The sequence below is a fragment of the Chanos chanos genome, chromosome 15, assembly GCF_902362185.1.
Source record: "Chanos chanos chromosome 15, fChaCha1.1, whole genome shotgun sequence".
NCBI classification, from domain to species: Eukaryota; Metazoa; Chordata; class Actinopteri; order Gonorynchiformes; family Chanidae; genus Chanos; species Chanos chanos.
Window position 1 is genome coordinate 10,248,252 of NC_044509.1, and position 71,939 is coordinate 10,320,190.

A 71,939-nucleotide genomic window follows, 5' to 3' on the forward strand; every position below is an offset into this window, starting at 1 on the left:
TGTCACGTCACTAAGGGCTGACTGAAAAGGCTCCAACTGGGAGGTTTCCAAAGCTAACTTTATTTGATATGGTTACATCTTTGAACGTACGAAATTTTTTGTCTATGACTTCCTGCGTATTCTCTGAGTAATGTGTATACCGCTACTGGATGTGAAGTTATACTCACAGAAAAATTGGTTAACGAGCACTGGCAGATAAATATGATGCTTCCACCAGGTTCTTAATCACGTTATATCCCTTTAGGCTTAAAAGCTGTACTTTTTCATCTCAGTGTCTGCATTCGTGAACGAGCAGATACAGACGCGGTATGATTTGTGATCAGCGCAGGAGGGCTGTGTGTGTCCATATTTAATTGATGAAGAGAGAGAGATGCTTCGTTCCCTAAAACGTGTAATGCACGCTGTACTTTTTTGTCTCCCGACTCACGCAAGGGCCTCGGTGCCTTAGTTCTGTTCATTTTTGGAGCTTATGCAGTGTCTCTCTCTCTCTCTCTCTCTCTCTCTCTTTTTTAAATGGATTCTTACCTTCCAGTGAAGCCCAGAAGCCCTGCCCCTGGTGCTTGAGACTTGTTACATTATTTACACCATTTCTGCATTCAAAATACAGAGGTGGGAAAAGCAAACAGGGGTTTGACTCCGGGGAGCTGGAGTCCTCCTACTCAGAAAAACTCTTAGGTGGAAGCTAACCATGTTATAGAGGCAATGTTTGTTGTGGTTGCTTCCTTTTATCTCTTGTTAGCTGCTTGGGAGCGACGGCTTTATCTGTGCACTGAGAAGAACCTTCCGGAAAGAAATAAAGAAATACCAGCCCTACTGTGTGCATAGGTCCTGTTTGATAACTTGGTGGAAACACTTTTAGCTATGTCTGAGCATATCTTGCTTTTGCTTTCACATGCGGTTTGTTGTAGACATGGTTTCTGGGTAATGCTTGATAAAGGCATATTGATCATGTCACAGTCATAGTTGAGAGAAAATCAGTGAAAGCAGTCTGTGAGTCTTTTTGAAGCCGTCATGCTGTCTCGATCGATAGACAGACCCACACTGGTTCAAAAGAATCTTTCATGGCCTTGATGGATTATTTATATTACAGGACTACAACGATTAACACTGGAGAGCTTCCATCAAACGACTAGTTTTAGGACAGTTAAATTCAGTCACGTATAAACATATTTTGACAGCATGTGTTATGGTTTTAGGAGCTTTTTTTTCCCCTGGGGCAGATAAGAGTATCCATTAACCTCAATATTTGTTTATTCCTGACAACTGTAAGCCCAGCCCATATGAAAAAGCTCCAGTTTTGTTAATTCATCTGATATCGAACAGGTTGTGGATGTTTCTCTCTTTCTGACTTTCTTAGCCACCCCCCCAACCCCCGCAGTTCTCTGAGCCTTTTGGTCACAGCTATGAATAGGCAGCTTATTATTTCAATAGAAACAGATTGAGAGACTCATTTTCATGGCTTTGTATACAGCGTTTAAACGTCTTCCTTCCTGAAAACTAGTTTGTCCATAACACTGTCATTATAATGACCATGTTGATGGGGGGGAAGGGGGGTTGACTGTTAGGGTGGCTAAGAGTGGGAGGTGGAGCCTGGTTACTATGGCAATGTCCTTGGGCTTTTTATGTGTAGTTAAGGGGCCCTGTGCTGTTTGTATACATGGGGAATGGAGGTGAAAACTCTGTCTGTATGTCGCAGCTGGTTGCTGTACCTGGAGCCTGGTTACCGGGGGTCCTGTGTGGTGCTTGAGGAAGGAGAGTCCGTGCTGTCTGACGCAGGAAACTCCAGCGCTCCAGCCTCAGTCTCCATCAGATCCATAAGAAGAGTAGTGAAGGTATCTCTGAGTCAGCTCGAGTCGTTCTCAATTTTTAATGAATACTCTCAACCACTGCTAGCCTGCACTGCAAATGGTGCCAAATGAGGCATGCAATTTTTATTCCTTTTTTTATTGGGCTATCTCTGACTGAAACAGCTGGCTTGCAAGACAGTGCTTTCAGTAACATGGTGATACGGTGTTCTTCAATCCACTGTATAGGCATGCTACTGCTGTTATATGAGAGAGAGAGAGAGAGAGAGAGAGAGAGGAACCACAGTAAAATACAGCTGTAATGCAAAAAAACGACATGTTCCGTGTTGGCCTTGGTTCAGAGACTCCACTCAGACTGTCGGCTCTCTCTCTCTCTCTCTCTCTCTCTCTCTCCAGCCTCCGGGCACAAAGTCTGAAAACTATAGCAGAGCAGGAGAGAGAATGTTTCTACATGCCCATAAATGTACTATTTTTTTTTAGAATGACAGCATTCCAGAGATACATCTCCAAATCTCAGGCACCCAAGAGGCAAAACCCCTATACCTGAACTCTGAAACAGACTGTTTGGACAGATATGGGCCCGTGCCTCTCTCCAGCCTCAGTGTCAAGTCTGGATGGTAAGGGATTACACAGGATGACAAAAAGAGAGTAAAGATTATTAAAAACAACTGTGTGATTACCTCAGTGTTGCAAAGCATTCATGCCAACTTGGTGGACTCTGTAATTGTATTATTGTATAAAATAGTTGAATGCTGAGTCATTAAGTGCTTTTTATTCAAACATGCACCTGCAAGAAAAGGCCATTTCCTTCTCCCTTGTTCCTGTCAGGCTCTGTACCAAAGTACAGACATGGGAAATTTCTGTTCTGTACTTTTCTGGTCAGAGTTCTTATTCAGCTGTCTGGAGAATGGATACAATAGCTTTTGTTTCTGATGTATATTCTCATAATCAAAACCACATCCACAGTTATTTATGGATAATTTGTGTTGTTTTTAAAAGCCATTCATCAATACTCGTCTGATGGCACAGACTCACTATACAAAACAGCCAGCGACTGTTTCATTTGGTATTTACTTTTGAATGTTTCTGCGGGTATTGAATGAGACAAGAAACTCTTCAGTTTTTCTTTTAGTTGGATTGTATGTGTTTTTGACTTGTTTGCTCATTACTTCATACTCCTCTAGCTGGCTGGCTTATGACAGCGCTGGTTTTACTGGAAATTGCACAGTCCTGGAGGCAGGAGGCTCATCCACACCAATTCTGCACAAATCTCCAGTGTCCTGTGTGAGGTCACTGCGTCCACTGAGAATGGTGCGGATCCCATGACCTAGCTAACTGCAGATACAGGCAGCATCTGCTCTCCTGTATTATATTACTGTCTGTCATCAGCTTATGAATACAAAAGAACAACAGAGATTTTAGAAGAATAACAGAAACGGACAAAAGACTTAAAAAAAAAATGAGTATGGTAGATTGTGGTGATACTTAGTATTTCTCCATAATTTAACATTTTCCAGCATATTCATGTTTGGAAACATTTATTTGACGGATGTCCATGTCTTAGCTTAAGAGTTACTATATGCTATATATGCTATTAATGATTGGTAGGCATTCTACTAAGATCTATTTATTTTATTATAATTTTAACTATTTTACAATTTTAGGGTGGTCTTAAAGTAAGAAGAGCACTGGATCCCAAGGTGAGAAATGCTCCAAGGAGAATTTTCATACTATATATAATATTTCACTGTTTGTTGTCTAGAGGAGGTGGCGTGAACTGACATGTGTGTTTTCCTTGTTGTAGATGGTTGTATATGGGGAGCCCCATTTTCGGGGCCTGAGCAGAGAGCTGTTAGGTAACACAGACAGACTAGATGATCCAGAGGGTCTGAGGGTCTCATCACTACGGGTCATCGGTGGAGTGTGAGTCAGCTGGACCCAGTGTCTTTCTGTCTCTCTCTGTCTGTCCGCCTGTCTGTCTGTCTGTCTGTCTATCTGTCTGCTTGTCTGTCTGTATCTCTGTCTGTCTGCTGATGCTGATTCCACACTTGGAGCAACACACTCTAACTAATGTGACATAGACATAGGCCAAATGCTCCAGTAATGAATATTTCGGAGCTCTGTTTGGTTTGGGTTTGTGTGTCTGCATGTACATGTGAGTGTGTGTGTGTGCATGCACGCTTGTGAATCACGGCAGATGTCAGGACAGATTTGGGATTTTGTTTCTCAAGGCGTGGCTCATTCTTTGATGCAGTGTTGCAGAAAACAATCTCCAGTCAGTCACGTGCCCACTAAAGAATGCCGTCGCTGTATCAACTTAGGTGGTAGCAACAATATTAACCCCCTCCCTCTGTAAACAGCAGGTGAGAGGGTCAAGAAATGGAAGTGCCTTTATATCTGTGTGTGTATGTGTGTGTGTGTGTATGTGTGTGTGTGTGTGTGTGTGTGTGTGTGTGTTAGGTTAGGAAAGAGAGGTAGTTTCAGCTTTAGCCTTTGTCTAGCTGCCACTCCTTAGCATTCACGTTATATCTGTAACAATAGTCTTATCAGTATTTCTAGATTATAAACTCTGCAAAGTCTATTCATGCAGTTAGTCATGGTATATGGTCAGCACGTGAAGTGGAGCCATTAGTGAGTGATGCATGTTTGCTCTGTTTCTCAACTTTGATCTGATGTGTTTGACAGATGGGTGGGTTACTCCAAAGATGGCTACGGAGGACAGCAGTATTTGCTTGAGGAGGGAGAGTACAGTAACTGTCAGGAGCTGGGTGGCACGGGTCATGCTCTCCGTTCCTTCCGCTTCATTCTGGCCGTAAGTTCAAAGTTCCCCTCGCTGGGCTTTATTTAAGTTGTCCTAATACAGAACAGGCATCTATGCACAGACAGGCATGGGCCATTCTAAAATATACAACCCATGACAAAAGCACATACACATACGCACACATGTACATACACACACATACACACACACACACACACACACATATATATATATATATATATATATACATACAAACACACACACACACACACACACATATATATATATATATATACGCACGTGTGTGTGTGTGTGCCCACCCACTTGTGCCTATAAAAAATTAAAATAGGTCACATTTTGAGTTTAGCTAGTGTTCTGTTGCTTTGCCCTATTTTGTAAACTGAAAAAACAGTGTTTGACACCCCTCTAAGTAGCAACAACATGGAGTAATATGCATGCAAAGTGTCTGTTGTAGATGAGAGAGAGAGAGAGTGAGAGAGGAAGAGAGAGAGAGCAAGAGAGAGAGTAAAAAAGAGTGAGAAAGAGAGGCAGAGAGATAGAGGGAGAGAGTGAAAGCGAGAGTGTGAGAGCGATTCCCCGAGGCCTCAAACAGTGGCTGTGGCTATAATGGGATTATACAGGTGGAGATGAATACTCTACCTTTCAACTCTCATCAGTATGCGGATTCTCTGCACTTTCCCCCTCAGGCTGGTTTCTTCTACTTTCTAGAGGAGTCTTAGAATTGCTCTGATGTATTATCGCTCTAGCTTATTAAACGGTCATTGCAGCATGAGAAGGCCGGTGCTGGTTTGAACATTAGGACGTACAGGAGGCTTCTTTAGACCCTCGTTACGCTCCTCAGGCGCTCGCCGCGTTCTCCTGAAAGTTAAGCCCGTTAATCTTCTGGAAGAAGACCGTACGTTGTTATCACGAATGTGTCTTTGAGGTTAAATCAGCTCTGTTCTTTAAACTGGTATGTTCTTGTTGTCGTGACCGGCAGGACTTTATAGAACCCTCGGTCTCACTGCGGGCCGTCGGTTCTGCCGAACCCGAGGAGGTTAACATCGTGGACCGGGACGTTCCTGACCTGCGACGAGAAGAATTCTCTCGGGGGACGGCCTCTGTCTGTGTGAAGAGTGGAGTGTGAGTGTAAAGGCCATGACAGTGGTTTCTTTCAGCTATCAAATGCATGTATTCAAATTGCGCATATCAAATATTCAAAGAGGAATACGTGGGAGGCAGGGCTGACTGGTGAATTATTCTGTCTTATAACGTGCCCTGTTGAGTCATCTTCTCTGAAATATTTCTACGTGTCTTTTTCTGGGCTATGTTCAAAGTGCTTAGTGTATGTTTTAAATATTGTACTATGTTTGTGAATGAGTCAGGGACAGGAGGAGGGCACCTCCCTAACCTCTTGACTGGTCCTCTTCCAGAATCCAGCTAGAAATGCTCACAGCCAAAGACTGGTTTTACGTAATGTTTTCTGAACTGGGTGGAATTTGTAAAGCAGAATTTTTCGGTTTGCCAGTTAAATAGAGCCAAAAGTCAGCTCGTTCATTGGTTTTTCTGCTACTGCACAGTTTTGGATTTTGGTACAGAAAACTGTCGATTAACTGAGAAATCTTGTTTCCTTGAATCTTTCACAGTGAGATAGACTATAGGGTTGACATTTGCATTGACAGTAGTGTATCTGGGGCCTGTGTGTTTCAGGTGGGTGGCCTACAGTGGACGGTTCTTCTCCAGGGATCAGTACGTTCTGGAAAAAGGCCAGCACTCCGGCACTCTTGACTGGGGCAGCTGTCAGAGTCCTCCCATGTCTATACGGCCAGTGCGCCTGGTGAGTTCTGGCGGTGGGGTTGAACTGGATCAGTTTCTGCAGTGCCAGCAGTCTGCTGGAAGTCACAGTCAGAGCAGAGTTCACGACTCTGCTTCAGAGAGAACGCTGATATTCTGTCGTAAACTTCCTTTCTCTAGAACTTCAATTTTTTTTTTTTTTTTTTTTTTAAATTGAATTGCGGAACCACCTGATATCAGATTACAGATCAGACAGAGAACAGAGACAGACAGAGAAAAGAGGAAGAGTGTTGTACAAGCTTTATGTAAATATACAAACAAATGAAATGTAATGAGTGACTAGCAGTAACTTTTTTTTTTTTTTCGTTTGTTTTTTTTTTTTTTTTCAGGAGATCTGTGGAGACAAGGAACCAAAGTTCTTGGTATGCTCTTACCGTACATAAACCTGTCATTCAAAAGTCGTGAAACGACGTAAACAAGTCGCTGTAGACAACAAACGGTCGTAAACAATAAAAATGTTCTACTATGCAGTAGCATTTAGCTAAAGATATCTCAAAATGGTAATATAGTCCTGAAAACTGTGTGTGCCCGCCTGCAGTTACACGCTTACAGTGGGCCTGACTTTGCGGGTGAGAGCAGGGAATACAGCGTGGAGATAGCGAACTGTGGTTCCTGTTCCCCCATGTCGCTGAGGGTGATCCGTGGAAGGTGAGCCTCTCTCATCTCTGCTGACATTCAGAACGCTATATTCTGTGTGACAGCAGTATTAAATCAGGCATTGATTGATTGTAGGCAGGGCTCCTACAGTACTTGGCTGGCGGCGAGATGAGCACCTCTTGTACAGATCTCTCTGACCTTCTCAGTTTGTCCTCTTCTCCCTCCGTCCAGTTGGCTGCTTTACGACGGTGTGGGTTGCTCTGGAAACCAGTTTGTCGTCGGGGAGGGCCTTTATCCTGACCTCATTTCCTGCAGCGCCGTGGCAACAAGAATTAAATCCCTAAAGCCCATTCCATACGTAAGTTTGTGTCTCAGTTACTTTTCAGCAATACAGACAGACACAAATGAAGACCAAGTACGTGAACACACCAGATGTATCTAAAAAAAACCCCAGAAGACATGCAATTATATAAACGTATTTAAATTTCCCCTAAGGCACCTCTTTTTATAAATATCATATTATTGTAACATTTCGACCGCGTAGTCTCGGTTTTTCCAGAATCCTTTAACTGCCTGTGGTCATTTTAACAGTTCTCTCATGTGTTGTCTGTGTAGAGTTTTTCTGACCCATCCATCAGTCTTTTTTCCCTGGATGCATTTGAGGGTCTGGAGACAGTGGCAAAGACATCAGTGGACAATATGAACAACCTCTTTCCTCAGTCGCTTAGAGTGAACAGTGGCCTGTGAGTTTACATTCCTCTTTTTTTGTCTTTCTTTTGAATTCAACTCAGCTGGAACCTATGTGTACCTGTGGTAGACAAGCCCATCTCTTCTTTGCTTCCTAACGCTCTTTATAGGTGGATTGTGTACGAATACAGTAAATTTAAAGGCCGGCAGATGCTCTTACAGACTGGGGAATACCCCTATTGGATACAGCACAGTGGCTGGGACACCGTTGGTTCTCTTCGTCCATTAAGACAGGTGAGGTCTAGAGAATTATATCTTCTCCTCTTTACGCATTAAAACAGTTCACGCTGCTTTATTGAAGATAAGTAACCGTGTTGGCAAACCCCCCCCCCCCAAAAGATGTCAAATACGCAACTTTTGGAAATATTTGACGGTTACCTGACTTGAACTGATATATGTTGACGAGAAAATGGCGCTAGCTTAGCTGTCCTTAGCTGCCCTGGCTTGTGCATATAAGGGTAGACGCCCCGGGGCTAAGAGCTAACAGCCAACCTGTCCTCTTCCTCCTCTTCTGCTTCTGTTATCATGGAGCAAGCAGGCTGAACCAGGCAGATTAGCGCTAACACACAAGCTCTATTAAGTCTCGCCTCAGCCCTCCAGTACACTCTGTGTGGGCTCCGTTCCCTACCTGACAGACTGGTTTTGTGCTTGTGAGTGAGTGAGGGAGAGAGAGTGAGAGGGAGAGAGAGAGAGAGAAGAGGAAGGAGTGTGAGTGTGTGCAGGCTGTGTGTCAGAACTGTCTTATCTCGTTCTCCCAGAGCTGCGAGGCTGGTTTTTTTGTTGTCGTGGCTTGTGGAAACGGGCATGGGCCGCATGCCGGGGACTATAAGCAGAAGCCTGCTTATAGTCCCCTGACAAATCCCTCCACCCCAAATTCCTAGAAAGATATTTATACCTGGAGAGGAGAACATATTTCGCTTACAGTGTCTGCTTTGCTTCAGGCCCCGTCCCTGTAGGTGGTGGTTGTCAGATCAAAACTGCACAAGGATGAAACCGTGCTGATTTACCGGTTCCTCTGTGTGACATACAATCTATTTGTGTACTATCAAGGGATGTCAAAGTTAAAATGTGAAATTCCGTGATTAAGACACAATGCACAACCGCGTCTGTTTTTTTTTTATTGGCCACCGTAAATGTACTGTGTTGGAAAACATTGCTCGGGCGGCAGTGATTGACAGTGCTATTATACAAACAGAGTTTTGCTCTGAGACTTTCACAATAAATGGCAGTATAGTTTTCTCTGCAACACTCAGAAAAGGTGGGAAGTCTACATCGCCGCGGTTCCTCGGGGACCCATTAACCTGTCCTTAGACAGCAGCGGAGAAAGACACGAGACACCTTGCTCAGCGTAATGTTTTATTTAAAAAGAAAAAGAAAAGAAAGAACATAAAATCAGATCTCTCTTTCATACAGCTTTTTTTGAATGGAAACATCTTTACATAGAGCTGTATTTGACCAAATTCTAAATTGCAAAAGTGGGATCAGCTATGATTAACTATATGATTGGAGCATTTAATGTTTTTTTTGTTTTGTTTTGTTTTGTTTTTTTTTGACACCCCTAGCACTTTCCTTTTCGGTACGATCGCATCAAGATAACAACAGTACATCAAAGACGTTTCTCAAAGACGTTTCATGTTCGTACATGTCAGTAGTCTAGTGTGGTGCAGTCATCTGCAACCAATGTAGATTTTACAGTGTCTGTATACCGCAGCACTTAGTACACTCGCCTTTCTTTGGCTTTGTTTTGTAATACTGTAACCTACCTCCGTTTTTACTGCCGAGACACTGCTGCAAAAGTATTTATATTAGTGTACAATGAGAACTCCATGTCCAGCATAGCTTTGTATGAAGGAGTCTGGCACAAGCATTGAATTAATACAAGAGCTTCTGTAGCACTTGCTTATCTTTGAAGACAACTAAGTGTGCTTGTTGGTACCTCGCCAGCCTAAAGTGTACTTTCGGGTCAGAAGCCGAGCCTTGGGGTCAGTGCTGACCGTGGAGAAAGTGCAGGATGAGTCGTCGCCGGCCAATCTCTTCCTTTCCCCCGCCTGCTCCCAGGATACTCAGCTCTGGCTCTTCACAGATGGACTACTCAAGTGCAAGGTTAGTCTCTCTCTCTCTCTATCTGACGCCTGATTGGCTGAACCAGCACCTGCCCTCCTTTAAGTAAATAGATGGGGGAAAACATTTTAATTCCGCCCGTCCGGAGTGCGATCGTCTGTTTCGCTCCGGCAGGCTTCTGCGTCGATCATCTCCACGTTTGATATTCTGGGGCAGGGATGCCGGGGTCCTGTCCTGGAGATTTCCCCTCTTGCAATTTTCAGCTGCAGTTTTCACCCTGATCCAACACAGTCTGACTTTAATACTTAGATGCTCTTGAAGACCTTGTGTTATCGGGATCAGGTGTGTTAAATTAGGACTGCAACCAAATCCTACAGGAGGATGAATCGCCAGGACTGGACTTTGGGACCCCCGTTCTAGGATGTCAGAACTGTAGTGGTGTTATGCTAAAAATAGAGTTTTAAAATATGTTTCTATTTAGAGAGCATTATTGAAATTCTAGAGTAAGGTCAGGTCTATGGCTTTGTACACAGTTATTCAAAATAAACATGCTACCTGTTAACCCATGTAATGCCGTCATGAAACAGAGCAGAAGCCACTAATGCACAGTCATTGTGTTGTTAAAAAGTTGGGTAAATGCATTTTATTATTTTAAGGAGGGGAAGACCTGTCTTTCTGTGATTGGAGGGAAACCGACCGTAGGTGCTCGAGTTGCGCTGTGGCGTGAACATGGGCGCACGCATCAGAGATGGAGCCTGAACGAAAACGGAACAATCTCTTCTCATTTAAATCACAACCTCGTCCTGGACCTCAGAGGTAAGGCCTCTACAAACATTTCCAAGGAAAAGTACAGATAACTGACAAAATGAAGGATAAACACTGATATAAAGATTTAAAAAGACTCTGGACCACTGTAAGCCTTTTAGAATAGCTTCATTTAGCCTTGGCAAAGATTCCAGGAGTGTCTGAAACTACTGGAGGCATGTGACCAGTCTTCAATGATTAATAGATTTTGTCTTTTGTTCAAAGTGTTGTTAAAGGGCTCAAGTTCAACTGAATGTTGAAATAGTTTGAGAGCTGGCGACCGACACAGCTATTGCGTCGTTTTTCATGCTCATCCTAACACTGAGTGACCACACATGCCTGTAAAAGGGGCGTTGTTTGTCCTGGCAGAGACGGCTCGCATGTAAACAGAAATTATTTACCATAGAATGAAGCCATCACTTAGAAGAGAGCTGTAATTATTGGTGTTTATTTTGCCATTCCGAGGGTTGAATGGATTTACGACGTGCCAGGAAAATGTACCCCACACCACAACGGAGCTATCAGATCTACTCACAGATGAGAAACAAGCACTCAGGCCTCTTCGGTTACTTTTTGAGTGTCTGCCACATATACGCGTTAGCTTGTTGAAAACATCCCCCCCCCCCCACTACTGAGTAAGCCACTCTCAGTGTGCTTTACAGTCATACTTTTAGGTTTAACAAGGGGTTTATGCACTGCAAATCCAAGCATAAACATCACTCTCTGTGAAGTTCTTAACAGACCGCTTTGATGGAACTGCCGGCTTACGCTCTTGATTGATATTTTCAGTCAGTTCATTCCAAGTTGCTCTTAGCTGATGATTTCTTTCTCTCTGTGCCAGCAAGACCTTAGTCATTGTTCTACTTGAAACATCACCACAGTTTGTATCAGCCTTGCCCTAGCAATCCTTCTCGCTCGCAGTCGCTAAGATCTCCCTCTTTAGCTATTTTAGCTGTGAAGAGAACTGACTACGACATGGACTCAACCTTGTTGGTCCTTATCAAACTCTCAACCGTCAGCAGCTTAAACTGAAACAATGATACATTCCTCAGTCATTAATAATGAAAAGGTCATTTGAGGTAGGAAAGCTGATAGCTGTTGAATTGCAAATTAATATGACATTTTCTACCAGTGTTTAAAAATGGCCTCTCCTTTTTTTTTTTTCTCTCTCTCTCTCTCATTGTTTTAGGCGGGAGCGGCTCTGACAAGGGTCACCTGGTGATCAGTGAGGTTTCGGCAGACAAAGCTACTCAACAGTGGGACATGGAAGTGGTTTAAGTGCCGCAGTTGAAAGAAGTGGCATCTCAGGTTGCAGATTCTGTATTAGGTCTATAAAGTACTGTATTAAGTTCAGAGTTAAGTGCAAGGAAACTAAATTATCTTTCCTCTGATCCAACAAAAGAGATCTGAGTGGAATCAAACTCGGGGAGCTAAAAGCCACGACTGCATTCGGAAAAGAGAGGGAGGGAGAGAGAGAGAGGGAGAGAGCTTCGAAGCCACAGCGACAGTAGCCAGACGGATATTGCTTTTTAATGATTAAGTAACTTCGACTGAATGGAGTTAACCCTTCGCTCACCTCCGACGTATAGAGACGTATACAGATTCGGCCAATTCTTTTTTTTTTTTTTTTCGGATTTTTATTTACCGAAGCGCATTTGCACTACCAGGTTTCCCACTCGAAATAAGGCGTCGTATTGAGAGTGTGATTCCCTTCATGGTTTTTTTTTTTTTTTAGTCACATAAGAAACAGAACTGTTTTTGTTTACTTTTCTCCTGATGATGTCACTAAGCTCGTTGAAAACAGATGATTACATCAGACACCTTTTTGCAGTTGGCCCAAGACTTAACCACGGTTAAAGTACATAGAGGGGTATATTTTTCAAATAAATAACTAAATAAACAAATAAAGGTCATGTCACTGGATTCTCACTGAACACTAATATGAGTATGATATTCAGGAATAATTGTTTGTATCTGAAAACTAAAGAGGGATGTCTGTAAAAGGAATATCTGTGAAAACAGAGGATAATGTGTACAGTTGAGTCACATTGGTGATCTTATGATGCGCACTGTTTTTAAATATGTGATTACTATTAAAAGTCAATACAATACCAGACGTGCACTTGTTTTTATTTCAGATGCATAATAGCATTAATTTAGTGTGTGGACCATGTCTGTGGGAATAATATGCAGATCCGAACAGTAGAGCTGTTTATTCATTTTGACTGCTGACTGACAAAAGCCAAGGCAAGAAAAATATCTGCGATAAAGCGCTGGCTTTATCATCCGGCCTGAAATGTGAATTTTGAGATCCTAATGCGGGCTCTCAGGAACGGTGGCATAAAATTACACAGTTGACTTCACTGCGCATACAATCAACGTGAGGCAAAAGATTGTGACTTCCTCAAGCAGCTCAGTTTTTAAATGTTTACTTGTCCTGTGTTGTTGAAGGCACAAAGAGCCTTTTTATCAACTAAGAAACAGAAGGGCAGATCATTTGTCACCATGAGTCACCGGTCAGGAGCTTTTCCCTGGGGGGGGGTTTGCTGGAGAAACAGCAGGTCTTCAGTGCTGTCAGGGAATAGCAGCTGCACTGAACAGCTCCTGGCTAGGAACATTCTGTATTGTCCTGACAGTGACATCAGTGAACAGTGTCTTACTCTATTCACAGAGAATAGAGGGCTGTATACACGAATCCCTTTAGAATTAAACATCTGACTCAAACTCCACCGCTGCTTCTCTATGATAAAATTGGCTGTAACAGTCTACATTTCAATTAATCTTTTCGTATTTTATTAAAATGACATTACAGATCATGAAGATTTGGGAAGTAATTTCCGGTGGGTGCGATACACCTCTAGGCATTTTGGATGTCCCACGAACTGTCAAAATGTGAGCAAGATTTCCATCAAATGCATGGTCAGTTTTACACTGCAGAGCCTGCTGGAGAAAGTAAGCACGTTTTCAGGCTTATAAGGGCTAGCAGACTTCCAGCAGTCCCTCTGTCCAGAGGCCCAGGACCATGCCGAGTCTGTCTGAGTCCGAGGGCAGCTGCAACTGGGCCACAAGGAGGCGCTCTTCGTCAAGCAACTGTCTGAGGGCCGTCAGGTGGGTGAGGGGGAAGCGTAGACCCTGGCCCTGTAGAACAACAGCAGTGAAATGAGATCACAGTGACACAAACAAACACAGTGATGTCACAATGACATATTCTGCCAATGGGATTTGGCAGAGATGACTGTTCCCAAGTTCAGGATGTGTAATGTGTAATAGTTCTAAACCTGTGAAAGCTGCTCTGTGTCTTCCTCTTCCTCCTCCTCCTCCTCTTCATCATCTTCTTGCTCTCCCATCATGTGAGTCTCTCTCTTGTTCCTTAAGGAGTGCAAGACAAACACCACCAACTCAGTGGCTTCATCCTGAGAAAACACACATACACATATACAGTTTAAGCCGTGGAATCTGATGACATTTTAAAAACAGATTACAGATGAACATCATATCAGACTTACTGTTCTTTCCTGACTGGGTTCAACTGTCAGGAGAATGTGATCTTTAAACCTCACACGTACAGTATCTTCTAACATTGGCACCTTCCCAGCTGCGATATAAACCACAAAGAGGTTTAATCAAGCAAAAACACATTGCAATGACACTGAATGCAAAGGATAGGGTTGATCCTAACCCGGCAGAATGGCTTTGGGGTCTTCTAGGTACGGAGGTAACCTGTTGGACACAAAATCCCTTTTCATGTCTGTGGAGCGTACTTCCTGTTCCCCCTGATCCATCTTATCTGCGAGACGCCTGAGGAAGGCAGACAGCTGTCTGCTCACATCTGTGCCAACACTCGCAGCCTGACGCGTGCACAGACAACAAAACACATTCACCAGAGTGACATTTCAGACTTATGGAAGTCAGCTAGTCATTACGTCTGGTCAACTGATAACATATGAAAGTCATCATTTCAAAGTAATGATGTCCCATTCCTACGAGTGATTCTCATTATGATGGTCATGATGACAGTCGTAAATAAAACCAAACAGGCATTAAAGTACTAATTTTACAAAACCTGAAACTTAATAATGAAGTATCTGAGAATAAATGCATTCCCGTGCACAAATGAATAAAGAGAAAAAGAAATAAACTAGATAAGCAAAGACCATTTTCATTAATATGTAAAATGAAGACTGCAATGAGTCTCGGCAGTGAATAAGTAAACTAACTAAAGGCTTCAGACCGCACTGAGATCATTAAAAAATACTGCTGAAACTGGAGCTGCGCTTACTGTGAGGAGGCTTCTGGGTAGGCCTGAGCGCATGGTGATATCACTCTGCATAGAGTCAAACATCAAACTGGGAAATACATCCAGCAGAAAGTCTCCCCAGGACCTAATCCACAACAGCAGACAAATGATGATAATCAATGACACATGCAGAAAGAGCAGAAAGTACTAAATTGAGGTAGTTCAAAAAAAACAAATCAAGCTTGTCACCATAACATCATATTTACATTTACGAAGACTACAACATTCTCATATTGCAAGTGGGATTGGTAGAAATGTGCCATTAGATGACGTACTTAATATCTCATGAAACGGTTTAAGAATTGTTTCTCATGACAGTTTCCAATGAGTAAATCACTGGGGCTCACATACGTGTTCTGATAAGTACTGAGAGTCAGGTGTGTGGAGTGCTCCACTCCTGTCGGGGTATCCGCTTGGTGAATAGTTCCTCTCGGAAAGTAGAGCATATCTCCCGCCTGCAAAGACAGCATTTCATTATGTTGACTTCGCTTTCAATTCAGCCTTGCCTCAAAACACATCTGACACTTTTCTCTCTAGAACAAACAAATGGAACCTTTGCTGCCTTGCTGTATGGGGGGGAACATGCATATTTGTTCAGTGGGTGCCAGTATTTTCGTACCTTCAGTGTAATGTCATGAGTGGGGTTTCCAATGCGTTCCTCTGGTTCTAGACTGTACTCACGAGCTAGTGGTACAGTGGGCTTGTATAGTCTCCAATGTTTCTCCCCCTCTAGCTGCAGAATAAAAACCTGTAGAAAGGTGAATATGGCCTTAAAGAACCACTGCCAATATCTTCATAGGAGAAACAGCAATGTTAATGGCACAAAGCGTTCAGGGATCATTTGTGTTGTTGTGTTATACCTCAACGTCATCATAATGTGGAGGCAGACCCTGAGACTCCTGTGGTGTGATATATACATTGGATCCCACCAAAGTGCCAAAGAAACACTCCAGTCGCTCCTGAATATGCCAGAGCTCATCCTAGACATACAAACACATCATTTTGAAAACCGACTACATACAATTTAAAACAGAAAAGATTGATGGGCATTCCTTGAAATTATGATTCTATCTCCATCTAACCTTAAACCTTTGGGGTTGGTGAAACTGTATGGTAGCCCTGTTTCGATCGAAGTCCTTCTTTAGTTGATTGTAGTTCACTTTGCCATCTTTGTTCATCACCTTCTTCTTTCCATCAACGCATCGACAGACGTTCAGATCATGAGCGTATTCTAGGCCATGCGAGCACAAGCTTTTCAGATCAGACAGCTGGAAGAGAGATTTGTAATACGCCGCTATGCTTGGATCTGAGCGCTTGAGGTGTAGCGGCTTCTTTTCCCAATATTCCTGGAAGAATTCCCCCACTCCCATCGGACTGATGAGACTCTGGAACAGACTGTGTGGGCTATCGAAACAGAGTGGACTGGAGGTGCCATTGTCAGTCTTTCTCTGTTTGGCCACAACGGCGGCATCCTCCTCAGGATTTTCTGACGCTGCTCTTCTGCCTTTTTTTGGCATGTCTATAATGACGTTAACATAAATACTGGCTTACTTAAAGAAAAAGAAAAACACACTGAATCTAGGCTAGCTGACATCTGATTTGGGGCGGGGGGTAGGTTGTGGGGTATGCTATGTGATGAACATTTCACACCTTTAAATGCAGTATTTGGTTTCTTCTTCAGAGACCTCTGCGTAAATATCATCACGGTTATGTGCACTTTTCCTGCCACCCGTGTCAGTTCATTCTAACACGAGGGTACGCTTGCCCTGCCCAGTAGATGACTAACGACTATTTTTGTAGCCTTAAATGACTTAAACAAGAATATGTAAAGGTGTTACTATCAACTCGCAGTCTTTTTCCAAATCATTATTTGACCCTCAAGTTTAAACCAACTAATCAAAACGTTTGATCGAGTGCGTTAACTTAAACCGTTGCCTTTCAATAATCATGGTTGTTAATGCCTCCGATACATGACATGACATACCTTCACAGTGACAAACAATATTAAATTAGAGCATGGGATGAACAAGCTGAAAATATTAAATTAACGACACTCCTGCACGACACAGATAATTTATCAAATACTTACCACAAAGGCCGAGGCACCCACGTGAAACTCATGCGTTTCCCTGTAAACGGTCGTACAAGAAACTTAATAACAGACTATAAAAGGTTCCATGTTATCCGTGGACGCAATAACATCCCGCGAAGTCTGCTTTCATGACACCATTCCAGGTTTATCAGGTCGCAGAGTTTTCCGAGGGCATAGCTGCAGTATTATTCGATATGTATGTAAATAATTGCATGAAAAATAATCCTGCCACGCCGTATAATCCTCCGTCTGCCAAACTATGTAAGATTGCTGCTGAGGGACTGGCGAGGACCATCATCAGATGGTTGGCTGGGTAAGAGGCTTTAAACGGCAAAGGTCTCCAGAGGGGTTGCTTAAACAGTTGTAAAACTATTTTTTAAGAACTTTTAATTCTTTTACAGTGCATTTCGGAAAGTTACTGATAATGTCAAATGACTACATTTTAAGCAGTTTTGCATACCACTCACCTTGAATGACACATCAGAAAAGAAAATCATTTAAATCAAATACTTTCAATTTCAAAGTATATTAATAAATTAAATCCAGCTTTAATATTACTTTCTATTCTACTGTCTTTTTTTCAACTTGTTTGAATTTTCTTGTTCCCCATGATCATCTCCAGCATCAAATATTGAACACACCTTTATTCCATTGTATATGTTTATAAAAGTTCCAGCAATCATATTTTCAACATTTACATGTTACACTGATATTGAAACAAACATGTCCAAAAATAAAGAGTTTTGGTGACAATAACAAAATGATGTTTCAGTGCCAGTGTTGTTGGAGGCAGGTATTTCTTTTAATCAAAATGCTGTCTATGGTGAAAAATTCAGAAGATAACATTATCTGCGTCTGTGTTAATAAACCTCCGTTGTCACGGGTAAAGGAAGCGTGTGTGTGTGTGCTTCACATAGGCCACATCACTGCTGTGAAGACTCAGTAGTCTCTGCCTCAGTCTCTTTCTCAGGAAACTCGAGCTTTTCACACTCTGTCAGCTTCAGGGGCAAGTACTGTGCGATTTCATTGGGGTCTGTGTACAGGGCTGGAGGGACATGCTGCAGATGAACACAGGACGTGGAAAAGAATTACAACTGGAGCATTCATCAGGACGTTGTCTCTCTTTCATTAATCTTGAAATTAAACACAGCAGATGATGATGATGATAATTGATCACTGAACTCCCCAAGACGTGTGCACTTGCTAGATAAGCACATTTTCCTTTTATGAAAGTAGAGTGAAATATATCCATATCTATACGTTCATGTTTGATGATCTATGTAACTAATTCATGTTTTGTTTTCTTGGTGTCCCAGTTTACGGAGGGATTACACGTGGCTCTTACCTGAAGCTCTGAAATTCTACTTTCCCTGGTGCTGAACTCTCGAAGCATGTAGTTTTTACCAGCCTGAAGAGAAAAAAATATGAATAGAGCATTTCTGACAAACTGAACATTCTTAAACCCTCCGAAAGTACATTTTGGCATCATACACATGTCTGTCGCCATAAAACATACCTCGTGATACAGCCGTGTGTCATTTATCCGGATAAGCACTCCATCCACACGCAAGAAAAACCGCAACAACAGAAAGAAACTGGTAGGCATCACTCTCTGAAATAAATATCACAGGACAAAGAGAAGGTTCTAGAATCTGACAATATTTGGGGGGCAGAATTACTAACAAAAGATAGGTCTATATTGAATGCTGAATCTCATAGACGTAAATGATCAGTTAACTTTGGGGGCCATTTGCAGGACTCACAATTTTGACACTGATCATGGAAACACCATGATCATGCAGCTCATCCTCAAAAAGCAGCACGTCTTCAAAGAACATTATTTGTTCTCGCGCCTTTAGCTTCTCCATGTCAATTCGCTCGGCGGTGGGGGTCACCTGATTTCAACAAGTGATGCAAAGAAAATAAAGCTGAATTATCCGTCCACGTAACCACCTGAGGACGAAGGATGTCCTCCGTTAAAAAACCCCTTTTGGGATGGAAAGTATTTTCGAAAGTGTGATCCCTTGCCTTTATCTTGAGGTCCTCTCCCAAAAGCGTCCCTCTGTAATCTGTTGTGTACGTCCAGTCATACCGTTTCACCACTTCCTTAGAGTGTTCTGAATCAGCCCTGTCGACGTGCATAAAACGATATATTCGCGTTAGTAAACAATACTGGAGTGCAGCTGATAAAAGCGAACAGATTGGAACAGTGGTTGCAGTGCATTGCTCATGATCTGAAGCATGTTTTACCTGCTCTCTTGCCATTCTTGAGCACAGGCCACTTTAACAGAATCTTGCATGTTGTTGACACGCTTGAGGGCATCTATGGCGTTGAACTCAATGCCGTATCCGTCTGAGTGCAGAATGCGAAGCACATTGTCCCCAAACAGCATCTCAGGAAGGGACGGCATGTGCATCTCCTCAGCTAAGCTGAAACCAGACCAGCCAATCAGTTTTAAACTCCGAAAACATGATCGAATAACTTGAATGTGTAGTGAGCTGTCACAAAACAAAACAGTCAAACGGTTAGGCGACAATGAATGATGTGTACATAATACTGTGCTCCTTCTGTGGGTCATGACTATGCAATTCAAACATAAACAGACAAATGTTTACGCTGTCAGATACCTTACCGCTCTATGTCCTTTGACTTCATAATATGCGTTCTGGCTGCAGTGACTTTCCAAGGTCCGAACGTGAAGTCCTGCTTGCTGCTTTTAAATCCGTGTGACATGGTTGTTGACATTTTGGTCGACATTCACATCCACAGCCTACCGGGACCAAGCAAAACCTGTAACAGAAACGCTAAAGCTGTCGTTTTCAACTATATTCAAATTCTCGAAAATTTCCAGGCCAAGTATCAGTCGTAACCCGAGTTGCTGCTTGCAGTCCGATCAACAAAACAATACGTGTATTTTTGAGGAATTTCTGCTCTAAATACCGGCAACTTCTGCATCCAGCTTAGGTACAGCAACGTGTAACGACTTTCATTTCACACTGCTATATACAGCATTGCTTTTGTCTAATTTACAACTTGAACAACAAGTCTAAACAGATGCCCATATACATACAACACAGCAATTTAAGATAACATAAGCCGTTTTTGTACCTTTGGTTGGAACTGTTTGGATAGTTGCTAGTTGGTTAGACAGTTGACTATCCAAGCGATTACTGTTAAAACATGAAGCCAAGCTAACTAATAGCAAAGTGGCTTCCTCTAAAGCTTAGCTAGCTATGTGCTCGTGTATGAGAAAGAAACCTTGCAGACGTACACTGAACCATGCTCACACACACAGAACTGATTCGGTTAAAAGGTTGAGTTTGTTTAAGGTAATGTTACAAAATCACTTCGCTACCTCTGAAGAATTTCTGATCTACATCCATAGATTGTATACAGAGCGTAACATCGCATGTCTTCCGATTAGGGCACACGACGAATATATTTGGTTCCGGTATCACATTCTAGTCTGTTCAAAAAAATTTTTTGCAAATCCATGCGTTAGCACCAAGATAAATTATGATGAACCCAAGATTCTGCTTACTACATGAAGCCACTGTTTGCTTTTGTTCATTAAACTTTACAGTGTACAAACAACAACGTTTGCCCGGTAAACACGTGAATTCGTTTTCCGATATATACTTTAAACCTGGCCTTGGTCTAGATACATCATATCTGCCCAGCCTTGTTCTTGTGTTATCGCTGAACGGCATTTAATACACATTTTAAAACCTACGAGACTGTTTCGCCGTACAAAGGACGCATGCATTAAATTATTCCTTTCATTCAAGTGTAACCACAGTGCAACACTTCTTAGGTGGCATACAGTTCCCATGAAAGTATTTGGTGGTCACGTGAGTTTGAAGTGCTCACCGCAACCATTGTTTCCTCCCGTTCAATTTCACACCACATGTCACCTTAAGGGGTGACTCAGTAGAAATACAGAGGTGAGTACGCATAAATCGTTAATTATTTTTATTTGTTCATTAAACTGGAAAGTTTCTGCACAGAGCGAAAAAAATAATGAGTATTGCACAATGAGTTTGAACAGATCGGACCGTTATTCAACTACTGTCCCGAAGATGATTCGCATCATCTTATTTACACTGTATGTACAGTATCACAGAAAGAAGCTTTTATCCCCTTCAGGATAAATCCTTTTGTTTGTTTATTTGTCTTTTTATTTATTTACCTTAACCTTTAAGCACCTCGCTAAGCCCCATACACAGCGTCTCTTAAATGAGCATCTCCTGTGATTTTGACAACTTTTAATGTTAGACAGGCGTTTGCTGTGGGTGGTATGGAAAGCACAGTTGTTTTACGAGGTCATAACACATCCCCTTGTCTACCCAGTAGGGTGCACTAAAAGTTTTACCAGGATAAGGAATTCAACTGCTCATTTACAAACGTCCAGTGTTGGACAACATTTCAGTGAGTCCAAAATTATGAAAGCCTGTGGTATTTAGATAAACATGTAGGAAAATGCTTAATTTCAGTGTTGATTTCGGACACATGGATTATGAACTTTTGCCAAACCATAGTCTGAATAGAGAAAATCCATTGTAGTCGAGAATTAGTCTGAAGTCCATGACAAGTATTTACAGTTGTCTGTGGGGGGTGTTGCACTGGACTGGGCGGTGATCCCCTAGGGTGGAGTAAACTCTTACTTCTTCAGAGTGTGAGACCGTCTCAGGTGTGAAATGTTGATCAACTGGAGATGATCGAAGAACTCTCTCTAATAGAAAACAATGCAAGTCATAGAGATGGTTTTCTAATTGATCTTGTTTAATGATTGTACAACAACAGCACTTCTCTTCTCTTGCATAGACAAAAAATAGTTTGTCACGAGTTGTGAATAAGCAATAAGCAAAGTGAAGTTAATAACTTTGATGTGAAAAAATGGTGTGAACTTACTGATGTTTTTAAGTTGGACTGCAAATATAAGAATGATGACAGCTAACAGCACTCCAGAGCTGACTCCTCCAACTATTGCACTGACAATTATACCTACAAAAGCAGTAAAAGTAAAAGAATTTAATGGACGTCCTTGCTTTTTATGATCTACTTGCAGGTCGAAATGTAACTTTTTCCTTTTCTCTCCTTTTACCTCTGGTAAAATGCATAAGTATTAAAGAAAAATACTTTATTTCAGGTTCTGTTGTTTGATTGTTTTTGTTCTGTTTTGTTCTGTTCTATCAGCAAAACCAAATTACGAAGCTACAAAATTTAGTACAAAACTGAATTACATTCAGAGTCATTGTTATATGTAGGCCTGATGTAGTTCTGTTAAACATGACGGATAACAACTCACCCCTTTTCTCATCAGCAGGAATACAGGTTTGATTCACAGTGATTGGCTGATTTAGAGATGGGTGATTGACTCTGCAGGAATACAGCACATCCCCAGTGTGTCCTAGTGGAAGTTTCAGGTATGCATGAAGAGTGAAGGAGCCGTCTGGATTGGTGGTGTAGTTACTGTATGAACTGGAGGTGTTCAAGATGCTCTCGTTATTGCTGAACCAATCCTGCTGCAGATCATCAGGGTAAAATCCTTGAGCAGTGCAGAGGATCATGGGAACTCTTTCGGGGCCCATGACACATAACACAGACACCACAGGGCGAGCTGAAGAGAGGGGAGAGTGTAAGATGAATAAGTCATATGGCCAATACCAGTGTATAGCATTATCAGCATTCAGAAAGAATAAACATTTTACATGTTTCAAGAGATAATGATCAGGTACATCAGTGTTACAATGTGTTGAGATGTGCTTTTACCTGTCACCTTGATGGATGTATTTTTTTCTCCTAAAATGATTTTAGGTGGTGGTATATATCTCTCCACCGTACACGTATAAATATCAGAATCATTTATTTGAGCGTGAACAAGCTCAAACAACATCTCTCCTGTCTCCGGACTCCGTATCTGTCTAACATTGTCCTTGCAGGAATGTTTGAAACATTCTAGCTGCGGCAGGAAACAAAGATATTGACATAATTTCTCCTTGGATTTTAAAACCAACATAATGGCTTCTGTGTCATTGCATGGGTCATCTGGGCAAGTGATGTTCACAGACATTCCCTGCTCTACAGTGAGAACAGGAACACGATCCAATAGGATGAGATCCAACGCTAGAGGAAAAAATAGCAAATGTAGCACATGAGAAGAATTATACTCTGCGAGATCTGAAATGAAAATTTATATGAAGACTGAAAACTGAGACAGAACATAAGTTTTATTTTGTATTTGCTCCAAATTGTTTTACATTTCATGTTTGCTCAGGCAAGAGACAGTTATGTTATACTAGTAAGTGAAAGCACACGTTTTTTGTCTCTCGTGATTCAGTGCAAAAAGTAATTGTTTTATAAAGAGAATGTTTTTCTCTCTCTTTTGAAGAAAAAAAGATATTTTTATTACCTGTACTCATATACAGAAGTGTCAATCCACAACAGATGAAGAATGAGTACTGTATCAATGTCTGTGTTTGTACAGTGAGAGAAAACATTATTGTCTTAACTTGTGGATGTAGATATTAAAGGAGTAGGACTTTTGTGTGACACACAAAACATAGCATAAAACAATAATGTTACAAAAACAAATAATGAAATCAAAACAGGAAGTTGCATTCAGTCGGGTCAAAACAATTTATCATCTTACTGCAGAAATCTAAAATACCATATGACACATACATGTAATCACATGCATCTACATTGAATCTTAGTTCACAAACTGCTTTTCATCTGCTTTATAATCACTTATTAAATTATGTAGATTTGTTACGGCACTCACCATTTCAGCATTACGTACGTTGCATCTTCTCTCTTACTTAACACCTACACCCATTTCTTAGAGTGTGAAAATCTGAAAGGGCAGCTTCTCTTTCTGACGTTAGCGTGAGGTAGCAGTTTCCTCTCTATATAATGTATAGCAGTCTAGCATTGTCATGAATTAGTTTGACGTTAACCATGACAGTTCAGTTAGAAAGAGCCAAGCATGAGAGAGTATGTTTGCTGGTATGACTTAAAAGCAAAAAGATCAGTGTACAACTTGGTATTTTGCATTTCTATGTTGAACTCGGTTTGAGACACTGCATGCTTTAAATTCTAGTCTGTTTGCCATCTAACAGGCTAGAATTTCATTCCTCCCTTTTAAAATGATCTGCTGTTGATATATAGCTGGGATTGTGTTAGTAGATAGTGAGCATTCATCTGCTTGGTATGGGTAAAAATACGTTAGTGAAACTGCAAGTGGGATTTCCAAGATTTCACCTGTGGACCCACAAACACCTGTACTGTGTGGAAAGATGTAAATATTCATTTTGCTAAAATATTGGTAACATACCTGATATTCATGATAATTACCTTAAAATACATTAGAAACTATTTAGGAAAGTCATAACCTCTGAAGAAAGAGGGTAAATTGTTTTGTCATGGTGACAATATTTTTACAATGTTAACTTAATGATAATGTCAAGCTAAAGTACAAAAATTAACCAACTTATCCCCTCTTGCTTATTTATTTATATTTTCTCATCCTTAGCATTTCTGATATTTCCAACACACACACACACACACACACACACACACACACACACACACACACATATATATATATATATATATGTATATATATATAAAATGTGATTTCTTGTGTAGTTCCCGTGCTTTTATGAAATGAGTTCATGTTGACATACATGCATGTGAATGTCACATTGCCTACATAGCGAGGTGTACCACTCAATGGCTTTGTTCTGCTGACTTACAACTCCCTCAGAAAAGTCAACAGGAAACTAAAAAGAAAAAAAAAGAAACTTGCATCTTGTATGCACAGAAGCCTGGACCACTAGATCACAATGCCAAAGAAATATGGTTAGCCTACCTCAGATGCGAATGAATAGATACGTAGTTTCAAATACGTTAAACGTGGAAATCGAAATGCAATAATAACGTAAGTTGCAATCAGAAGGAGACACTGAGGATATGGATGTCAGCAGGTCATGTGAGATGCCATCTACCTTCCTATTGCAAGAGAAGCAAACACTAAAGATACATTAAGAGAACATAAATGACATTTCTTTAGACTCCCTCCTGTCTCATAACAGTATGTGTCCTGAATTTACATTATATTGTTTTAGCCTGCTCAGTGCTTCCTTGTACTGCTCATAGGCCTGAATCCCTTAGCAAGAGGTGAAAATTCAACAATATGTTACGAAACAGGTTCATATATCATGTGATCTCTTTTATTTTCATTTGTTTAATGTTGTTTTGATCCGTCTGTGAAATATTTAACACTGGCAGAGGTACATTCAATCAAATGATGGTTTTGAATAGGTAAGATGTGGAAGTCCACACAGCAGGAAATTGGTGGAAGACTCTCCCTATAAAGCCAGTGTTTGAAATGAATGGATATACTGACATTCTGCAGAATGAGATGAATTACATGCAAAGCTGCTACCGTACTTGACCACCAACAACATTGTGCTTTACGAGTGCTTTGGGTGTATTTACACATTTGCTGACATAAAATATGTATTATAGAGCATATGTGACTGTAAGAATAATTACAGTACATAGTTGGCACTGTGTTAGCATATACTGAGCTTTCATGTGCTGGGTGTGGCTAAAAATGTGTAAGCGGGACTTATTTCCAAAGCAACCTGTTTTTCATGACAGTTGCCTTAAAATACATTAGAAACAATACAGCAAAGTCATTATTACTGCAGAAAGGGTAAATCATTCTGTCATAGTGACAACAGTTTTGCAACGCTCTGTCAGCTTAAACTATGAAATTAGCTAACTCATCCCCTCTTGTTTATTTATTTTTATTTTGTCATCCTTAGCATTTTTGATATTTTCAACATATCGCATGATTTCTTCTGTAGTTCCTATGCTTTTATGAAATGAGTTCATGTTGGCATACATGCATATAAATGTCACATTGTCTTCATAGGTGCAGCATTTAATTGCTCTGTTGTGCTAAAATACCATTTGGCACACACATGTATTTGGAAATATTTACTTCACAAATTTTATTTCGTGGACTGCTTTAATATGCTTTAAAATGACATCAAATCATGTACATTTCTTATAATACTTACCATTTTCACTGTTACATGCACTGCATCTTCCTCCTCACTTGCACTTTCTCTTTCAGAATTTGAAATGCTAAGTTACATCCCTGAGGTTAAATGGTGGTAGCAGTTTCCTCTCTGTTCAATGCATGACAACTCAAGCTGTCTGTAAAATCGCTGAGTGTAAGTTTATTTTAAAGTAGCTATAAAGAAGTTTAAATAATAATAATAATAATAATAATAATAATAATAATAATAATAATAATAATGATGGGAAAAAAAGCAAAAACAGAAAGGTGTTTACACAGAATACAAATGTCATGAACCAGTGAGTGATTACAAGCAATGAAACCGTGCCCATGGCAAACATTCCAAATTACTCTGTCAAAATGTGATCTGAAAACTTCTCAAGAAGCAGTAACACTGTTAGATACTGATAGATAAATACCGAATAGCAAATAACTTGACTGTAACAGTTATTAGCTAAAAGTAGCTGTAAGGATCAGTTCTGTACCCCTCTCTGCACTACAACAGTGCATACACCAGTTTATTACTTAAAATCTACTGAGCCTTTAGAAAGCAGTGAGAGCCCTTTACTTTTCCCCTACTTGCTTGTGTTGTAGACATCATTCAGAATGGATTAACTTCATCTTTTTTGCCAACAGTCAACACACAGTGCCCCAAAAACAGATTCTTAGGAATATTTGCAAATGGATTAAAAATAGAAAATGAAAACATCTCATTTACATAAGCATTCATATCCTTTGTTCTGTGCTTTGGAGGATCACCTCTGACAGTGTAAGTCTTCGTGGGTACGCTTGTACCAGCTTGGAACACCTGGATTTGAGCAGTTTTTCACATCCCTCCTCGCAGATCCTCTCAAGCTCTGTCAGATTGGATGAGGCGGGTGGGTTTACTGCTATCTTCGCGTCTCTCCACAGATTGTGAGTGGAGCTTCGGTTTGGGCTCCGGCTGGGCGTTCAGAGACACTCCAGTGTTGTCTTGCCTGTGTGCTTCAGGTCGCCGTCCCGCTGAAAGGTGAACCTTTGCTCTAGTTTGCGGTTGTGTGTAGTCTGGTGCAGGTTTTCCTCGAGAACCTGACTGTACGTGGCTCCGTTCATCTTTCCCTCAAACCTGACCAGTCTCCCAGCCGCAGCTGTGGGCGAGCGTTCCCACAGCGTACCGTTGCCACCACCATGCTTTCAGGTAAAGTGAAAGTTTTTCAGCGCGGAAGCACTGCAAATCGCACCAGAACACTTTTTCGGACCGATTTACAACATTTCCTACTTAGTTCTTGAAAGTTATCATCATAGGACAATGGTATTAGCCAAGTAACGAGCAGTACTTGCTTTTTTGCCAGACATGGTGTTTGGCATTCAGGCCAAAGAGTTCCATTTTTGTCTCATCAGACCAGAGAATCTTTTTCCTCATGCTCTGAGTCCTTTAAGCGCCATCTGGCAAACTCTCAATGACCTGTCACATGTCTTTTAATCAGGAGTGGCATCCATCTAGCCACGCTACCATACAGACCTGATTGATGGAGGGCTGAAGAGATGATTGTTTTTCTGTCAGTTTCTTCCATCTTCACACAGGAACTCAGGGGTTCTGACAGAATGGTCATTGGACTCTTGGTCACGTCTTTGACCAGGGCCCTTCTTGACCAAATACTGAATTTGACCAGACAGCCCCCTCCAGGAAGACTCTGGGTGGCTCCAAACTTCTTCCGTTTGAAACCCTTTGAAATTTTTCAGCAGCTTGTTTTTTTTATACTTCCTTCCAGATCTGTGCATTAACACAGTCCCATCTTGAAGATCTAGAGACTTCATTGGATTTCATGGCTTGGTTTTTGCTATGCACTGTTAACTGTGGGACCTTTTTACTGAAGACATTTAACTGGACCTGAATTGAAATTTCAGGAAGTTGAATTAAATTCTATGAAATTCAATATAATTCCACTTTAACTTACCTATTCTGATATTAATATTAGGGTAATACTAACATTACAATGTTATAACATTACAATAGCATAATAATATTTACATCTTAAAAAGATTATAATGTCAAATGAGAAGCTCTTAAATATGAAGTCTGAACAAAACTGTAATGAAATTATGTGATCAAATATATAGTATATTCAGTCTTCTGAAAGTCATGAAATAGACATGCCTGTCAGTTCTCAACTGAATTCATAACGAAGCCTCGTGTCGTAAACGCTATGTAAATGCTTCTTCAACACAAAAAAAGTAAAAAAAAAGAAAAAAAGAAAGAAAAGAAAAGAAAAGAAAGAAAGAAACAAAAAACATAGTGACAGTTACCCTCACACACACTAAGTGTGATGAGAATTACAGAGAAGGCTGAGGAATTCTCAGCAGGGTGATCATTGTCAGTAACTCTGTATTTCCTGTGGAGAGCTTTAAGTGAAGCTAATCGTAGGTGTTAACCTCCTGATAACCTCGAGAAGAGGGTGTAAGAGTGTTCAGTAACTCACAGCAAGTTACTGCACAGAGTGTCACACAAACGTAATCTATTTCCTGTTTGTTTTACGGGTTTTATTAAAGCGTCTGTTAACGTGTACCTCTCAACAATTGATATCCAAGAAAGAGCAGGCAATTGTTAATGAGGTATGGGGATCTTACCCAAATCTTCCTCTGTCCCTTAATCTGTCTCTGTGGGCATCATCAGGTCCCACTGTACAGAGCTCCTGAGAGACGTTCAGGATAAAGATCTAAACCTGTAAAGTGGAAAGGTTGCTAATCTGAGCCTGCAGCTATTCACAGTATGATTGGGTTACGTGTGACGGCAAACATTGTGAATTATTGTTGATGGATCATTTCATGCAAAATAATGAAGATTCTTTTTCACACATCTGTGTCGTAGAGTATTTATTGAAATTCCACAAACACAGATAAAGTTCCTTGACATGGTTCACAGAGATGGGAATCTCTTGACCTAATATCAATAGCAGATTACAGTGAGAACCTCAGAGGGAAAATCTCTTGTTTCGCTTGCAAATCACTGCTGAAAAAGATCCCACTTCACTGTATGGAAGGACAAGGTCTCAGTCATCAGTGTTATAGCTAAGAGAGAATCTCTGAGTGAATTTAACCCATCCTCTGCACACACCAGTGAGAATACACCAGGAGCAGGGCCAGTTTTTGGGGTTAAGTGCCTTGCCCAAGGGCACTTCAGCCATGGATTCGAGAGGGGAAAGTGCTGTTCACCCATTCCCGCCCACACACACACACACACACACACACACACACACACACACACATTTTTCCTGCTGGTCCCGGGGATTGAACCAGCGACCCTCCGGTGGCGAGCTGGCTTCTCTACCCATTAGGCGACGGCTGCCCCTTTCGTATGTGCTCTTTCAAACATGTGAGAGAGCCAGGCATCACAGTAAATGTTCGTTTTTAATTACAAATAACACCAACGAGGTACAGAAAGACGAAACATAAGATTAAACATATTTAAAAATTCATATTAAAGGAGGTTACAATAATGTTTGTGACAGCAGCTCAAATGAGATACACTCATGCAGCTCTAGATCTGAAGCGTAAAAGTTGTGCAAGTTATTTTTTCCCCTTTTAAAATATATATGTGTTTATATATTACTCTGCAATTTTTTTTTTTTTACGTGAGCAGGTGGAAGTAATAGGCACTTGTGTGACTTAGTGGTTGTGGTGTAGGATTAAAGTTGAAATGAAAGGGGTTGAGGGTTAGTTCTCATAAATACATTGTTCTCGCTGTGCTGTGGTGATTCTCTGCTGCTGAGGAACTAGAGTGCCGAAGTTAAAGTTCTCGTAGACCTTGTTATTATACATTATAGTTTCATTTTCTGCTGCTCTCTTTTTACCTGCGGAACAAAACAGACACTTATCAGTCACGTTACGGTTGTAAAATTCACTTATCACACTTTATAGATGATATTGGTTATCGGTTATGTAAATGCACATCTGTAAAACGTGTAGGTGGCAATGACACATTGAACTGTGGGGTTAATCAAATGTTTTTGTGTTATTAAAGGTAATATAGTCCCCCCCCCCCTCCCCCATATAATATGTTCTTTCATCAAAGCTAAAGATGCAATTATAGATTCGACAAATTTAGTTTAGATGGTAAAGCTTTGTCAGTCACTGCCTCACTATTTGAAGCAGATGAAGGAATTGCCCTCTACTGCCATCTAGTGGAGTTTATTTTATTAACAAGCAAAAGCTCCAAGGGTGCACAGTCCAGGCTGAGATATCTCTGGCCAGGCATCGCTTTAGGCCTAATGACCTTGTTAATTAGAAACATTGGATGCTCGTGAATTTGCTTTAGATTGAGGTGTACCGATGAGGCGTGGGACAAGAGCGGGTCAAAGCGGCCACCAAAATAGATTCTGAATAAATTCTTTGAATTTAAAAATACATATTCATTTTCCTGACTTCATACACACAGTACAACATTAACAAAATACAAACTCACGTGTTATATTATATGAAAATGTGGAGCATGGTCATTGAATTTTAAGGTGCTTTTTTTGCGCTGTGATAAGAATTATCAGTGGCGCGTAAATTTCACTTTGTGCTTCTTGGCCCTCAGCATGCGTTAAATGTAGTAAATACCAAGAAGAAAGCTGCGATGTGGCCACTTTAACCGATGATACAGTAACTATTCAAGCTTTGGTGAGTCAGAGGTAAATGTTGGTGTCAAAGGGCGCTGACGTAATGGGAATATTAGACTCCAAAAGAGATCTTAAACAGATTTGAGGAAGAACATCGAGATGACACTGAAGATAAGGGCGTAAGTCAAGAGAGTCATTTCCTCTTCAAATGAAAGAAACTTACAAGGGCGAGCTCCGTTAAAGAAACCGTTTTTAGCCACGAAATATTTATAGACTGTACGTTTACATCAGAAAGGGCTGATATTCTCATGTTGTGAGGATAGTGACAAAAACGTGATGTTCTGAGTTGGAACTCTCAGAAAAATAACTAGATTTACGAGGTCAGCAGAGCAATTGTCGTACCACAAACCCACATCAAAGGACAAAGTGTTAAGATGGTGCATTAAGCCCACTCAGAGCTTAAGAGTCTGACATTACAATCAAAAGGAGTGCCAGTACTTACATTTGTAGATCCACAGAGCAAGCGCACAAATAATTATGGATCCAACCAATGCACTGACACCACTTATTATTATCAACAGGGGAACTGTTTTGGGGGGCACTGAAAAGAAAAATAGCGTAATAGAATCAAATTTCTTCATACACAAATTGAACAGGCGATTAAAGTTATAAATACATTTTTTAAAAATTTTTGCTTAGTTGTTTTCCTCTGTGGTATCTGGGTTTGTATGCGTAAAGGAGTAAAATTATGATATTGACAAAAAAGCGTAATGAAACTCTAACTATGACCTAGAAATATAAGCTTGAAAAATTGTACTTTAACTTAGCATTCCATTTTTTTTTTCAATGTTGTATAAGTTAGTAGTTCATATACTGCATTTGGTGTGAGGTTGGAAAGCAGATTCACTGGGGGAGTCCGTAGCAACAACAGATTCTTAAAGAAGACAGTGTCGGTTAATGGACTCCCAGACTTGGTATTTGTACACTGGCCAACACAAACAGTAGTTTGTTCAGAGGCCTGTCTGATTTCCATTCCACAATCTTTCTGCCTGATACTATCCGCAACAGCAACACCTACCTGGGCTACTTTTGGTTATTGTAATGTTTGCGCTGAAGAGTGTGGGATTGGTGGAGTTGCTGGCACTGCAGGTGACTGTATCTCCTTCTTGCCACTCTGCATTGCACAGTTCCAGGACGCTGGTGATGTTCGGAATGTTATATTGAACGCGACTCTGTGGAGGTAATGTTTGGCCATTTCTGCTCCATGTTAACTCGACCTGTTGTGATTCTAGGCCCTCCAGAGTGCAATGCAGCTGGGTGCATTCATGATTACTGCTGTTTACCTGCTCCACAAGGAGACCTGGGATTGTGGTAAAACACAGCAGGTGTTTAATTAGCAAAGCAAGAGATGTCTTTATTCTAACCGTGTAATTTTTTGAGCTGAAATATAAGGAGAGACCATGGAGTTGCACAAACTTTAAGATGTTCTACATTGACTCTTTAACAAATCCTTCAGAAGTTTGGCTTAACTTAAGAATTTACAATTACACACATTATTGTTATTTGTATACAAATTACTTTATGTGAGACTTACAATAAGAAAACCATAAAAAATATGCTGATCATTATGAAATCTTTCAGATCGCACACAGATCAAATTAAAATCCGTGTGAAAATGGGGTCAATATAAGAGTAAGCAATTGTTCAGGTGGGAGAAAAAAACAAGGTGAAAAATTCAAAAGTTTCTGACCTTCAACAGAAAGATGCAGCAAGAAGTGTGTATCATGTGTTGGTGGGGGTACAATCCTGATCATTGAGCAGTTATATGTCCCAGAGTCACCGCTCCTGACATTTAGTATTGTCATTCCAGAACGCTCTCCCGTTACCAGGAAATTTGATTCACACAACACTTTCTTTCTGTTCTCTGAATTAATAAAATAGCTACAAAAATGTGTAGAGTTTCCAGTTTTTCTCCATTTGACATGCACCTCATCATTACTTCCATAGGGTGAAACACATGGTAGATGGACAGAAGCTCCTATGAGTCCTTTCATTTCAAGCTCTGCACCTGTACAATGAAATTCAGAATTTATATTCAGCATAGACATAAACATATGTAACACTGAACTGTTCATGCTAACAGGTACATGAAAGACAACAACCAGAGACCACTGCCGGCATTTGGTTTCCAATCCATCTTCTATGGACTTATTTTCAGCTTCACTCAAATATACCTGTTTCACTGACTCAAATGTTTGACAGTCTTCATATGATTTAGATTATTAGTATCAGGGGTGATACATTTGGATGCTAAAAATGAAGCAGTGGACTTTAGGAAACAGACTGGCTTCTCTTAGCATTGATCAGTAGATAATTAAACAGCGTTCCACTACATATCAGTTATACAGTTACACTGAAAGCTATTACCTGTCAAAGATTCCTGTGGGAAGAGTATATGACAAGTTTAGGACTACTGTGTCAAGAATGGATGTTTATCAATTGCAAGTTTTGAAAGTTGTGAAAGTTTGTGAAACAAATCTGGTGAGCATTCTCTCAGTTGCTCTCATACATTTTTACTGTTTTAAGGACAAACTCTTCATCCTCCTGATGGTGTTACCCGTGCTTTTAAATTTTGCCATTTGTTGAGTCTCTAATTTCATCAGTGCATCAGACAGAGTGCATTTAAAGTGCATTATATTTGTGATTTTTTTTCCAGTTTTCATACAAAGCATGTTACTGAAAAAATGTATTTGTTAGTTCAGTACAATGTGACAATGGATTGAATACCACAACTGGTTAGGGTTAAATGTGTACCTATATTAATAAAGTTCTGAAATTCAAAGACACAGCAAGGCTACTGCACCACAGTGGTTACAAACACAAAACAAAACAATATCTGTAATACTGCGAACTCACGTAAAAAGAGCTACACACACACACACACACACACACACACACACACACACTCAATATGGAAAAGATCAGTGTACTGAATGTACTAAGGTCTTAAAAGGATCACATTTGGTCATATGAAATACATTAAATATTTTAAACTCTGTCATATGGAGTAATTAAAACCACAGGTACAAGCCATCAAAAAGCTGAAGGTGAAATGTCTTACCCATATCGGCAATAAGAAATACTGAGAGAATGAGAAAGATCCCCGCTGAATGCGGTGAGAGCATTTTGAACAAACAACCCTCGGGGGTTTGCTCTGCGTCTCTTTTAGATTTTCAGATTACACACAAACACCTTCACAAACACACTCAACATCACAACTTCCTGTCCAAAAGAGGAAAGAACACCCACAGAAATTTAACGACTTCATTCACCGAGTGCCAAAATGAGTATAAACACTCTCAGAAAGTGAGATACAGTTATTGAATTTTGGAGCAAAAATCTTTATTTACAAAGAGACAAATTCAAAATGTTTTCTTATTAGCAGGCAGGACTATCAGAGCTACAAACATATTACGTGTGCCTTTATTTTCTTTATTTCATTCTTTTTTTGAGTGATAGATTTTGACTGAAAGAAAGAGGAGATGGAGAGAGGAAATTTTGAGTTAAAGGAGAGTATATGAATTAAACTTAAGGTTATTGAAAGTTTATTTATCTAAATGCCATACTGAAGCATTAGTACATTGACCAAAACATCAGGAAGTCTTGTGACATAATTCTGAAGAAAATTCTTACTCTAATACGGGCCCTCCCTTACTTAGGATGATCTCATACAGATGCCATTTTAACAAACTTGTTAGACTTTGAGAGGACTAAAGACCTTAGAGAGAGAAAATAAAATTGGTACACAAATAAAATTTTAGGCACAGCCTAAAAGGGCTAGGGAGCTAAAGGAGTTTGCGTGACAGGACTGTAAGTAAGTCAGATTGCGCAAAGATGCTGGAAGGGAAATTTCATGAGGAGGGGAACTGAGACTCTTTAAGCGATGCTTTTTTTTTTTCCATTATGATACAATGACTTTTTCCTAATGTTCAGCTGTTAAAGGAAGATGACAAATGCACTGTAGTTGACACATTAACTCTTCTGATACGCACAGACCGCTGTCACGAGTTCTCTAGCCACTGGATCGAACATCGTAACTCTCAGGGCAAAACATACTGGAGATTGTTATAATAAACAATTAAAGTCTGAAAGATAAGTGAAGAATGTGTGGGATATTAGAACTGTTGGGCTGGTGGAGGTGGTTCAGGGGAGACTGTTACAGGTCAGGTTAGGTCATGACCTTTCTTAAGATGCTTTTCTAATATTCCACCTAAAACAGTGTTGAAGGTTTTAAAGAGCAGTCCAAGTGTTCTACACACCGTTAGCTTAGCACTAACTATTCAACTAAACCTCTGCACTAAGTCATGTGGTATGAAGTGTTTTGATTGGCTGAGGGTGTGCAGGGGCAGACCACATAGTCAAAGGGGGCTCTGAAAGGAAAAATTTAAAGTCATATACTGCCACCCTTTTTCTTACAGTATCCACAGAGTAACAGTTCAATGAAGAGATGACTGAATGTGAAAAGTCAGAGTGCAAAGTGATTTTAGAAAATGTAACATAATATTGGTAGCACATGAAGTCTCTCTCAGACAGGGAAAAAAAGACAGAATCATGTTTTTGAACATATTTTTGCTCAAAATAGAAACTGAGTTTGTAACCGAGATGACGCTGCCTCACAGCAAACTTGCTCTGATTGGTCAGTTTGCCACTGTGGACCATCTCTCCTCATATCATAGGCTGATTAAGCCACTTAATGAATGACAGACTTCAGATGATTACCTGTAAAATTAATGAATAATAATTTTAAAAAAAAGGTTAAAAAGAAATCTCATGAAGTGAATGTGGAGCTAAGTTTTAAGATGACGCAATGGAAACTTGTTGCTAAGGCAATGTAATAACCGTTTTCCTGAGAAGACAAACCCAGCTATGGGGTGACTAAATGTAATAAAACGGTATGATTATGTAATCATGATTAAATGTGATAGAACAGTAACCAGAGTGAGGACTTACATACACAGATGCTGCACAGGACAATTGTGATGGTGCTGATAGATATAGTCAGAATGCCAACACGAACTGCAGAGCAGCAATGCTGAGTGTCTGACATGCAGCTATCTGAGGTAGGGAAGCAATAGCAAAGTAGGAAACGTTACTACGTGTGAATTTGAAATTCATCCTCCTAGTGGAAAAGTCATTGCAATTATTATAGCAATTGTGAATTTTATGTGATACATTTTGTTGGCTGTTGCTTTGTTGCTTCAAATTTCTTGGTTTTGGTTTGTTTATCATCGGCACTGCTCAGTGCTGTGGTATGTGAGGCACTAGGAGCATGACATGATATTTATAGCATGGCTTTCAGATAGTTCTTCAACCAGTTTGGGGAGATTTCTTGCAGCCAGCTAAAGTGAAGAAAACTTATCGAACTTAGAAAAGATTTTCACTGGGTCACACAGATAAGGTATGCATGTAATAATTTTCATAAGCTGAATCATTGATATCACATGAACTACTGCATTGTTATGGTTTAACGTGCTGAGATGGCTTTAAACAAAAGGCCTGAATGTATGGACAAATACCAGCAGACACACAGTCAATAATAGAAGCAACGACATAAAATTCCTTGTCTTAATTCTGTGAGGTCTTCAGACAAATGACTGCTCATTATCATAATGTAATATAAGTACACACATATGTATCATCGTCACTGTATCAGAGGTACTGGTACTCCGCCTGATGTCGCCTAGGTTTTCGTCACTCACCTTTGTTACTGTATGTTATGTTTATGCTCCTGTTAAACAGTGTGTGATTGGTGGGACTGCGAACACTGCAGGTGATTATGTCTCTGTCTAGGCACTCTGCATTGCACAGTTGCAGGATGCTGGTCACGCTGGAGATGTCGTTGTGGATCTGACTCTGCGGAGGTAAAGTTTGGCCCTTTCGGCTCCAGGTGAAGTTGACCTGCTGAGACTCCAGGCTCTCCAGAGTGCAGACCAACTGGATACAGTCAGGACTACTGCTGTTTACCTGCTGCAGGAAACCTGGAGGGACTGGAATACACAACAGATCACATGTCCGCACAACAACCTATTCAGAAGTTCAAACTATTCATATGTGCTGAAAATTCATTTTTTCTAACAGATCTGGAAAGCATTTTTAGCAGATTTGCATGTGGTAAACTTTTAGTTTTTTGCGATTGTTTACACATTAAAATGAAAAATAACACGCAGATAGTGAAACCTGACACTCAAGGAGCAAAACCTCAGCCCAGACCTGCACGACTATAAGCACGTTCTCAACCTCACACTTTTTGCAAAACACTACGCACACTTCTCTGCATCATACACAGAAATCTAACATGATGTCACTTTGCCATTTTAAGGCACTGCCTTTCAAAGTACCAGACCTGTGAACCAATTCATCAAACACGGCCGTCAGGTGTACAGATACTTTGGTGCTGAATTGTAAACTCACCAGTCAGGCGTAAGCGCTATAAAAAAGGCAACGGGTGAGTTTACCTGTCTCCAACAAAAATGGAACTCAACATTACCATAAGAGGAAGAGGAAGAAGGAGAGTGAGGATGAAAGGGGGAGCCTGCAGAGGAAGAGTGGTAGGGAGAGGAAGAGGAAGAGAAAAAAGAAGAGGAAGAAGAAGAGGTAGACCTGGAGGAGGATGTGGACAAAGAAGAGGAGGACCAAATTTATCACTTGAGGTTCGAGCAACATTGGTTGACCACAGTGTAAGCCATGAGTTTGACACTGAGAGAGGCCAGAGAGGACATAGCCTGTGATGTGGACAAAGAGCTATGGCCATATCCAGCTAGGCGAAGAGATGATGCTTAGGGTTTTTTTTTTTCCAATTCATGCTTTCTTTTTTGTCTCCACAAATGTTTTTGCTACGTTTATGGTACACACTATATTCTATGTAGAATATGTTCTGTTCTGATTTTCAGTGCAAAATGCAGCTAAGCAAAGTAAAATCTGTCAGTGTGCTAATCCATCATATAAAAATCTGCCTTGAAAAAGGTCATGGTGAGATGAAGCAGGTAGGAGAAAAAGGTGAAAAATTCTAAAGATACTGACCTTCCACAGAAACATGCAGCAAGAAGTGTGTATTATGTGTCGGTGGGGGTAAGATTCTGGTCACTGAGCAGTTATATGTCCCAGAGTCACCGCTCCTGACGTTTAGTATTGTTATTCCTGAACGCTCTCCTGTTACCAGGAAATTTGATTCACACAACACTTCTGTTTTGGTCTCTGAATTAATAAAATAGGTACAAAGTAGTTTAGAGTCCCCATCTTTTCTCCATGTGACATGCACCTCATTATTTCCATAGGGTGAAACACATGGTAGATGGACAGAAGCTCCTATGAGTCCTTTAATTTCAAGCTCTGCACCTGTACAATGAAATTCAGAATTTATATTCAGCATAGACATAAACATATGTAACACTGAACTGTTCATGCTAACAGGTACATGAAAGACAACAACCAGAGACCACTGCCGGCATTTGGTTTACCAATCCATCTTCTATGGACTTATTTTTAGCTTCACTCAAATATACCTGTTTCACTGACTCAAATGTTTGACAGTCTTCAGATTATTTAGATTATTAGTATCAGGGGTGATACATTCGGATGCTAAAAATGAAGCAGTGGAGTTTAGGAAACAGATTGGCTTTGATAAATAGATCAAATTAAAAAGCATTCCACTACATATCAGTTATACAGTTACACTGAAAGCTGTTCATGCTAACAGGTACATGAAAGACAACAACCAGACTACACTGAGGTATGGTTTACCAGCTTCTCTGAACTGCACTGAAATATACCCGATCGATTGATTCAAAATTATAAAGAGCTTTAGCTTGTTGGGATTAGATGTATTTTATCAGGGTGCTAAAAATGAAGCAATGGACTTTAGGAGACAGAATGGCTTCCTTTGGCATGGATCAATTGATAATTAAACAGCATTCCACAACATATCAGTTATACCTTAGTGGTAATGAAACTCCTAAGGAAAAGTATTGTAACCGAGCATTGGCACTTGGATGAAATAAAGGATTTCGGAGACAGAGTTGGCAAGAGGTCACAAACTTGGCTTTACTTTTCATTCACACTGGGGGAGAGGAAAGAAATCTAGCGAGTGCACAGGAACATACTTCGCAATCTACAGAAAGCCCTGAGGGGATAAAATACATTCATTTCACTCTAATTCCCTCTACATGACAAGGTCCATTACAGTATATTACCAGTGTAGGCCTGCCATGCTCATAATTGTCTTAACATGATGATAAAGTTCTTCTAAGTTGTAAAATCCAGAAATGGTACTCTTGGCCTCAGGTCTTACCTGTCCAGTACACTGTTCTGATTCTGAGAAATGTGATTCACTGAACACAGTTACAAGTTTTTTTTGTTTTTTTTTTAAATATGCACATACATTTTTGAGTCTCCATCTTCCATTCAGCTGGCAGAATTAGTTTTTTTCATTTTATCTGAAAGATAGTTCCTTTGGATGCTTTTACTACAAAGTCTCTGACTGAGGAATAATGCATTTTAATACTGTACACAACTCTAGTGCAGCTATATTAACAAAATCTGCTTTCACCAATCATGTGAGAACATCATGCGAAGACAAATAAAAATTATTTCTACGCACATCATTTGCTTTATACTTCAATCACAAAAATTCCAAAAGAGAAAAAGCAAATACTCACAATTGCAAGTAAAATGGATACAAATTGCAAGTATCAAATGACTAACAGATCTCTACCCACATAAGCTGTGAATTCCAATGAGGAAAAGCATATTTGGAAAGTTCTTGCTTGTTTTTATTCTGACTTCAGCATATTCTACCATACATGATCATAATGAAAGGAGAATTACACCAGCAATGGCGCAGGGAAAGCTGTTCTACTCAGTTTTATCTCCAAAGCCTGGAGATATGGAGATATCTGTCTGGTAGTTTGGAGCTTCTATGTTGTTTAATAGGTTTTTAAATGGAACAGAGAGTAGCCATTACAAAACATTTACAGTTTTTACCAGTAGTGGGGTCAGTTCATGGATAAGTTCAGCTTTTCCACGTACTGAGATTTCAGTCTAATGGAAAGTCTTTAAGGAACTTCAACTGGAACTGAATCGGAATTTCAAGAGGTTTAATTCCATGAAATTCTGTATATTTCCACTTTTAACTCATGCCACTTGTTTTTCTTTTTAAAGGTTTTCTACCATGTCAAATAAAAAAGAACTTTAAGCCTGTACAAAACTGTACTTAAAATATTTTATTAAATATATGTTATAGTCAGTTGGATGACCTTCAAAGATGAGCTTTATGCCCATCAGTTCTCAGCTCAATTCATAATTTAGCTTTGTGTCTCCAAACACTGGAAATCATTTATGAGCAGAAAAAGGCATTAAAAACAAACCAAAAACATGCTGACAGTTACTTACCTTTACACACAGTAAATGTAAAGAAACTCAAGAAGATGCGACAGATTTTCAGTAGAGAGGGCATTCTGAACAACTCTGTACTTCCTGTAAAAAAGAGCATTTAATGAGACTAATAGTGGCTGTTCGCCACACATGACGGAAGCGTTATACCAAAACCTCTCTGAGAACAGAAAAACCAAAGGTGATGTTCCACTGGTGATCACACTTGCGAGTTTTAAAGCCGACACTGGTACAGGCAGCAGGTTTAATACAGGTTACTTTTTAATAGGAGTTTAAAGAATAATAATTGCGTCAGCAGACAGTGTTATGACATAGGACTCAGTGAGAAGGGCAATGGAGAAGGGATCCCTTTCTACGCAGGGGGGTCCAGTAAGGCAAGGCTGCATTAACAAGTGGGCTGTAACAATCAAATCAGTACATGGCATGATACAGTACTATTGACATAAATTATATCAAGCACACATTGTACAAACTCTTGAGAGAAAATATAGTTTAAATCTGGAGTGACCCCAAAAACAAGATTGCTTCACTGCTCAAGTGGCCATGAACATACATTCTTGTATAGAGCAGACAAGATGTCATACTTTTCTTGGATGCATATTCAGGGTTTTAAGACTCAATAAACAACTTGGAAAAGAGAGAGAGTGACAGAGAGAGAGAGAGAGAGAGAGAGAGAGAGAAAGAAAGAAAAAAAAAAGTTCAATACAGAGGGTTTGGCAACTGGTCTTAGTAATTGCTTTTCCTTGATTTCACCCTTTCCCCCCCCGAGGTAAAGGTGGCTGATTTTACCTCAATCAAGTCTGGGTGAGATTTTCCTACTCCTGAAAACAAGCCACACTCTTGAATTTCATATGAAGAAATGTGTGCAGATGAGTCAAACACACTCACAGAATCTGTCTCATAGTGATGACTGTTAAGTTATTACAAACTATTCACCTGTGTGCGACCTGAAACTCCTCTATAAACCCCTGTCACATACAGAAAGTCAAAGACTGGAAATAGAAAAATACAGGTACAAAATCCATTACATTCAAGAGACAGTTCTAGCACAAAAGGGTATTTATCAATATTTTATAGGAACTTCAGCTTTATAGAGGCATCTTCTACATAGAAAAAGAGGGAGGGAAAGGGGGGGGTGATATTTAATGGAGGTGTTGAAAATGGGATCATACTTTACATGTTTCATGCTAGAATGCTTAAATAAGCCTATAATTTTTTTTCGATGCATATAGAATTATGTACACTATTAATGAAATATATTTGCAATACTTAAAAGTTTCCCCTTCTGTTATGAAAGAGGGTTGAGTAATTCGAGAGAATGCTATGAGTGGAACGATTTGAGTTATGGAAGGGGGAGAGAAAAAAAAAATAAAAATAAAAACATTGAAGAACATGATATCATTTTGGTTTGGGTTTAAGGTGCAAATATTGTCTCTTGAAAATAGGCATTAAAAAAGGTGCCAACAGGTTGTACACCACTCCCGTTACGGGTTGAGTTGTCAAATCACACCCACCAGACATAGAGAATTAGTTGTGCTGATATAATAGATTTGTTACCTGAAGATCTCTGCACTGACTGAGCTCAGCGCGACGGCTTGTCTAGTTTTTTTTTTTTTTTTTTCTATTTATGACGTTCCATTTAAAGACAGCATTCCCTTTTCTTTGGCAAATGTCTGTAAAATCCTTTTACATACATGTACACTTGTTTTACATACTGTACACTGCACATTTCTGTCACCACCTTTTGCCATGGACTGCAGGGAAGAACGTACATTTGATACGCATAAAACACTTTCGGGAAGACATTTTATAACAAAACTAATGAATACAAATATGTGGGACAGTGTCCTAGGCTGAAATATACACACATACATACATATATACATACATACATACATAAATACACACACACACACACACACACATACATACACACACACACACACACATATACGTATGTACTAATATATATGTATATGTCAAATGTATATATATATGTATATTTCAAAATTCTTTAAGAAATTTGAACCTCTAAGACTGAGGCATACACGAATCAGCTGGGTTAGTTATTAGTTAAGTTACTTTAGGTGAATTTTCATTCAAAATTCGGCGGTTAATCTGCTTTGTAGCTTTACGAGTTCTTTTTAACGGTGTTATACTGTAAGTTTAAAGAGCATTTTACTGCTTTTACCCTTTTTCATAATATCAGTACACCTAGGCAAGTGAAAGAGACTTCCTGACTGTGCAGAAAAACATGATCAACATTTAAAAAAAAAAAAAAAAGAGAGAGACAGAGAGAGAGAGAGAGAGAGAGAGAGAGAGAGAGAGAAAGAAAGGTGTGCTACACACCGTATCGCAATGTGCCACTGTTTCTACATCGCATACAATTCCGATCTCTTAGCATACAGACAGCTCCATTTTCCTGCAATACACAGGTCTAATCCCTTGGCTTTCCCCCCGAAAATGCCTCAATTGTACAAATGACAGGGGAACATTTATACACACTTTCATAAGTACTTGTGCCTAAACAGACAAATCAGACATAAGCCAGAAATGGCAATGCAGTTGCCTCACATGTATATTCCCAAAAGCCGAGAAACAACTACTCTTCTATAAGCGGTGCATTATTTCTCAGTGCTCATTGGCTTAACAGGTAAGCATAGGTATAATATTTTTTTTTCTTCTTTTTTTTTTTTTCTTTTTGAGCTTTTTGACAACAGTCTTCATCCAGTAAAGGTAAAGGTAAAGAACGAGAACAAAAAAAAAAAGAAAACAAAAAACAAAAAAACAAGGCTGGCAAAAACAGTGTCCTAATGCACAAAATAGATATAAGAGAAGAGGAATCAAATACAGTATATTAAAGTAAAAAACAAACAAACAAAAAAAGCATCTCTATAAATTCACAGACCATATTATTCTGAGGAAAATATAGGTGAGTTCATGATAGGGTAAAAAGAGCATCAGTCACTGTATCCGAATATTAAGATAAAATACAGTATAATGGCAAAAAACCAGGAGGACTTTAAGGATAGAGGTTTCACAACCTGATCTGTCATCACAATGTTCCTTCATTAGCTTCAGACTGGGAATACTGGGATGGGGCGGGGAGGGGGAAGGGGGGGGGTCTACGTTTCACAAGGGGAAAGCAGAATCAAAATCTGGATCCAATCCAGGTTATAAAAGGGGGGTCTATGTGATGCTGTGCACCCCTATGGACAACCAGCGAAAACTCTCTACGTCTAAGATTAAAAATGTGAATTAAAGCACACGCTAACTATTTTAAAGCATTTCAATGAGGTCTCGTAGTATTTGAACAACAAAATGTTCTTAACCTAGGGACGTGAGCCCAGATAACAGGCAGAGCGGCTAGGTAGTGTGAGACAGATCCGTCCTACTCGAAGAAAAGGAGAGAAGGAGAGAAGGAGAAAAGAGAGTAACGCATCCCTCCGGCTCTGACATCGTAAACACTGAGGAATGAACAGGAGCACGTCAGCAGCTGTTTTAGCCTGGAATGAATAGTTGGCTGTTCTACTTTAGTAACAACAGCCAAGGGAAGAAAAAAAAGAAAGAAAGAAAGAAAAAAAAAAATGTTGTTAACTACAATGGTTTACTTCATCTTTGATGAAACGGATTGCTAATAAGTGGAAAACTGATCCTCAAGATGAAAGTTCCAACACACACACACACACATGCACGCACACACACACACACACGCGCATGAAAAAAATCTCGAAAAAAGGGAAGAAAAAAAAAACGCTGCCAAGAGGAGAATGAAAATCTTGACCTCATCTAAAAGCATTATCTACTGTAGCTAAAAATTAGTGCAGTGTCTATTATTAAACTACCTTAGGAAACTAGTAGCACTCTTTTCGATTAACCATTCAGATGCTACACGGACTGCTGTAAGGTCAAGTATTGACATAAAATGCATTTATATCATTCAAGTATTTCCATACTGCCCAAAGAACCAATGAGCGTGGAAAAAAAAATAAAATAATAAAAACAACAACCAGTACAGTAACAAGGTTTCTTTATAGCGAAGGGAGAGAGAATGGCTTCCGTAGGGCATTTCGTTCAGTATCTCAATAACCTCTTTCTGACAACACTGGACCACAGCTAGATAAACATCCTGTTCTTAAGTCAAAACTGCCGCTTGCTTCTGAAAAACAAAATCACCCAATCGACCTATATTTCAGAAAGCGCACCTTGCTGCAAATGCCCCTCACCGCTCACTAAAGGCCGTACGAAGCTGACTCACGCCTAGTGGAAGTCTGACTTACACTGACTAAAAAGGACAAGTCTGTGCAAGTAAAATAGGCCTTAGGGCATCGACTAAGAGCAAGAGTCAAGATTAACTTGTGAGTGAGAACTAGTGCACTATAAAAAAATTTTTTTTAAAAAAGCCAGGCGTGAGGTATAGAGTTTGCCGAAGACCTGCCCGTGTTCTATCGGTTTGGTTCAGCAACAGGAAGGAGAGCAGGAAGCCACAAGATTTTCCTCGCCCCTAACAGACAGCTTTGTTGTGTGGGGGAGTTTTCTGTGCAAAGCTAATCAAAAGTGAAAAAGTGAAGAACCAGTGAGAGACAGAAAAAAAAAAACGTGTAAAGAGAGAAAGAGAGAGAGAGAGGGGGGGGGGGGGGGGGGGGGGGGGGGGGGGGAGAGGGAAAGACAGAGAGAGAGAGAAAGAAAGAGAGAGAGAAAGGGAAAGCTTTCTCCAAATGCACTTTTTGTATGCAAAACTTGACCTTAAAATGGCAGTCTCCTTTTGTGCAACACAGTCTGTCTAACCAAACCCCGCTGCCTAGTGGAAAAGCCATGCTCTGGGGTTTAGCGTGACTCCTCCACCAGCCTCAAGTGTCAGCTGTGCGTGGAAGCCTCCTGGGACCCCCACCTCTGGTCCAGAGTCCCATCAGAGCCGCTCCTCCTGTTTGCCCCTTGCGTTCCCCTCCCCACCCCCCCCCCCCAGTTCAAGGTCCAAAGGCCAGAGGGGTTTGCAGAACTCTCACAGCTTGTCCAATCCCAGGAGGGTCCAGCCTAACAGGCCTTTACTGGTCAGCACAGGAGATAAGAACTGGAGTTTGGGGGGCCATTTCCTTTACTTGGCCCTCGCTGGACATGCCGACAGCACGCTGGCCTCTACAACACGCAAACACACACACACACAGACAAAGGTCAGTAATCCACTCACACTGTGGCTAAAACCCATGACTATGTTTGCCCATGGCTTACCTGTGCACGTTTTCCATGGCTGCGACCTCAGCTAGGGCCGCCAGACTGAAAAAGGCTGGGAGGCTGCTGGAGGCATCAGGCCTTTCTGCCTCCTCTGACCTGGGTGCAGCGTAGCAGCCTTCCTCATTGCATAAAGTCTCTTGGTTTAATGGCTTTTCATCCTGATCCTGGGTCAGTTCCTTTGCTTTGTCTTCTGTTATTGAAGAGAGAAGACATTTTAGAGGACAACTGACCTACTTTTCGTGATTCCGACGAAACCTAAGCGTCGATATCACGGATGAAGACCGTAGTACATCATAGCTGCTACTGAATCTGCTATGAGAGTGTAGACAAACAGGTCAATGTACCTCTTTCTTTGTTTTTTTTGTTTGTTTGTTTTTTTTACATTCTGGGCAGACTAGGATGCAATGCCCCATTTTTAAGTTTCAGGCTTTGCTGTTATAAAGGCGACCAAGGGTTGCCTCATGAGAAACTAAGCAGAGTCTGGAACTATAGTGTACAAATAAGCTTCCGTTTCCTATGACGAGCCTTGATGTTATCTTCCCCTCACTTTACCCACTGTACCATTTACATTTTGTAATAGCAACATGGTTTTTTTTTCTCTCGCCCCGATGTGGCACAGGGTGTCACCTCTTCCGTCCATTCCCGACGCTGAGAAACTAGATCACTGCATCTTGCTTTGTTTACTGGAAGTTGATAAGAGCTGCACGTTTACGGCCCTAACTGAGAGGGCTCTGGCTGCAGAGCTGCAGTTCCAGAGCCGCATGTTCACGGCGGCAGTTTCAGGCTGTCGGCCGAAGTGTCTAATCCTGACCTGACCCTGACCACAAACATTCAAAAGTGTTTATGATGCTGGCGTTGTTTTATTTCAGTTTAATATCGCACGTTTGTCGGAAAACCCACCACAAAACGATCGAAACGTTGATAAGCCCGACAGTCCCTAAGACAAACCAAAAATAGTGTCAGTGCATGCGCTGAGTGCCGCTAACCTGAAACTGCTGTTGCGAAACTGCTGTTTGGCGTGAAACTGCGTCTCTGCAGACAGATACTATAGTCCTAACTTGGCTCAACATCTAGCCAAAAATCCCTGCTTTGTCTCATATGGCTGAGTATGAATTTATTTTGCATTATCCTGTTATCTCTAAGCATATTTCTATTCTCTTTATACACTTTCTGTATAAACATAATACTCTCTATTCCAAACCGAATTGTGTTTCATCAGGCCACTGGATTAACAAAAGTTCAAAACAGCATCTTGACCTTGACCTTTCAGTTCCGGCTGAACTGCGAAGTAAGCATTGTGGGCAGTTTATATGGTAGACCACACTGTTCTTGAAAATGGATCACGCCCCCCCCCCCCCCCCCCCCCCCCCGGCACGTGACTGTTTAAGTAAGCAAAAATCAAATGGCCAAAAACCGTCTGTGTTGATGGGAGTGGTCAAAGAAGAACCACAGGAAAAAACAAACAAACAAACTCAATGGAATCTCAGAATGTAACTTCATCATCATCCATAGATCAGACAGCAGACAACCAAACAAAAGAAACTCACTGGACAACAGAGAAAGACTGTGTCCCGCCTCTTATCAATGGTATAAACCAGTGGCAGCTCAGTAATGGTGTGAGAAAGGTTTCTTGGGCACACGCTAGATTCCTTGATACTAAACTGGGCTAAAAAAGTCAAAAAGTCACAGCATATCTGAACATAGTGGGTGAGCCCGAAGTATGTCCCATTATAGCTACAGTTCACCTTCCATCATACAGTCCCTGTCAGCAGGATAATGTGAACCTGTCACAAAACATGTATTGTCTCGGAATGGTTCCAGGAATGTACCATAAATTCTCAAATAAAAACCGGGTCTCAAATAATGCTTCCTGTTTGGGCACATAAAGGCCGGCTCCAAATACAGGGTAAAAAAAAAAAACGAAACAAAAAAGCCCCAAAAATGACAGAAAGGCACAGGTGGTAAATTCATCATGTTTCCACAGCATTATTTACATCAGTACAGCAAAACACGATAAGTATGCTCACTGCTCTGTTGCTACTGATTTCACTTTTTAACAGAAACACCATACTGATAGTGTTCTAACTCACATGGATTGTGGTTGCTGTAGGACTATGTGTGTTAATGGCCTATTATTAGTATTCAGGGACATCACCGCCAAAACTCTCTCCTTCCTATTTCCTATGTGTTATTTCATTATTTATGAGTTATTTCATATAACATCATGTCTAAACGGTACTTGAAGGGAAAAAATGTTTGATTTTAGATGGCGTAGGGTACGGTAGGGACATGTCGGCCTGTGAGCTGGAAACACAGGAACAAACTTGACCTTTAAACCGATCAGATATAGCTTTGCCTATAAGTAGCCTAACGGTATATCTGACATGCTCCCAATAATTAAAACGTTTGTTACCATGATGCAGTATGCTATTATTTGAGAATTTGTGGACCAATATGTTTCTATATGATATCGAAGCTTGATTGTTTTGTGACTTTTTTGCAGCGAATATCTCGTAGATATTACCATATGTTCTTTTTTATTTGCCTGCTGTTATTATCAGCACCATAACATTATAATCTGAGACAAACTGCCTGTAGCAGACCTAATATTTTTATTCTTTAAATAATAAATAAAATAAAATCTAGCACATATTTGAGTAGTAGGTATACCTGTAAATCCTTATAGGATAAATTAGAAATGAAACATTATCACAATATTACAAAATACACTACTAAAAAAAGCCAAATCATAAATAATGGCCTGTCTCTACTAATAGCCTGTCTCAAATAAAGGCCTGGTTCCTTTGTCAGTTGAGGTAAATAAAGGCCCTGGCCACTATTTGAGAATTTACGGTAGCAGCTAATTCCCTTCACCTGAGTGGCCCACACAGTCCAAAGACCTAAACCGGAGAACAGGCTATGCTCAACAGGAAGACACCACCATCCAACGAGCAGTAACCCAGTGATGCCACGGCCAGTGAGTGTAGGTTGAGTGTAGGTTGAAATGGTGAGAAGAACCTATGTGGACACGTACCTTCTGCTGGAGACACCCTGCCGTCGGCAGTGCGCACCAGGTGGGTGATCTTGCTCTTCCTGGCCTTTCTCTTCTGGCTGCCCACCAGCATCTCGGCAGCCCTCTGGGCCTCAGCAGAGAGGACCATTCCCTGGGCACAAGGCTTAACCTTTGGAACCATCTCCAACACAGGAGAGTCACACCCTGCTATGGCTACAAAGAGAAAGGGGCTGATGAGACGATGTTTGGCGGCGCGTTCCGCTAACGCGGCATGAACAAATGAAACATGGCTAGCGGGTTTACGACAATTTTATAAAAAAGAAAAAGCACACAATGAGAGAACTGCGATGAAACGTTAAAAGAGATTTTTGAACGCACGTGAGCTGTGTTTAAGACAAGGTCTGGGTAAAATGACCTACATCTTCATAACTGGGTTCTCGCTGCCGCTCACGGCAGGGAGTTGTTGAACGCGGAAGAGCGAGGCCGTTGGTGAAAAAATGCTACATTTAAACTAGCCTATGTAGAGCGCTCACACATCGGGCACCAGACAGTAAGCAATAACGGTATGACAATAAAGACAATAAGGAAAAAACAAATGTCTGCACTAGATCACCTTTATCCAAGGTATTGGGCTTCTCCTTTTTATGCTTGTACTTGCTAACAATCTTGTGGAATAAAGCCTTTTTCTGAGATGAAGATGAACCTAATATTGAACAGAAAAAAAAAAAAGGAAAATGCATGAGATGGAGAAACTGTTATCTTTTTATGAAACATGTACTTCTGTATGCAGTGAATAAACGGGAAATGAGAGGCAGTGATGTGGAGACAGCGAATCAAAACTCTCAAAATTGAGACATTACTCACTCTTGCCAGGTTTAGGTGGCTCGGCTGGACTGGCTGGGGTGGATTTTTTCTTCTTGGTAGCGGAAGTGCTTTTCTTGTCAAATGTCACAGGGCTGTATTGGGGCAGGCTGTTGAACTTCTTCTCAAATTCCTCCTCCAGTTTTCCAAGACTAAGTGAGATAAACAAGCAGAAGGGCGACTACATTAGCAGTCTGTGATAACGTCAGTTTGTAAAAGGTTAAACACAAACAAAGACAGCTCACAGTTCCCTGTATTATTTGCATAAATAAACTGTTCATGTAATCGGGTCTGTAGATATCATTTTAAGTTTTATAACTCTTAACAATTTAAATATGATGCTGTCCACTAATGGTTTGGTACTATGGTTCTGAGGTCAAAATGTGGTTTGTTTTCAACAGAGCAGAAAAACAGAAATGTTGAATGTAAATGTGGTGGCTGATAAACATAAAAATACTTTGCCAAAGTGACGCTATCGTCTGGGTCAAGAATTTCAAAAAAAGCATGACTTGTAATTTTTATGGCACTGGGAGACTAAAGTAATAATTGAAACTGTATTTTTTCACTGAAAGTTTGTACATGTGAAAATTCTGTTTTATGTTATACACATTCAAGCATTCAAGTGATACATATTCTGACTTGAGAACAGATAATTAGCGCACGTTGTGTGAAGTGAATCGCTTAAGGTCAAAGACATTTGGGTTTTTCAGTAGACAACATTATTAACGAGAAGCTCACCCTTGTGGGATCTCGTCTTTTGATTTGGACTTCTTCAGTTTTTTGGGATTGCTGGCAACAGCCTGGGAAAAGGTCCAACTCTCTTCGGTCCAGCTAATCTCATGGTCAGAGACAGAACCTCGGACAGAACCTCTTTTTCCTGTTAAAGAGCCACATACACAAACAAACTCTCTCAAAGTCACAAAACAGAGAGCTTTGTCAACCACGTACGATTATATACGTATAGTGAATGGGTAACTGGTTAATGAATGAGAATCTTGTTACGATCGGACTGTATGAACAGGTATAAATGCAGAAGGCCAACAGTCATTAACAATGAACTTACCTCTATCCACATTGGCCCTCAGTGAGGTCAGCATTCCTTCAGACACCAGAGTCTTGTACAAGGCCCCTTTGCAGCTCCTCTCTGACTTCCTGGAGCCGCAGTTCTCCGGCTTAGCCTCGGTTTCTTTCTCCTCGGATTTGACAGGAGCAGGTGAGGAACACTGAGGGGCGCCCTCCTCTAGGCTGGTCTGGGGCTCAGACTTTACAGCTGGCTCCTCCACTTCCGCTTTGGGGCTGAGTGGAGCTACCTCCTTCTCCACGACCTGGGGCTTGGATTCCTGCACCTGCTCTTCCTTTGCCTGTTCCTCCTTGGTCTTCAGAGGCTTCCGTACTTTGGGTTTTATCTTCTTTTTTGGTGAGAGGGGCCCGTCTCCAGGGCTGCTCTTTTCACTGGTTGTAGAACGGGCCTTCTTTTTAGGGGACCCCTCCTCCACCCCCCACGCGCCCTTGGCAACGGCCTCGATGGTGTAGATTACGCTCTCCAGGTCGGAGTCGGAGGACTGCCGCTTCTTGCAGGTCTTTTTGGGCGAGCTGGGACTCTTGTCGGCCTTCGACGTCTCTTTCCCCTCTTTCTTCTTCTTCTTTTTGTTTGTCACATTCTTGGGTTGGTTGAGCAGTGGTGGGCTGGTGTCAGTGGGAGTGGAGGAGGCAGAGGAAGCAGAGGTAGAGGTAGAGGAGGAAGAAGAAGAAGAAGAAGAAGAAGAAAAAGAAGAAGAAGAAGAAGAAGATGTGGACAGAGGAAGATCAGGACTGTCCTTCGACTGTTTGGACTCTGTGTGGGCCGCGTCGTCCTGAGAGCTATCTAACGAAGACTGACTCGGTGGCTGGAAGGAGCGAGCCTCCATTTTCTCTGCCTCAGAGGCCAAACACATCTACAAAAGTAAACGATAAACAACAAACATGGTTTTACTCAGATAAATGCTTTTACAAAGATGCAGGGATACATGTTTGGTTTTTTTTTTTACAGTTCTGGTCAACTGAGTTGTTTTTAAAAATAATATTTTGTCCCATAGGATGGATGGCCTCTAGGACGCAATGCCAATACAATTTCCAATAAAATGGCCACCATATAGGAGCACCTGACCTGACATTCGTGAACATGTATTTCATAGAATCAACAGCAGTTGTAATGGTTTTATCTGTGTTTTTTAGGTGCGGTAATCTGAAAGCAGAGGATCTGAAAGCTGCTGTCGTTATTACAGCAGTGTGTTTGGTGCATGAACGGAGCGAACCTCAGCAAGCTGAAACAGAGCAGACTGTCCACACTGCTTCCCTTCTGGCATTGGTGACCCAGAGCTACTGGAGGAAATCTGTTTCATAGAACAGACAGCATTCGGTTTAGAGAGAGACATCACTTTAAATATTTTCTCTGTTGCTGCATGCTAACCTGATAATGCATTAAACATATGTTACACTCCATGTAAATATTTGGGTATTTTAAATAGCTCGAAAACATATAACAATGTAGATGGAAAAAAAACCCGAAAAAAAAAAAAAAATGTTTTGCCGGTCAGCAGTAACACTGTGTCTTAAATAGACATTCCACTAATAGAAAATGAAAACAGAAATTCGCAGGGCCTACTGGCTGAATTTCAAAACCAAACTGTTTGAGGATATTGTGGGTTTTAGTTGTGAGATGATGACACACTGTGAGGGAAGCAGTGAGCCTTCAGTGCATGTAGGCGTATGTGTTTGTTTCTGTGTGTATTTTGCGTGTGTGTGTGTTCGTCTGGTTGCCGTTTCGGAAAACGTGGAGGCAGCCGTACCTCGGCTAGCTGAAATAAAGGGGACTTTGCACAGCTTTTGGGCGGCTCCGGGGGGCCAGGCTGAGAGGCTCCAGTGTACTGATACGGAGAAAAAAAAGCTGTCAGTAAGGAAGAGGAACAGACATTTTGTTTGTGGTGCTTAGACACAGTTTAGCACTCTCACCTCTTGCCCGCTGGCCGAGGGGTTCCTCTCCTCACTGTGTTTCCTCTCTGCCGTGGGCTGGGCTGGCGTAGAAGAGATCTGGACACATAGAAAAGTCTCTCTGATGTCCATCCATACATACGTTGGCTTATGCAAAGGACAACGTCTTACATCAACATTTGATTTCTCAAGCTCCTCTATCAAGTCTTAATCATTTATATAGAAACATAAGCAGGCCAAGAGGACTGCGGATTTTACTGTTCCTAATCTAATTTTGCAGAATACTTTCTCATTATGAACTGTGGGTAATATTACTCCTGTCATCCTCAGGATATCACATCAGTTATTTCTCTTTGGTGCCCCAAATTTTGAAAGTAGAACCAATTAAAGACATAACTGAAAGAGCCTCTCAGAGCTAAGTGAATCCATCCACAGGAGCGACCACAAAATTTTCAGACACATGAGTCTCGGTGGGCAGACACATCAAAAGCAAGAACTAGGGGAGAGGAGACTAGTTTCTGTAACACTTAGCTCAAACCACTGCTACAACAAATATACGCCGTAAACTACCTGCGTATCTTGATAAATACACAACCCAATGCGTTTTATTTGTGAATGCTGTGGATGAAGGTGTTAACGACCACGGTGCGATAACCGTTTCGGTCTGGTTGATCTTACCTCAGCGAGCTGGAAGAGGGCAGATTTCCCAGCATGCTTAGCAACATCAGTGACTCCAGTCTGGGAGGAACTGGACGAAATCTGCAAGAGGCAAAAGCCGTTATCTTACGGTCGTAATCCGCTTTCCGACTCGGAGAGCTGAAGGACTCGGGCTCTCTCTCCCGCGCGGACATTTCAGAAGACAACATAAAACTGTGCCTGTGAAAACCTGGCAAAGCTGTTTATCCTTTCATATTGATCCCTGTGGCACTCTTTTAGCGACAAAAGAACTGGGCATTGAGGCCAATTAGGATCAATTTGTGGCAGCTAAATGCAATTTGCTGAGGATTAGCAGGACTGTGTAACAGAAGCATCCTAAGACAGGAGGCAGGTCAGGTAGCTCCAGTGCTATTGTAACAAAATGTTCACACTCAGACATTAGCTGCCTTTGAAATTCTCTGTCAGAGAGGCCCATATGATATTATGGAAGGCAGGGCTTTTCCTCATGGTCTGTACATTGAAATACAGGCCCTTCTACACATCACGCTGAACTACAGCCACACCCACAAATCCTCGCCCACTAAAATACAGCCACACCCACAAATCTCTGTGCACTGATACACAGCCCAACACACACAACCCAGTACACTGAAATACAGCCCCTCCCACATATCTTTGCAAATTAAACACAGCCCCTCCCACATACTCCTGCACACTGAAATACAGCCCACACACCCCTGTTGCTCGAGCAGATCAGACACACACACAAACGCAAGCACCAGATGCAGACACACGCATGCTCTAACAAAATGTCCACATATCACTCAAACTCCCACGAAATACAGTCACACGGAAATGTAAAGAGGCCACACAGACAAACAAACAAACTACAGACAAAACCTCCAGCTGAGTCCTACATTTCTTTCACTAACAAATCCACACACACAAAGACCGAAAAACAATTCTGTATAGCAAGCAGTAGACTGTTTAGTAAGAGACGACTCCTGCCATTGTATCCTTGGAGATGAGGCTGTCAGATCCTGTTTGTGCAAGCCCAAATCATGCGCTCATTAAATCAGCGATATGAAACGAGCCCCGAATTATGTATATTCAACTCAATCAGTCATGGCTGCAAAGACGCTCATTTCTAGATATGGCATATGACTCGAAGAATACCGAAGTATATTAATATGTTTTCTAGTTTAAAAAGTAAAAAAGGGAGAGAGAACAGTAATGTTCTGATTAAAGACAAAGTCCACGCACACACTCCTGTGTATCCGTAGGATTACACACATTTTTTTATGTGTGCTCTGGACTAAATCAAAACTCAAAAGCAGAAGCATGCAGTAAAAAAAAGATCAGTATTGGAGCTAAGGTTGGCAGCGTGTTAAGCTGGCACAGTGGTATACGTTAAGTAGGTCACCCTGTGGCAGCACCAAATGACGATGCCGCAGGAGGACAAGGGAACGTTTCGGTTCTCTCCGACTGCAGCCGACGGGGCGGCAAACATACCTCTCTAGCGGTCAGGGCGTGTTCTCCCGCCAAAAGCAGCATGCTCAGCCCCCCCATTTTAGTAGGATCTGCAGAGAAACAAAAACAAAAACAAAAAACAACAAAAAAAAGAAATATTGTTAATACCGTAGATTTGGGTCGTTGGCAAAAGAGAAACAGGCAGCAGATGCGTGTAGGTTGTGAGACTACTCACCTGCCATGGCAAAGTTGAGTTGAGGAGCATTGTCCATCTTGGGGATTTTTTTGGCGACGGCTGAGTCCTTGGTTGGGTTGGGGGGGAAGGCCCAGACTTTTTTGCGGGCGTTGCTGACTTGATGAGAAGGACTCTTGACGGGCTTGTTGGCAGTCGGGCACCACTTGTACCCTGGATTTGCCTTCATGAAGGCGTCCTTGTACTGGAAGACAGGCATGCGTGGACAATTAGACCGTCTGATGTTTACCACAGAGCACCGCATTTGACATGAAACAAAATCATTCACTCCTTTCCTCACTTCTCATTTTAAAAGGCTGGAATTTTGCAGCCTATTGTTCTTAATGCCTGAGGTTTTGTTCCATAAATTCAGTTAATTCTTTTATTGAATGAATGTGATCAATTTGTGTGACCTGGTGATTACAAAGGAAATACCAATTAACCATCGGGTTAATAGTGATTTATGACACCTGCGTACACAGACATAAAGTCCAGATCACCGATACTACTATATACCTCCTCCATCACATGTGAAACCAATTACTTATTTCAACACACGATGTTATCAAGTGAGTAATATGCACAGAGTGGCACCATTCACCTGTCTCTACCCAGAGCTACGTCAGAGGGAGAGAGGCCATGGAACACAGCCAACTGGCCAGTCACCACAACTGACTACAACTGGCACTGGGATTTGAACTGTGAATCCCAGTATTACGATGAAATTCTTCACTTTTAGACGGTGTCAGACAATGCCTTAATCTGTCATGCCTCTCAAGGAAGCCTACGTACAAAAAACATTTTTCTTTTAAACAGCTGTATTTCACAGCTGTCTCTTACTGTTTCAAGAGAAGTTTAAAGCCCATCTTTAAAATCAAGCAAACTGCTCCGCTGTACAACACAAATTGAGCAAAATTTTGGGCTGAGTCAGATTATTATTTATTTTTTTTTTTAGCCTATCAACAGTACCGTCCAGTCTCAAGTGCGTGAATTACATTACCGTCAGAGCAACACCTTCCATTTCCCATCCCGCAGTGATCGCGGCATTTAATTGCTCCTTTAAACTAGAATTTACAGGCCCGAAAGCCAAGATCACCATCTATAATTAATTCATTGGCACTTCAACATCTGATATCACACTCTGACAAGACATTTAGGCCCTGTTTTAATGGGAGGGCATGACTGTCACTTTGCTTTATGGGTTATGGACAACTCAAGAAGGATAATCTAAAAAACGGTGGGGTAGAACCAGAGCAATCATTTTATCTAATAATATCTGACCTCTGTACGTGGTAAAGGCACAAACGGAGAGAATCAGCATACCAGATATGGTGGACTTAAATGAATACTGCTCACTACCAACCAATAATATGACACTATTCTACACTTCTCTTGTATTTCAGATCCAGTGACCTATAGTATTGTTTGGGCTGAACGTGTTGTCTTGACAGCCAAATCCACTGACGCTACATTAAGTGTGAGGGGGACAGACTTACCTCCTTTGCCATATCTGTGTACTTCTGTTTCTCTTTGGGCTCCAACACCGCCCACCAGTCGGCCAGTATCTTAGTGGCCCCGCGGTTGTCCAGTCGCGGGTGTTCCTGTCTGACCAGAGAGCGGTGACGCTTGCAGAACAGCAGGAATGCGTTCATGGGCCGACGGGCGCGCTGCTCCGACGAGTCCTCCTCCCCCTCTCCCTCCTCGTCCATGGCCCCGCAGTCCACCTCCTGCCCTCCGCTCTCAGAGCACAGCGCCGGCTCCTGGGGGGAGCAAACAGGCTGGCGTGAGACATCAGTGTGTCAAAAAAACAAACAAACAAACAAACAAAAAGGTATTTCGTGTATTTCTGTCACGTATCACGAAAGAACAAAAAGAAACTGCGGGACCCCCCCCCCGGACGCAACTTGAAACGGGCTCGGGGAGCGAACTCGAGTCTTGCCGGAGCTCCAAACGGAAATAAACGTGGCTTGACCGCATGCGCGCAGGAGTAGAGCCGCGCGGTGCGGAGGGACTCACCTTGTCCAATTCTTCCTCATCTTCTTCCTCTTCCTCTTCAGAGAAGTCTAGGGCCTTCTTGGAGAGCAGCGGGTGCCACTGCAGACACTTGCGTTTGGGTCGCTTGCCGCTGACCTCCCCCTCCACGGGTGGCTCCTTTCCCCGGCCTCCACCCTTCATGGTGCTGCTGACCCTGATGATGGGGAGTAACAGACAGTCAGAGACTAAGCACAGACAAAGCACAGTTAAAGCTGTTGGAGCACAGTAAAAACAAACAAACAAACAAACAAACACACAAATAAACAAAAAGACTCATAACCTGTGAGGCCATGCCAAGCTTTCTCACTCAGAGTCAGTGCTCTCTCTTTCCTTAACTCTGTGGTATTTGACATATGGCTATAAGTGCAGAGGAGCAGACAGCCAGCTGACTTACTGCTCCAGACTGAGAAGAGTGGAGCTGATGTAATACGTTAATTCCACTGGCTCGACGTCTCCACAGTCATTTCAGCGTAAGGGTATGTGTCATTGTCATATAACTTCTGTGCCACGTTGGGACACAGCTACCATGAGCCATAGAAACCTTTCTAGAATAAATCTAAACTAAAACAAAGGTGAAAAGAAGGTAAGCCACGAGCACCGGTAATGGGTTCGCATGTGCGAAAAAGGAACCCTCCACACGCCCGCGATTCATCAGAAATCAAGCATGCAGAGAGCACGTTGTAATTTGCCGAGGTTTCGGGATACGCTCGGATGTCTGGGAAAAAAACAACCGTCGCGCTGATGTTGCGCTCTGGAAGACACGGCACGCTACATCGCGCCGTTACATAACAACAAGCCATCGTAACACCGAGGCAGACGAAGAGAAGTACCACCGGTGTGATTCAGATCCTCCTGCCGAAAGATATGTGGCGCCTGAGCAGCCAAATTCATTAGGCCGGTGGTCTGGCCCAGCGCATTTTAATGAGCTCCAAAATAAAGGAGAGGAGCAGAGGGATATGAGGGCATAAATCCTACAGTTAAGCCTCGGCCCCCGGCTTCAGGAACCCTCCTGACCAAGCGCCTCCAACGCTTCAGATATATGGGTAGTTATCTCTCCGAGACACGACAGGAGTTCTCCAGAAACGGGTGTAGGAGAGCAGCTTATACAGAGAGGCATGAAACACCGTCAGTTAGTATTAGTTTCAATCCAACTGAACGAGGGACTCGTTTTTTTCTGAAATATTTACACGTCCGTCTTCTTGGGCTTGGCGTTACAGACGGGGCGATGAACTGCGGTGAGCTTCTGAGATTTCGGTCCTTGTGCTGCAACAGCGGTACAACCACAGCTACCAGAATTTGTTCAAGCAATTGCATCCTGTCTCTGGTCACCGTTCTGGTCTATCCACAATGAAGACTGCAGAGCTGTGCATTTGACCTTCATTTTCACCCTTCACTCTCTTCCCCGTTAGGACAGCGTACTCAGAGATGCCCCGTTCAAGACTTTACAAACAACCCCATTACAACTCTGTACAATGCATCTTTCAGCTCGAGTGAGCTGTGTGCCTCACACGATTCGCTTTATGATTTTAATGGCTTTGAAGTCGTAAAGCAGAACAGCTTTAATTACATGTCACAGAAACACGCACACAAATCTAATTCGCCGGCAAGCCTTTAAGAAACATATAAAAGTATACGCATTGAGAAAATGGTTCTGTTTCACCAGAAAGGTGTTAAATAGTCCTTTATAAGAGAGCAAAGCATTTCATGACATACACGGTCCTGGTACAGTTTCGCATTTGCTGCTATCTGCTGCCCTCTTGCTGTGAAACACAGCCACAGCAGCAGAGGCAGGCAGTAAATGAGAGCCAGTCAGACCTTCAGGTAAAAGCTTGGTTTATCAGTTAAAATTAAATCAGTTTGAAATAACTTTGGATCATGCCAAATTACAGTACAAACTTGTTTAAAGCATGCAGACTTAAATGCTGACAATGCAGTTTTACTAAAAATCCAATTTCAACAATCAGGAACTACAAAGGTTCTCACAGTTAGGCATTCATTTTACATATGACGTTGATCCGCGTGTCCCCCCTTGAAGTCGGAGAGACTTATTTATAAAATAAATAAAATATGATAACTTATAATTATTTATAAAATATGAACAGTGGAAGAGCAGAAATAGATACAGGGTCAAAGTTATCACCTCTGAGGCATCAGATAAAAAGTTGGTACCCGTTTATTACAGGATGTGTCTTCCATAAACTAAGTAATCTACTCCGTTCTGCAGACATGGGTGTTACCCTTACAAAAAACCCCCAAACACTAAAATGTTCTTTTGAAGCACTAGAGACAGATCTTACAGCAACTATAAGGTCATTAAAATACTCTGGACACAATACGAACCAGTTTTCGTTTAGGACTACTTCCGTTCGTGCTGGCCATGACTAATCAATATTACCACTTGGAAAGTTCTTGTGATCAAAGGACCTGAAGTGTTGAATGCCCCCTGAAAGATGTGACATACAATTACTGGAGAGATAACAAAGCCTGTTTACAGCGATGGCAAAGGAAAGACCGTCAAATCCACTAGCACGAGAAAATGACTGGACAGTGCTCGGGGAACATGGCAAAAGCTTTGGTCTTAAAATACAGGCGAAATATCTTAACCACAAAATAACAACTTTGTTCATCTCAGATATGCCGCGGCTAAGGCTGTCGATGAGAGAAAGTGACCAGAGCTAAAAAGATATCTAGCATTCCAGGTACTTCCTTGCCAAAATACAAGTACAGAATTTGCTAAAAGTGGCTGCGAGTGGTTTTACATAAATTTGTTATGACTGATCTCACTTAAGATCTTCTGGTAGTGAAGAAGAAAAAGAATTCAGGTCTGATAAGTGATAACTGATTAAAATGCGTGTACAAAAGACTGCACACATGCACTATGTACTGTGTACATACAGGACAATAAACTGTGAACAATGACAACCTAATTCCTCAGATACATATGATTAAATCCAAATAAATACATTTAAGAAATATATAGATAGGACTGTACTTTTGAGGCTTTCCTGGGCCCACTCCCAAATGAACGAGGAAAGAAAAGCCCCAAGTCAATGCTCATTAATCTAACCAAGTGTGGGCACCCAAAAATACATCAGAGTTTCACACGTTTTCAAGATTATTCCTCTTGTTATTAAAAAAAACAAAACAGATTTCTGATATCTCAGATTTCTCAAGGTCAAGAAAAGAAAAACCTGAACATTAGTTATCGTAGCAATCTATGACATTCTGACTAATCACCGACCTTAAGGTCATCAATAATTTCAATTATTTTGATTAGGTTCTGGTCAAAAAACTGTTTGGCAATTTAAATCCTGGCAGGAATGAATCCTTCAATAACAGAAAGCCGACGGATCTAAAACCTAGATGTGATCTTCTTCTGCCTCATCTGGGAGGAAGGCATGTCCCTTCTTAAAAAAAACAAAACAAAAAACATACATCTTCTACCACATAACCCCAAAAAAACCAACTGTGCAGATCCTCTCAAGTCGTTTTAAACTTGTCAAGTCAATGACAACCTAAAGCAGCTTTCTCCATCCATCCTTTATTGCGTCAGTTTTGTCAGTCTGATCTTGTCAGCTGACGTCAAACAGTTAACACCTCTTTGGAACCAGCCATATCCAAGATCAACCATAATATTCAGCCCCTAATTTCAAGGACTCTTGAAGACGTGGTGCTGAGCGCCTCAGTTTACCATCGTTTCCAGGTAAGGCATAACAGATGCTACTTTACATTTCTTTCAAATTCTGAAAAATCCGAATGATGATGTTTAGACACTTGAGGGTCAGATGTTTCAAAGTGCTTCAGACTGCTGTGGTTCAATGTTTCCCACACCTCTCCCCAAATACCAGCGCTCTCAGTCATTTCACGTATTTACTCTTCCCCTGAACCGGGCGCCGCCGACTATTCAAGGGCAGGATGATTAATGAACTACCAGATTCAGCTGTGCTCCGATCTAAGCACATCAAAAAATGTGAAATGTTTGAGTGCATAAAAGCAGGGGTTTGGTCAGCGTTAGGGTAGGTAATACAACTCATGTTATCAGTAAACTAAGTTTGCGGCGCTGTTTTGAAAAAGGCAGGTTTCAAGGACTTCCAAACCCTGGTGTTTTGAGGTAGTGTGTGGTGGGACTTTTATAGTGTGGAAAAAAGAGTTACTAACCTCATACAAAGCAGTAAATGACAGGAAAAGGAAGCAATGGAGGGAGTCCATCTAAAAATGCTTAGCCTATTTTTATTGATCTGACATTGTGAAAACAGTGCTTCGGACGTGTTGGTAACAACACTGAAATACTAAAAGTTAAATACAGAAGCTGAGGTGACTAAACGTGTGTGCTCATCAAACGGTCACATAATCAATCAGAAATTTTCCTTCAGAGAGTTTCTCTAGTCACTGTGATGCTATATGTGTAAAACACAATTAGAAGAAAAAGACAAATTACGGCAATAGAAATGCATTCACCCATTCACTGGTCAATTGATCAGAGAAATTATTGTTGAAAATATTGTTGACCCTGAGCTTGTCCACAATTATTTCCCTATTTATCGATTTGCATTTATAATGGCCTGTTGCTTCTCCGAGATTGAATTTTGGCTCGAAAGAACAACAACAACAGCAGCAACAACATTTGGGTTGTTCAATACATCAGAATGCCATCGTTTCTGAGCTTTCATTTTATTGTAATTTTATTATAATCTGTGCTGTGACTGCTGCCTTGTTTGGAGTGTATTGACTCTAAAACCCATGTACTTTCACTCCCAATTAGAGCTGCTGATGATTGTAAACCGAACTCTGTTTTTGATCCAAAAAACAAACAAAAAAATAACGTCTAAAAATCCAGAATCACAGAGGCCTTCACCCAGATATTTTTTTCACTGCCACAGAACTGTGCGCAAACATGCAACAACTACACATAAACTCATTCTATCTACTTATGAATACGATAATCTGACGTGTTTTTTGACAGGCTTACCTTTATTGGTGCATTTTGTCCTACATAATGACCCAAACCATTTCAGATTTTGTAAAACTAATCTCTTATCACTCAGCAGCAAGTTATTAGATATAGATCACTAAAAATGAACAGGGTAATATCTAGTTTGGTATATGCCATGTTTTAAATGTATCAGCGAGTTTTACACACATTCATTTTGAAAAGGATTGGAAGCTAAAAATGTTGGTTGAGACAGTTCAGGAGGGAAAAACAGGAAAACAAGTTTGAATTGTCTCTTGAAAACATGTATTCATATTTGAATTTGTGCTGTACCTTCATGTTAGGTTGAAATTCAAGCGATACCTCTTATTAATGTCACTAAACCGTGCACCATCACAAGATGCTGTGAACGGCAAAAGTTTTTTTTTTTAACCAGTGGTGTTAACTTGCCTTTCAAACCATCCCAATGTTTTTTTTAAACTCTTGTTTTAGTCAGCTTTTCACACTGATGCCAATAGCTGCAACATTTTAACAGCATAAAGATCTTTTCTCCAGGTCATGTTTGGATAATATGTTGATGAATTATTTCACAGGTGCTCTAGCAGGGCTCCACCTGATGCCCAGGAATGAAAAGATACAGAAAGGGGCTGTATGTTGTTATGTCCTTTGGAAATAACAAGAAATCAGTACGATTTTATATGTATGAGTTAAGGTACAGAACACATTTTCAGGATTTCATTTTTTTTTTTTATATAATTTAAGTGCTATAATACAACATAAACTTGAGCTGTTTCTTGTCATGGCAATACCTGTAATGGCTGTTTTAAACAGCTATATATGTGGTCTGTTGTGCTAAGATCAGCAAAGATGCAATGTCTGCCTTTTCATTTGACTCCCGGAGCATTGTGAATCTGTTATTTTCTATCTCACTGTAATAACTACTCTTTGCTCACTTTTCTGTAAAATGCTATATTACAAAGTAACAACAAACAGAAATACTCACTTACAGTATAGACAGTATAGATTAAAATGTACAACTATAAGACAAGTTTGGTTGAGCTGTTTTACAAGATATGACTATTTCGAAAGGATTGAGTAAGTGACCAAGAGCTTTTGGTCATGTAAGACTGAAAGAGGCTTGAATGATGCTTATGTAGGAATGTTCATGTCTAATGATTGGAGCTATATGAGCTCTGAAAACAGTGATGTAATGCATAATTGCTTAAAGAAATAAAGACTATAAAAATGAAAACGTAAAAGAAGCATGACATGAATTGCAGGTGTACTTACTTAATCACAGAATATAGAAACACTGTATTTGAAAGATGAGGATGGATCTGTCAGTCAGGCTTTGTCATGCGATGATGATGATGACCTATAAAATACAAAAACACTGTGTCCTCAGTCAAGAGATACATCTTCGAGTCACAGTCTAGCGCACCAATAAATGTCAGAGTATGGTCAACATTTTGATCGGTTACCGACCTATTAATCGTAATCCACGTTTCCTCTCAATTTGGCGTTAACTTAATAACATGTGAGAGGCATACGTGAGGTAGTTGAGCAGCAAACTACAGTGGCACGTTCATTTTCGTTGATGAAGCATAAAGTTGACAATCCGAAATTCCTCCGTCCGTCACACAAACACTGCTGCAGGAATCAAGTAAAAAGCCACCCTTAGCTATTAACACAAAACAAACCTTACAATATCCGACACAGTTGCGTCGAGTGGATGCACAGTAACCTACAATATTGCAGCGTTTAGTTTTCAGGTAAGACCAGTGCTCCCTGCAGCCCGAAGGGACTCTTTATCACGGAATCAAGAAGTACACATAAAACAACATCTCGTCGGTACTGAGTCAGGTTTAAGTGTACTTTTGTCTGTGACGAACTATTCGATTCATATAATCAAGCAAATTCGGTTAAACCTCGTTCAGTTTTGCATCTCAGTGCAAAATGTCGATCTGGGGTCTGACAAGACAGGCAAGCGAAAGAGAGTCCATCTTGCTTTGGGGAAAATGTATAAATCTCACTCCTGTCAAACTCTGCCAATGCAATTGCTAAGAGAGAATTCCATCCACGACGAACCGAGACCTTTCATTACTTAAACTAAGGGTTTTCAGTCCCGACATTTTCGATGAGACGTTCTGTTCAACAGATCATCCTGTCCGATTTGTTAGATGGAATAAAAGTAGCTTGCTAGCCAGCTAGCTTTCTGATGCGAATTGCTGTAGCCCACTGAACGTGTCATTAGCAGAACATGCAATGGATTCAGAGGACCCTTGGTTACTTTGAAGCCAACGTCATCTTACTTTTGTAACTAAAATTTCACTTAGTTGTCTGTCGTCGTGATTTTTAATCGAGTCTCTATTTGTTAGGTTACAGTGTAACCTTGCTTTCGATGAGGGAAGTGCCCATTCCGTTTCTCAAGCAAAGCAGATAGCTGCTGCCTGCGTCGTACATAATGTCTCTATGGTTTGCATCGTCGTTATCACTGAACACCAACTTAAAATGCGAGGTAAACGACATCAAGGGCTGCTGCTACTTATGAAACTTGTTTCTTATTCGAAGCCCATTCTACTAGTGGAATGGTTTTAAGCAAAGAGCTGTCTGACGCGACCAGCACGGTGCAATAAACTGGCACAAATTTTGCACTGGATGACTGAGTGCTCCCCATAAAACGGCACTCGAATCTTGTTTAGGATTAAAATACATCGAAGTTTTCTGTCATGATGGCATCTATAAATGGAAACTTACCTCTGAAACCAAGCCCAAACACCAGGGCCTTCTCATTCCAGCCTCCGTCCACTCGAAACTTATTGACACATCCTAACAGTTCAGCACTGGCTGTACAGTAGCCTAACACAAATAAGAGCTTGGAGTCCAAGCACTTTTATTTTTACCGGATGGACGCTGCAGTGTTCGTGAGGCGCAACACAGCAATCTGAACAAGACGAACTAACTGAGAAAATAGACTCTCAGTTGAAAAGGAGTAACTGTTGAGTTAGCCTAAATGATAGTCGGTTATGATACTTTCGGTTCACTCGAACAATTTTCTCAGCTTGTTTTTCTGCCCTCCCCCAGTGTGTTGAAGTGTTCCCTCTAACTGGTCTTGTGAAGCATTGTGCAGTATGTAGATGTTCATAGTACTGACTGGCCTAGCTGTGTACCATCATCACTCAGATTCTAGTCTTACAGTCAAGACATTTTGTGCAAACTTTTTTTGCGGCTCAGTCCTCGGAAAAAGTGTCTCGGAAGGTGCCACCAGATAAAGACAGACACCGGTGACTGAGTTTGACCACGGTATCTGTATTTGTCGTTTGAGTACTTAATATAGCTTCCTGGGTGTTGTTTTAGTGAAGAATCGAAGTAATACGCGAAAATAGTGTGTAACTGTGCAAGTATGCCAGCACTAACCTGCAACAGGGCACCCAGTGAATTATAAGGTCGGGTAAGACTGGTGCTCCAATTATCGTTGTCCACCTCTCTCACCCTCCGATAGTGTGTTTCCCTGAACAGTTTTTTGCAACATACAGTCTATACTGTACATGCGATGAGTGAAAATGTATTTTCATGTAAGGCTAATTGTGATTGGACGCCTGCTTGAGAGACAGGCAGAATCAGCCACACAGAGAGACTATTACACTTTAGCACTTTTCTGAGACAGAGAGATTAATACAACATCTTCATAATGCTTTGGACATTTAGTCTAGTAGTACACAACGGAACAGGTAGGTGGGAAGTATGGTCGACACGTTCATCAGACAAACTGAACATAGTGGGGCAGCGGAATGGAGACGACATCATGTGAAAAGCAGAACAGTGTGACCACGAGCCAGAGCCCGACCGTGCACCCGGTGAAAACTGACATACAGTAGCCTGCGCGAATCAGTCTTTATTGCTCCGAGAATAAAAGAACATTCGATGACTGAACTACGTTTCATGATGTCTGTCTGTTAATAAAGCCGCGTTAAGCTCGAAAAAAGGGAACTGAACATGTGGGAGTGAAGTACTGTCAGTCGGCTTGGTCCCCGACATTCGGTCGCACTGTTTTCCTGTCTGTTACTCCGAGTTGGTCCTTGTTTACGATCGAATCTTGTGTAATTAATCGTAAAAGATAACCACAGATGAACAACTGAGTCTTAAGCAGAGAACCACGACAGCCATGGGGCTGATCTCAGTGTTCACGTTTTTAATAAGAAGATCACACCTCCTTAACATCAATGATAACATAATAAAACTAATATCAATACAAATACTAGGCCCACTAGTGCCACGTACAGTAATAATAATCACGAAGTTCTGTCATATTTGTAGGAAGTTAAGTGTACATCAAGTCGGTTGAGCTTTTCTCACCGTCTGTTGTCTGGTGAAGCTATTAGAATTAGCACTACAGCTATTTGTAATTATAGTGTTATAATAAAAGCAGTAATTTATTTCTATTCACTCTTCCACCCAAAAACGCTAAGCACTAGTTGCTGTAATATGTTTAGGGGAAATGTAAATGATACAATATTGTTCTTTTAAGAGCATGTTTTTAAAACTCTATTTTTTTTTAAATTGTTGATTTCAGCATAATTTTTTTGTTCACTACCCCTCTCTCTCTCTCTCTCTCTCTCTCTCTCTCTCTCTCTCTCTCTCTCTCTCTCTCTCTCTCTCTCTCTCTCATGCCTTAGGCTGTTCTAGTGTGATGATGATGTGTCCACTTCATACCAGTTTAGAGTGCCTTATATCTTATCTGCTGGGATACACACCAACTTGTTGATCATTACCTGTAACTACGCTCCACTTTAAATGGCACATTAAAACAACATCAGGCATATATTAACAGTATTCATTAAGCCCTGTCTCAGTCCTCCTACAAGATGGCCTTTCCCAGTGTCATTTGTTATTAGTCCATTCAGACGACACTACATTTCAGTTCATCATGTGGTTTTTTATAAATGCAAGCAAGCATAGTCATCAGGAGTGATTGTATTTCAGAAGTAATTTTACTTATACACTTTACTGGATAATTATTAAGTGTTTTTTTGTCATCCTCCCCTTAGTGAACTGGCTGAGGATAACTGAAAGCAACCAACTGTCATCAATTCTATGTAAAAAAAAAATCTACAGAAAGTAGCTGTTGCATGGGTGTTAACTCCTCACCTCCAACTATAACTACTGAAAGTTACAGTTTTTCTGTGTATCAGATAAGAAGTTCAGTCAATCATTTTGTCTCCTTCTACCATTTACCATTCGGCAAGATGTAGCTCTACTTTTCTTGCTATTTTCACTTACTCTTTCATCAGTTCTTGAAAAGATTTGCTTGGTATGGTGACCGACAAAGCGTTCATTTCAGTGGACTACAGTTCTATGCCCAGCACTGAAAATAAGTTACTTCCAGGTGCAGCAGATTTTGCAATATCTTGGATTCATTTCTGGAATTCAAGAGATACTGAAAACTGTTGGATAAAAGTGAAGCTGTGGGCTGTTTTAAATTAATTTATTGCTACTGATTAGCAGAAGGTATCTGTATCCAGGCCCGTGGAAATGTGCACTTGTTGGTTGCATGGATACGGGAGTTCATGAGTGACTTCTTATTAGCAGACAGCTTGATTAACCAATGCATATCAGGGTTTTTTTTTTTTTTTGAGAAAACAAAGCTTTGGCTAAATTAGAAATGACTAATTAACATTCACTGATGACTAAAAAGAATCCTCTCAGATATATCCTGTGGAGTATAATCAAATAGTTCAATTATTAACATGTTAGGCTGATAAAGCCTCATAGTAGATAGGGTTCCAACAACACAGTAAAAAAAAATCAAATCAGTCTCTCCTGTTACAGAGATTAAGACAAAGATTTAACTTGTGATGAGAATACTTAGAAAGGCGACAATTGACTGACATGCTGAGAAGTGGTGCATTGTGAACTAAATTAGGACTGTGATGGGTATCTTTTTTCACAGAGTGAGGGGATTAGAGGGGGACGTGAGGCTAGAAGAACCAGTACAGAGCAGATAGCACTTATTTTCTTTTAATATGGTAATAACATATACAAATGAATCTATATGAGAAGTATGATCCTCTACTTTTTACTCAGAAATATATGTTTTTCAGACACTTATTTTGGTCTATGGTCAATATCTACTGACAGTCGCTGGAAAAAAATCGTATCTCTACTAGAGCAGTTTCTAAGCAATATTCAATTTTATTTTGACCATTTATGCACAAGGACTTTGTTTAACTTAGAGATATGAAGAGAGTTTCAACATGTAATGTGTTGTTAAATGTCATTCACTGTCTAAATTATTGTGTATGAATCCACCCAAATTGTTGTGTAAGATTTCATACCTATATGAATGCCTTCAGGGAAAAAATCTAAATTGAAGACAAGTAATGGCAGAGAATTAAATAACCATCTAAACTCAGCAATGGTCAACAACTGATGGTCTGTAGCTTTTACACTGATGGAATCTTTGAATGCATCACAAGAAAGCAATGAGGGCCTAAGGGATCAATAGTTAATGTGTGTGATGTTACAGAGCATCAACTTTACACCATTCCAGCAGTTGTTAAATTTGTAAGCACTGAGTATTGCTGTATTACAGTATGGGTTCATCAGTGGCCAATTATTTGTTCTCACAAAAGCAAGGTTATTCTCTGCAGTGATCCAGTTCAGAAAGACGACTGTCTTTGTTCGTGTCTGGCTTGTGCAGTTATGCAGAGCTGTAGGCCTTGAGAGATGTAATGGTGGGATACCAGTGATATAGTGTCTTCAGAAAGTAATGAAACTCCAATGAAAGTAATGAAACCTTAATTATTTCCACATTTTTGTTATAGAAGTAATTCAAAAGACATCAAGTATATTTTTGACACCAAAGCAAAAAATAACCCGCAATGACAAAGTGAAACCATGTTTTTTTTTTTTTTTTTTTAGAATTTTATGGGAATTCATTTAAAATTAAAAATGCCTAACTTGCATAATCTTTGCATAAGTACACAGATGCATCGTATTTCTTTTGATCATCCTTGTGATCTCTCTAAAATTTGACTGTAGTCCTCCTGTCGCTATTTCACTTGACTGGACATTATTTAGAAAGGCACAACCCGTCTATATGGGGTTCCACAGTTCACAATGCATGGCAGAGCAATAACCAAGCCATGAAGTCTGAGAAACTCTCTATAGAGCTCTGATATAGGTTTGTGTCAATGCATAGATCTAAAAAAGTGTGTGATAAATAGCCTCTGCATTGTGTTAGGATGTGAAGATGATAGCGGTTGGTCACATGGATAAGGATGGATTCACTGACTATTAAGGTGGAGCCCAGGTGATGTCACTTACCAGTGGCTAATCAACTGGTGGACTTGTGCATTGCTCTTTAAGTCCCTCTCAGCATCTTAGCGTGAGCTATTGCATGTCACCTCTATCTTTTGTGTTTTGCCACTTTGTAGGTCCATGCTAACTGTGGCAACTGTATTCATTTTGGGTCATTTTTAGGATTACTGTCCTCATTGCTTTTTTTTTTTTGTTAACCATTATCAAATGAAATTAAACTAAAACATAGACATGCTGAACAAGTGTCAGGACTGGTCTCAACCGTCAGCCAGATACACCCGTGGGGCACAGAGAACAATGATCCTCAGTTAAACTGGCCTCTTTATGGCTCCCCTAGCTAACACACTGCACAGAGTTTAGGCCTAATTTCCACGTTAAATGCAGTGCACTTGGACAGTGGTAGGTTGCAGAGAGGGGGCCCCAGCCAGCATTGTGAACTTACCCCGAGGTGGTTAGTTAGTTAGTCAACTTAGCTCTGGTAGGTAGGGTCCCCCCTGCCCTGTAGCAACTAGATGTTCACAGGAGCATGTCTGTCTTTACCGTAATCAGATGAAAGAACTTTGGAATCACCAAGACTCTTTGAAGAGCTCACAGTCCAACCAAATTCAGTATTCAGGGAAGAAGGTTCTTGGTTAGGTAAGTGAATGATCCCAGTTGCCAATCTAACAGAGCTTTGGAGTTCCTGCATGTAGAGATGGTAGAACCCTCTGGAAGGACAACCATCTCTGCAGCATCCTAATCTATCAGATCTACAAGGTAGAGTGTCCAGATGGAACCTACTCTTGAGTAAAAGGCATTTGACAGTCTGCCTTGAAGGGACTCTTAGAACATTAGGAAAAAGATTCTTTGGTCTGATGAGACAAAAACTGATCTCTTTAGCCTAATTGACAAGTGGCATGTCTGGTAAAAACCAGGTACCACTAGTTACCTGGCGAATACCACCCCTAAGGTGCAGCATGGCGGTGGCAGCATCATGCTGTGGAAATGCTTGCCTGCAACAGGGACCGGAAGACTGATTGGGATTTAAGGAAAGATGAGCAGATCCAAATACAGAAAACCTGCTCCAGAACACACACAACCTTAGGCCGGGGCAAAAATTTACCTTTCAGGATGACAGCAATCCAAAACTCATAGTCAAGACAATGATGGAGTGAGTTTGGCACAAGTCAGTGAATGTCCTTGAGTAGGCCTGCAAAAGCACACACTTACACCCCAAAGAAATTCTGTGGGGAGAGCTGAAAATTGCAATTCACTAATGTTCCCCATTCAATCTGAGAGGGCTTCTGCAAGAAAGAATGGGAGAAATAGCCCAAATCCAAGTGTGTGAGGCTGGTAAAAGCATAGCCAAGGAGACTCATTTCTGTAAATGCCACCAAAAGCGGTCCTACAAAATACTGAATAAAGAGTCTGAATACTTATGCAGATTAAAGATGCTTCATTTTTAAACATTCCATAAAAATTTCTAATGACGTGTCATTTCACTTTGTCACTATGGGCTATTGTGTACCATTGGCAAAAACATCCGTTCAGTCCATTGTGAATGAAGCCTATAATGCAAAAGAAATGTGGAAAAAACAAAGGGTCTGAATACTTTCTGAAGGCTCTGTATTTGTTCAGTCCAGGACAGGGTTCTACACCCCTTCTATATATTTGATTTCTCTTTATGTTGTACTTTTTTAAAAAATCAAATTCTAAGAACAGTTCACTTCAGAAATATGGATTATGATTTACACCTGACCATATAATAATGGTGTGACCATAATAGACATTCCAGGGATATCCTTCAAAGTCACACATGTCCAGAATGTATGAATTAAGACATATACATATCATGCTTAAACAGTATATAACAGTCCAGGCATTACATCCTCTAAAAGAAACGTGTCTGAAAGAAACAGTGATGCTGTCACACTTTTTTTTCCCTGAATTTTAGGAATTACACTCTACACTGCATCTTACAGCCTGTGGTATGTGATAAACCTCACACCGGCAGAAATCTCTAGCTAGCCATTTATCTTAAAGGTATTATTGAGCATTGGCCTTTCCTACAACCCAGGGTGACCGCCTCCACAGTCTGTTTTCAGCTGTAACCAGCCTGAGTGTGAAACTTGATGGCAATGAACGTGGGTTTGCTGTGCCAGTGATAATTACATGCACTTTTCCCAATCCATCATTAGTGCCATACATCACATATCAGAACTGATGTCAGTAATTCTCTGAGCATGACATGGGGCTATTTTGGGTTTCTCCTAAAATGTTTCAGTTTTAAGGTCAGGGTGCAAGCAATGTCTACATCGGTGTCAACTGCAGGTAGCATCCAAAGCCCGTGTTAACCGTGCTGCTAGTCCTAACACCGCCGTCAGTACTTTTAGGACCAGCTCATTGAACAAGGATTAGGACTAGTACAGATTAAATTACATTTTAAATGGAGATCACTTTTCAGAGTATTTAGTCCAACATTACATTTAATCCTCATCTGAGAAACTACCCCTTAATATGACACGTTAATGCTGAGGTAGAACCTGTGCTCAGTTTTAAACTGATATGTTGTGTACAGCTTTAAACGAGTGTATGACACAGACCCACCCATAATATCTATGCCTGAATTGGCCCTCTATTGGAAAGCGTCATAAATACCATTACCATAAAAAAAAAAAAACAGTTACTCACAAGGTGTTTCTCCTATGTCATTCAAATCCTGCATTAGGATATGTTGCCATTAAGCCTACGTTTCCACACTGGATATGATTATGGCTTCATTTGCATGTTGCAGTAACATCAGGCTTCAGGAAGTAGAGCAATGCAAGACTGACATGGTTGGAATTTTATGAAAGCCAGTTTCATGTCGGAGATCGTGAGACAGGTCTTGGTGATGTCATGTTAATGACAATTAATTCTTGTGTTCTGAGATTTGCAAGCAAACTTGGCGTCGCACTGTGTCATAAACATAGCAAACATAATGCATAATAAACATGACACAAAAGCACATCATCATTGCTTTCATGACATTCGAAACATTGCATACATTCCACTGAATAAACATCAAACACATGGGAAAAATATATGTATATTGAGAAGTT

The 71,939-nt window shown here is 40.8% G+C and overlaps 3 protein-coding genes across 5 annotated transcripts; all 3 read right to left on the reverse strand.

The window, feature by feature from the left end:
• Positions 1 to 12,857: 12,857 nt before the first annotated feature.
• Positions 12,858 to 16,443, reverse strand: riox2 (ribosomal oxygenase 2). Its single transcript, XM_030792629.1, has 9 exons — positions 16,009 to 16,443; positions 15,787 to 15,906; positions 15,546 to 15,674; positions 15,278 to 15,381; positions 14,909 to 15,011; positions 14,309 to 14,477; positions 14,136 to 14,224; positions 13,908 to 14,042; positions 12,858 to 13,767 (listed from the first exon to the last, which is right to left on the reverse strand). Exons 1-9 carry the CDS (start codon positions 16,441 to 16,443, stop codon positions 13,609 to 13,611), a joined length of 1,443 nt encoding a protein of 480 aa, XP_030648489.1. The 3' UTR covers positions 12,858 to 13,608.
• A 1,201-nt stretch (positions 16,444 to 17,644) lies between these two features.
• Positions 17,645 to 20,427, reverse strand: tiprl (TIP41, TOR signaling pathway regulator-like (S. cerevisiae)). Of its 3 annotated transcripts, none has more exons than XM_030792829.1 (8): positions 20,375 to 20,427; positions 19,652 to 19,809; positions 19,269 to 19,448; positions 19,047 to 19,146; positions 18,782 to 18,913; positions 18,535 to 18,630; positions 18,364 to 18,426; positions 17,645 to 18,076 (listed from the first exon to the last, which is right to left on the reverse strand). In XM_030792829.1, exons 2-8 carry the CDS (start codon positions 19,774 to 19,776, stop codon positions 17,942 to 17,944), a joined length of 831 nt encoding a protein of 276 aa, XP_030648689.1. In that variant the 5' UTR covers positions 19,777 to 19,809; positions 20,375 to 20,427; the 3' UTR covers positions 17,645 to 17,941. The 3 variants fall into 3 exon arrangements, with proteins under 3 accessions (XP_030648689.1, XP_030648688.1, XP_030648687.1); XM_030792828.1 differs by having other exon boundaries at positions 19,652 to 19,789; positions 20,128 to 20,391; XM_030792827.1 differs by having other exon boundaries at positions 20,128 to 20,391.
• Positions 20,428 to 45,149: 24,722 nt separating this feature from the next.
• Positions 45,150 to 62,872, reverse strand: bbx (BBX high mobility group box domain containing). The gene is made up of 16 exons (XM_030792832.1): positions 62,830 to 62,872; positions 56,592 to 56,763; positions 56,072 to 56,335; positions 54,579 to 54,780; positions 54,386 to 54,453; positions 52,895 to 52,975; positions 52,238 to 52,315; positions 52,075 to 52,152; positions 51,541 to 51,618; positions 50,310 to 51,180; positions 49,985 to 50,123; positions 49,250 to 49,398; positions 48,999 to 49,088; positions 48,407 to 48,598; positions 45,370 to 45,562; positions 45,150 to 45,276 (listed from the first exon to the last, which is right to left on the reverse strand). Exons 2-16 carry the CDS (start codon positions 56,748 to 56,750, stop codon positions 45,186 to 45,188), a joined length of 2,733 nt encoding a protein of 910 aa, XP_030648692.1. The 5' UTR covers positions 56,751 to 56,763; positions 62,830 to 62,872; the 3' UTR covers positions 45,150 to 45,185.
• Positions 62,873 to 71,939: the final 9,067 nt, after the last annotated feature.

Excerpts from the sequence above, each read along its gene's own strand:
- riox2 (XM_030792629.1), bottom strand. The coding sequence starts at position 16,443 with ATGCCAAAAAAAGGCAGAAGAGCAGCGTCAGAAAATCCTGAGGAGGAT. Across the intron at positions 15,382-15,545 it reads CTCATGACATTACACTGAAG|GCGGGAGATATGCTCTACTT; the intron begins GTACGAAAATAC and ends CTGTCTTTGCAG. Across the intron at positions 14,478-14,908 it reads TACCCAGAAGCCTCCTCACA|GCTGCGAGTGTTGGCACAGA; the intron begins GTAAGCGCAGCT and ends TGCACGCGTCAG.
- tiprl (XM_030792829.1), bottom strand. The coding sequence starts at position 19,776 with ATGTCGACCAAAATGTCAACAACCATGTCACACGGATTTAAAAGCAGC. Across the intron at positions 18,914-19,046 it reads GAGAGGACCTCAAGATAAAG|GTGACCCCCACCGCCGAGCG; the intron begins GCAAGGGATCAC and ends TGTTGAAATCAG. Across the intron at positions 18,631-18,781 it reads CCATGATCAGTGTCAAAATT|AGAGTGATGCCTACCAGTTT; the intron begins GTGAGTCCTGCA and ends TATTTATTTCAG.
- bbx (XM_030792832.1), bottom strand. The coding sequence starts at position 56,750 with ATGAAGGGTGGAGGCCGGGGAAAGGAGCCACCCGTGGAGGGGGAGGTC. Across the intron at positions 51,181-51,540 it reads CTCTGTTTCAGCTTGCTGAG|ATGTGTTTGGCCTCTGAGGC; the intron begins GTTCGCTCCGTT and ends TTACTTTTGTAG. Across the intron at positions 49,399-49,984 it reads AAAGACGAGATCCCACAAGG|TCTTGGAAAACTGGAGGAGG; the intron begins GTGAGCTTCTCG and ends TATCTCACTTAG.